This window comes from Pseudonaja textilis, chromosome 1, assembly GCF_049901715.1.
Source record: "Pseudonaja textilis isolate UNSWEBS1 chromosome 1, rPseTex1.2, whole genome shotgun sequence".
Taxonomy (NCBI): Eukaryota; Metazoa; Chordata; class Lepidosauria; order Squamata; family Elapidae; genus Pseudonaja; species Pseudonaja textilis.
Genome location: NC_141990.1, coordinates 271,620,912 through 271,693,000, shown reverse-complemented (window position 1 = coordinate 271,693,000; position 72,089 = coordinate 271,620,912). Strand labels below are relative to the sequence as shown.

The window sequence follows — 72,089 nt, the reverse complement described above, 5'->3', positions numbered from 1 at the left end:
CCTTTCCTTTCCTTTTTCCTTTCCTTTTTCCTTTCCCTTCCCTAATAGCAATTCTGTCCAGACTCCATGACCGTCTTCAACTCACTCACCACCTGCTTTGCCTTGTTTTCTTTCCTTGCCACTAATTACTAAACAGAGTCAAGTACTAATGAGGCCATCTGATTTCCTGTTTTTCGGTACTTCTTGAACCACTTAAAGTGCCAACCCATAAAAAGAACCTATTCAAAACAGATTTGAAATTAATCACCTTAACCTTGGTGCTGGTGGTTGCTACGTTTGGGGTTTTGGTTTTTTTTTTTTTTCATTTAAAGCTTCTGCATGAAGCAAACTCTGTGTGTGTGTGCTTTTCTCCTGTTCCCCCTTCCCTCTCTGGCACCCATTCACCATCCCTGCCATGAGTTAGAAATTCTGCTTCAGGAAGTGGTTAGCTCCAGAAACACTCTGTCTAGGGCAGAGAAGGAAAAGCTGATGATGTCATAAATGACTGGACTGTGAGAAAAAGATGGAGTACAAATAAAAGGGAAACGTTCTGACATCCGTCGTAAAAGATGTAAGATAAACACTTGTTGTCAAGAAAGGCATGCCAGGTTTCAATACCCAGCTTGTATAGAACAAAGTTAAAGTCTGGTAGAAAATACAAAGTGAACTGAAGAATGCTTATAAAAATCCCTTTAACCATACGCATCCTGCTTTTTGATCCCTGATCCCCCAAATAGTTAGCAACTAGTGTAAACTTTGAAAATATTGTAAAATTCTGTAAGTGAAAATCAAACAAGAAAGGACATCTATTATTTTCATAGACTCGGATCTTAGTAATTCAAAGACAGAAGTCAGCCCAGTCCAAATGCTGTTCAGAAACTAAACTTACTTTGCTTTTATGGACATGACAGCAGTATTCAGCAAGCACCATGATAACTTGTTCTAGGTCAGCTGAACTGTTTTCAGTGATAGTCCCATGTCAGCTTCTTCCAAACTATTCTTGGGATGGAAACTCTGGAAACAAATGGGAGAGAGTCCTTAGTGCTCTCTGAGTGTTGTTTTCTTACATATGTTTCATTACCCAAACTAGAGAATATCATCAGTGCTAGTAAAGAGTGGAGTTTGCTCTCAATTTATATTCTAGTAGTTTGCCCTGTCAGTATTGCTGAGGGTAGTCTTAGAGGTTTTGGGGTCTTTCCTGTTGGCTTCTTTGGCAGTTCCTTGATTATGATATTGCTTATTTGATTGTTGGTCTGATGTTAATCTTGGAGTTAGTCTGGGTGCTGATTGCTGGTGGGGAGGTGTTTTGGCCTTTGGAAACAATTTATTTGGAGGGCAAGAGGTTGGGGAAAGTATTCCTAGAGTGTTCATTGCTTTGGGATGGGATACTATTTTTTACTTCAGGAAACAATGGAGAAACATCATGTGTCAAAGCTTTGTCCTGCTCAATTACTAACATGAGCTTGATCCAAGAATCCTGCTGCAGCCTATAACAAAAGTAACCACAGGATTGGTCCCGAAGTTTTATTTTGCATAATGGAAGAAGGGCTTGAACAAGATGTTATCTCCCTCTACATTTGTTACACATCACTGAGGGAAAGGTACTCCTCACACTGTTTGCTCACTGAAAGATTGTATAGCCTAGAGGTGCTAAGAAGTATGAGCAATAGAGCCAGAAAACTCCAGGGATTGGCAGTGGGCCATTTACTAGGATAACTCAGCAAATACCCAACAATGCTGAACTAAAGTGACCATTTTGTTCACATCCTCTGCTGAAATCACCATCCTGTCTCACTTCCTAGTCTACCAATATACTGTGATGCTGACATCACCTCCTACTTTGGGTTTGTGGTATAATATATACAAAACTGCAGGCTCCCTCATACTGTCACCCTTCAGACATGAAGCTGCAATTTGTAGAACTTTGTTGGTTTGGAAAGTGGGGGAAGATGTAGGTCACAATCCAGACATTAGATGGGATGTTTGCATTAAAGCAGCGGCCCGGGCCCACTGGTGGGCCATGAGAAAGCCGCAGAGAAATCTCACCCCCAGAGCACCCTCCCAAAGGAATTAATCCATGCTGCGCAGAAACACAAGGATGCGCCGCCCACATAACCCGCGGAATCCTCCCTGCCCACCCACTCCTTACCCAGTAAACTTGCCTGCTAAATTTCTGTTTTTCCTTTTTCTGACCATCATCTGTTCTGCTGTGCTGGAAGATTTAGATTAGCTAGGAAGCAGGAAATGGTTGGATTTCTTGCTTTCTAGCTAGTCTTTAGATCTTCAGCTCTGCTTTTAAATACAGCCGAACCTCCCTTAGGACTGAAGTTTTGCTTGCAAGCAAATTCAGAGCAGACCCACAGCAAGCAAATTTGAGAGACTGAGCTAGCTGATGGCAGATAGATAGATCACTGAATGATTCTGTGAGCAACTCAATCTGCCTGTTTTGCCTGATTTTAGGTAAAAGTTGCTCTTTTTTTATAAAAAATTCAATATTTACATACATGGTGTGTTGTGAGTTAATTTTGTGAGTTTGCTTGTTAGCCAATTTTATGAGTTTGCTTTTAAGCAAATTTTATGTACAGACTGAGCTAGCCAATGGCAGATAGATAGATTTCTGAATGAATCTGTGATTCTGTGAGCAACTCAATCTGCCTGCCTGCTTTGCCTGATTTTGGGTAAAAGTTGCTCTTTTTTAATAAAAAAAAATCAATATTTATAAAAATATTTATAATATTTACATACAAGCCATGTCCAGCCAGTCACATGACCACCAAGCCACACCCACAAATTAGGTCACATCCACAGAACCAGTTAGTAGCATGTCGTTTTGGACACTAGGAATATGCCACTTTTATTGTGTCATGTTTCCAAACTTGGCTAGTTGAGATACATCAGCAACCTAAGCTTCCTTCACCATCCCTGTTCATTTTTGGAGGAACTCTGGTGTGTAGCACGTAATTGAGACCTGCAAGTAACTGCACAGTCATTCTTTTTCTGTCAGTAACATCAAGAAGAGCAAGTGCTGACAGCATCACTTCTTCTGAGAAAAAAAGACATATTTTGAAAATATTCAACCCACATTTCTCACCTTCCATCCTCTTATTCCCAATGTTGACAATGGAAGGAGAGAGAAGGAGGAAGAGAGGGGGAGAGGGAGGGAGGGGGAGAGAGGGAGGGAGAGAGAGAGAGAGAGAATGAAGTCATACCAGGAAATGACTTATGCACTGAATGTATCATTAATAAATCATTGGTTACAGACCCAGCATATTGGTGTGGGGAAGAGGAGTGGTAGTTCTGCAGTTTAGTGTGTAGCCCAACTCTGATCATGTTTCCTCAGAAATAAGTTCTCTCAAACCCACTATTAATAAATGTGGGTCCTAAAAACACATTTCAAGTGAAAGTATTCAAACACTGTCCAACAAGATCTGCAGAATTAAATCATGCCATTGCCCAGAACCAATCAACAAAGTAACAAATGTCTGTTGAGTTATTTTTTAATGTACATTCAATGCAAAATATATGAGTCTGAATACTGGAAGACGTAAGAAACGGTTCATCTAATAGGGTTATGAGCTGTTTCCATCATTACTGGTGAGGCAGAATAAGACAATGGGTTCTAGCAGCAAGTTGACTGGTGTTTATTTGGACCTATTCCTTAATAGTACTACATCTGCATGGAGGGAAGTAAGCAGTGGAATACCACAAGGTTCCGTCTTAGGCCCAGTACTCTTCAATATCTTCATAAATGACTTAAATGAGGGAATAGAAGGGAAACTTACCAAATTTGCAGATGATACTAAACTGGCAGGAATATCCAACACCTGTCAAGATGGATCTTGACAGACTTGTACAGTGGGTCCTATCTAACAAAATGAAATTCAACGTAGAGAAAAGTAAAGTCTTGAGAAGACAGTACAAGGCTGACTGGGTGCAGCAAAGCACTGATATTCTCACAGCTGGTTCAGAATATCTCTAAATGGATCTTGGCATGCATTTATAGAGATATCATCTATAGTGGTGTCTTTTTTTTATTGTGGTATGAATATTCTGCATTTTTCAAAAAAAAAAAGCCACATTAATGTCTTGAAGATAATGCAAATTAAACAAAACCAAATCCAAAGAAAATTACAAAAACATAATGCACACTACACTGAAATGCAGACAAATTCTATTTTGTAACAAAGTTCTGAAACATAAATTTTAGAAGGCCAAACTGCTTTACTGTATTTCTTGTTTCCGGTTATCCTATGTCCAGGAGATGGTTTAATCACCATAGTTGCTTTAGTTAGGTTTATACTTATAATTCAGGCAGTTCACTGCAAGCCACATAGTATCTAGGCATAAATATAATAAAAAAAAACATCAAGCCCCCCCATAAAAGTTCTGCCTTCATCATACAAACCAACACACACACACACACACACACACACACACACACACATCCAATTACCCATTTTATTACTTTTATTACTTTTTTATTAGCATGAGCTGCAAAAAATCTACAACAAAAACAGGGCGATCATCTTGACAGATGCCCCAGTACACCTCTTACAATGAGAATGTTTCCTCCTTTGCAAAGCTCAGCGGAACCTCACCCTTGCTGTGAAGAAACAAATAGTTGTGTGTTTGTGGTATAGTAAAAACAAGAAAAAGAACATTTAAATCACAGGCAGGGGACAAATACAGTGGTACAGTATGTAAATAAGGATAATGTGGTTGTGAGCCATTGGTGAAGAAGACTCAGAGAAAGTAATTTATTTTCTATAGTGTGCCTTCGAAAGCCCCAAAATACTGTATATTGCAACTCCTGATTTCAACAGTATAAAAGCTGGTGAACCCACTGCATTCCAGCCCCACCTAAATTATAAAGCTGGAGGTGGAAGGACTTCAATAGGATCTAGATTATTATTATGACAGGGTTTTCCTCTCAGGATTCTGCCTCTTTCTAAATGGTGGGAAAAATCGCTTTAAACAACCCCCACTCTCCACATGACAAAGTGTCTACAGTCCCATAAACAGAATAGACGGAATAAGCTATTGTCTACACTCAAGGCTCAGTTACAACGAGGACTTTTGATTGGTCCAGGATGTAAAAGAACAAAAAAGTCATTGAATAAAAGAGGAACAATACTCTTCACCAGGAAAATGAGTGTCGACTAATTTATACTGTGTTTGGATTGGGCATCATATACATTGCCATGATGCAATGGTAACTGCCAGTTTCCAAAGAAAGTGATATCAGTAAACCTAACCATGGGAATTTCCTGTCATTGGGGCAGAGTCCCTCTATCTGGAGTCCTGTAGCAATGCTGCAATTTGTAGGGACAGACCTTTTGTTCTTGTTATCGTGTCCCCATAAAAAGCTGAGACCCAACCCCCAACCCCACCCCAAATATTACTCCAAGGATTCCTTCAGATCGGGACTGAAGGATTATTCAGTCTAGTATTATTAGAAGTTATTGTTCATCATTCCATTTTAGGAGTTTTGGTGCCTTCTGTAACTTTGTGAAATCAATGCAAATGTATGAAGTAATATAAATAGTGCAAGGCTTAAGCATGTATAAAACAATACATCCTATCCAGGCTTTTATGTATAATTGCTACTTGGTAAACAGACTTGGGCTTTCTTTGCAATAACAATAAAATTATATCTATTTTTAATATATTATAGAGACCAATGTGTGATGACCCAGAGTGTAACACAAATGTAACAAAATCCAAAACGTAAATAAATGTCCTTTAGTGCCTCCAGCTTGGCCCCACTGTTCAATAATTCTCAGCTGGAGATAAAACTATTCAAAAATAGTCTTCAAAAGAAAACAATACAGTCCGAACTTAATGAACAGATAGAGGTGAAATAAAAAACCAAAACAAACTACAGTGAAGGAATTTCCACAACAGACCAGGATAAGTAATACCAACTTCAAGGAGATAACAAGGCAGTCTCTTGGAAGGACACCAACCAAGATAACTTCAGCCCAAAATAACACACGCTTTGCTTCTGGCAACGCTGTGTTTTAACGTCTCTCTTATATACTATTCTCTCCACCTGCAACCAATGAGGGGGATCATGGCCACTTCCTCTCTTGTAAGCCAAGTTGTTGCCTTCTCCCTTCCTTCCTGCGTGTCCTAGGATGAAGAGGGGATGGGCCTGGTTCTTCCTCTGACTGCCCAGCCGGCTTCTGCCCTTCCCCAGTCTCCTCCACAACCTCTGGAGCCATACCTCCACTACCTGTTGGCTGTTCCTCCTCTCCTTCACAGTCCAACTCTAACAAGGGCATGACAATAAGCATGCATTGTAAGACTGTTATAATGTTATAACTACACAAGGTAGTCTTTGGATTAAACATGCTAACCTACTTTGTATGGAATAGAATAAGCATGTTTGTTTAAATCTAGTTGCACAATGGCATACTGATTTAAATTTGCCAAAATGTACTGGTCTTATGTCCCTAAAATTAGCAGGTAATGCTGCATGTACAGTAGTAACTAAGATTGGAAATTACAAATACTTGATCAAGAGTTTTATGAAAGCCTCAGTTGACCAAACCATGATTGGCATTGGAGGTAAATATTCAAGGGCCCAACTAGTGATAGTTATGGCATGTGACAGTCTGTTATTTGGAATTTAGAAGTGCATGCATATATGCATGCATGCATGAATTAGTAGTGTGTTTCTGAAACTTAGAAAAAGGATGTGAGAGAGATGAAGTGATAATAAAAGAGCTAAACTTTGACAGAAATTAAGAATAAGAATCATTCCTATATTATTATAGTTGCACATGAAACTGTGAATAGTGATGGTTACCTATTACACTCTAATGAAAATGATAATGAAAAAAGCATGCATGAGTATTGACCAAAGCTACATAATCTTCTGAATAAATGACATTGGACAAAAAGTTATTTTGTGAGATAAATGGATGGGTGGAACAAGCCAAAGGACTATAAAACAGTTATTGGACCATTTGGAGACCCAGGAATAAATGAGACTGTTGATAGTTTGATCACTGTCTAAGAAAAGAACTGCTTGTTTAAATACCTGGTTTAAGCATAAATCTAGATATAGGTCGAATTTCTTTTGTCTTCTGTGTTTCATTTCTTTTGCTTACTGTAGTTCATTCTTTTCCCATGCTTCATATAACATTGCTTACCTCTAAAGGAAAGATGGGAATGTATGTATGCAATAATATTCATTCTTTATAGAACTCAGGATATCTCTGCTTTAGTCTTTCCTACTAATGATACTTTTGTAAATAAACCTGTGCTTTAAATAAGCAGGTGCTGTCACAAAATAATTGCCAAAAGAAGCTTGCTAATTAATAATATGGCTGTTAAGGTAAATGTGACCTAGCACAAATACTTATTTAAAAGTGGAAAAAACAGTGAACCATCTAGCAATTTTATTTTTTAAAAAGGCTTATATATTTACTCCATTTCTGTAGCTGCCCATTTCAGTTAATCACTCTGGGCAGCTTTCAGTTCAAGGAATATATTGCAATTAAAACACCAAAAATGTTTTAAAACAATACAAAACAACAACAACATTCAAAATAAACATACAGAGCAGCCAAAATACTTGAACAGAAAGCCCAGAAACGAGATCTTTATCACATTCAGTATCCAGGCTCAAGAACACAGCCAGGTTTTTAAAGCCTTATGAAAGGCTAACTGGATTGGGGCCATTCTAATCTCAAAAGGGAAGGTGTGCTCCATAGAGCAGGGGCCACTGCAAGACAACACTCTGGTTTACAGAATCTGCAGCATGCCCATTCCACTAGAATCAGGTTGGACAAGTAGAGATTCTTGCAAAAAGAGCAGTCCTCCAAGCCATGTAGCTCATTCAGAAGTAGTGTTATATGTGCCATATATCTGGCACTGTTTACTACCTGCACAGCCACATTCTGCACCATTTGAAGGTTCCAAATGCTCTTCAGGAGCTGCCCCGTGTTACAATAATCTGATATGAAACTCATGTAGGCCCCAGAAGCTTTCTTGAAAATAATAAATGTTAGAGACTGGTTTTTTTTAAATTTTGTAACACCACTTTCTTTAATTAAAAGAATATTTTTTAAAAAAGTAGATCAGGGTGCCTTAAAGACATCATGACATAAGAGCAATGCAACATACAAAAACATTTTGCATGAGACTAGAGCAGGAGTAGGCAATTTGGTATTTTCTAGATGTTTCATATTACAACTCCCACAGCCCTTACAGCTGGCCACACAGATTGTAGCTTAGAGTCCAAACATTTGAAGAGCATCATATTGTCTCTGTGTGGACTAAATCTAGGAATACTTAAGTCAGTTTCCTTAAAATAAACATGTTACTTTCAGCAATTAGGAGCAACTTAAAAGCCAGAAGATTTTCATCAAACCCATAATTATTAAGTGAATTTTGTGCCTATTTTCATTAATTTTATCTATGTTTTTACCTTTTTAAAATTCCTTTTGTTCCTTTTTAAATATTCAGCCACCTTGAGAACTTGTCAGAGTAGGAAAAATGGGGTATAAGTCCATAAGGCAATAAGTCCATCCAACCATGGTTTCATTAACTCCAGTTGGAGATATCCGAGCACAAGGGGAGTAAACAACCAAATGAGCGCTGCGCTGTTGTAGTGCAACCTCCATTTGTTTCCTAAGTGTATTGTAACATTGCACACTTGTACAAAAGAGGCAGAGCTGTGTTATGACAGCATGTTCATATTTTGACATACAAATAACCTCTTTGGAAAATGGGAAGAGCAGGGATTTCTAGAAAGGAAAGAGTGAATAGAAATGAGGGACAAAAAATAAAGAAAAAACCTTGTTGGCATACAGATATGCCAGAAGGAATTGGAATTGAAGGGATTTTAATAAACACAGCAATGAGCAAGAGTGTCTGTTGCAAGAGGACGTGTCTCACCACAAAATCAGATGCCACAGATTTTATCATTGGTGCCTCATACAAACATAAGATCTCCGTAAGATCAAACCAAACATTTTTAATAGTTCAAACTCCAGGCTTCTATTTATAAATATTTGTTCCTAACCAGATGTTTAGGGGAAAGACTTAATCAGAAGTTCAATAGTAATTTCCTCGTCACTCTGAATCCTCCAGCAACTTATACTGAAGCCTACTGCCTCTGATTCATCATTTTCTGTTGCTGCTTATTGAACAATTTGAAGGAGGCCATTAAAACACCATCTGTTTATCGCCTGATGTCTGCTAAACTGGGCCACAACTGAGAGCAGATATTTGCTGTCCTTTTTGAGAGGTAGCAAACTCCTAGAACCTGGTGAAGCCATACGTTACGACTTAGCTTTGCCATTCAACCTTATGGAAAAATAAGGGTATCCAACAGTGATCAACATTGGCCACAATTTCAAGAAACTCTGCTTGTAACCTCTGACAAAAAGGAGAAAAAATCACCAGAGCAAACTTCTTCTAGATAAATTGAAGAAATATATTGAACCATTCTGTAAATCCCACTCTAATCCTCAATATACTTATCCCAATGAAATTAAGTATTACTAGTTTCTGATGTATCCAAATACTCAGTGCATTTCAGTATCTGTTGATTTATGCACTGTATACTGTAAACAGCACAAGGCTTTTGCCAGTAAATATAATTTCAAATCTGGAAATCTCCAGGTTTTAGGGAGTTTTTATCATTTTTTAAGGAAGGACATTTTTAAACACAATATTCTTCCCACTCAGGAAATACCCTTATTCTTTCCTTTAGCTTAAAGATTCTACTGAGTGCCCTATATTTCACACCCTTGTGTTCTTTAAGTACTTGCTGTATTGTTGTTTTCAAAGGTCTTTATTACTGCCAAATATGCCATCTTTCACATAAAATTTCCAACTTTACAAACAGCCAGAGAGGAATTTATTTAATGTGTAACCTTGAAATGACACAATTGCTTTTGATCGTGGCAATCCTGCCCAGTAGAGAAAGCTGCAGCTTATTCCAAGATTCTAGGTCTTTCTTAATTTGCTGTAATAGTTTATCATAATTGTTCTCTTTGAGGGATTTACTATGTGGTGTTAACCATATGCCTAAATATTTGACCTTTTTTGTTGCCTGTATCCCCATGGTTTTTTCTAATTCTTTCCTCTGATTCTCTGTTAGATTTTTAGTCAGTAATTTTGTCTTATTTCTATTAATCTTTAATCCTGCTACTGAACCAAATTGTTCTAGTTCTTTTATTAGGTTATGTCCTTTTTCCATGGGTTCCTCTAGGAAGAAAACCATATCGTCTGCAAACGTCTGTAGTTTATATTCCTCTGCTTTGACCCTAACTCCTTGGATTTCAGAGTTTTGTCTTATCCGCGTTAACAATGATTCTAAAGCAAGTAAATAAAGGAGGGGTGAGAGGGGGCAACCCTGTCTAACGCCCTTTTCAATGTTTAATGGGCCTGTTTGTTCGCCATTAATTAGTATATTGGCCTGTTGGGTATTGTAAATTGTTGTGATAATGTTCTTGAATTGCCCAGACTCATGTTATAGATTTTTTGTATTAAAAAGTGCCAATGTAGATTATCAAATGCTTTCTCCACATCTAAGAACATGAGTGCAAATTGTTTCTCTGGATGAACTTCATAATATTCTAAGACGTCAATAACGGTTCTTAGATTATTTTTGATTTGGCGGGATGGAAGGAAACCATTTTGGTCTTCATGAATGTATAAATTTAAAACTTGTTTTACTCTATTCGCTATAATTGAGGTAAATAATTTATAATCAGCGTTTAAAAGTGAGATTGGTCTATAATTGTTGATATATCTGGCATCTACATCCTCCTTCGGGATTAACGAAATCAACGCCCCCCTCCATCAGTCTGGCATTTTCGCTGCCAAAAGTACTTCGTTAAACACTTCCAGCATCAGTGGCCCTACTAACTCTATTGTGGCTTTGTACAATTCTACTGGAATCCCGTCTGGACCAGGGGATTTATTATTACTTTGATTCTCCATTGCAGATTTCAACTCAGACCATGTAATATCCTTATTTAATAATTCTTTCTCTCCTTCCCCTATTGTTTTATCATTTGTATTCTCCAGATAAGTTCTTATTTTGTCTTCATTGATTTCTTCTTTTTAATATAATCTTTGAAAATAGTTTAATATGATATCTTTTTTCTTCTCAATCTCATGTTGTGGTATGCCTTTCTCGTCTATTAGTTGGTGTATCAGTCTCTTTTCTTTTCTTTTTAAGTTTATAAGATAGCCATCTTCCTGGTTTATTGGCGTGTTCAAAATAATTTTGTTTGGACCTTCTCAAGATAACTTCTATTTTATCTTGTTCAATTAAATTCAGCTTATGTTTGGCTAATATTAACTGGTTTTGTATTCCTTGGATCTTAGGGTTTTTTGTAATTGTATTTCTAAATCTTTGATTTGTTGTTGTAATACGTTTTGTTGGGCATAAGTTCTCTTGTTTCTCATAGCATTATAGGAAATTGTTGTACCTCTTATAATTGCTTTCATAGTATCCCAAATATTCTGTTTTGAAGTTGTTTCATTATTATTATCTTTTAGAAAATAGTTTAGCTCCTCTTTCAGCTTATTAATATACTCTTCTTCATTTACTATTTGGGTGTTGAGTGTCCATCTTTTTTTTATTCCTCTCCTATCTCTCCAAATTAGCTGTATTGGGTTGTGGTCAGCCCATTCATTTGGTAGGATTTTAATTTCTTTTATTTCATTAGCCAAATCCAAATCCATCCAAGCCATATCTATTCTAGTCCAAGTCTTATGTGGATTAGAATAGTATGTAAATTGTTTCTCTTCAAGATTCTGTTCCCTCCATAAATCTTTTAAATTTAACTCTTTCATCATTTCCTTACATGCCGCAGAAAGTTCCCTTTTCCCTTCTTGTTTTTTCCCATATTACTATGGTCTTTTGGTAGTCTGCAATGGAGTTAAAATCGCCAATCAAGCAAATGTTCCTTTTTCAAAGCCTACTATTTTTTGGTGGAGGTGTTTAAAAATTTCCCTTGGTCTTCATTTGGGGCATAGATTGCTACAAGTAAAAATGTGATGTGGTTTATCCAAACTTGTATAACCAGAGTTCTTCCTTCGGGATCCGACCAGGTTAATTCTGCCCTTACATCTTGTTTTACGTAAATTGCAATTCCTTTTTTCTTTTGTTTATCGGCTGGTGCCGTAAAAAGTTTCCCTAATTTTGGACAAATTAGATATCTTTCATCATTTTTCAAAATATGTGTTTCTTGAAGACATATTATATCTTTGTTATGTTGAATAAGTTTTGAAAATATCCTTTTTCTTTTTGATATTGAATTTAATCCATTTATATTGATGGAGAGCAACTTCTTCCCCTCCACCTTTTATCTACGTCTGCTTAGATTTTTGCCTAGTAATGATTCGATTCTCTTGTTGTTGTTGTTGTGGGATTTGCTCTTCTCTCCCAGGTTGTGGTTTATCACTTCCTAAAATTGGAGAAAGTCGTTCCTTTTGGGTTCTGTGATGATATCGGTCCTCCTGTGGTCTCCTTTTAAGTTCTTCTTTAGTGGATTGACCATTCATATCCGTGAGCTGTTGATAAAAATCTTGGGCCTGTTCTATCGATTCTATTTTGATTTTCCTCTCTTTCCACGTAATTAACATCCCTTCCGGAATTAACCATTTAAATTGGATTCCTTTTTTATTTAAATCATTAGCTAGAAATTTATAATCTTGTCTTATCATCCTCACTTTCTTTGGAATTTGTTTTAAAATCATAATTTCTCTGCCTTTATATGATATTGTTTCCTCCCTAGACATTTTCAAAATTAAATCCCTCAGACATCTCCTAGAGAAGCGGATATGGATTTCTCTTGGACAGTTGTTGCATCTGGCGTAGCTTGTGCTAACCCTATATACCTCATCAAACTCTTTAATTAGATCATCTTTTTCCTTTCCTAACCATTCAGCCAATATTTCTGCCATCAAATGTTCCAATTCTTCATTTTTTGCTTCAGCCACATTCTGGAACCTTAAATACGCCATTGCTTTGTCCATCTCGAGGTGGACCAGTGAGTCTTCCATTTCTCTAAGTACCTTTTTAAATTCCTCATCCATCCTTTCAAAGTTAGTCTCCATGCGTATTATTCTACTCTCTATATCTTTTATTTTCACTTAGTTTTTCTCCATGGCCTGCTGTAGAGACCCTATCTTACCCTCCACCTTTGATATATCCGCTTTCATTTCAGCCTTCAGTTTCCCCATCTCATCTTTCAATTCGCTTATATCTGCTCTAGTTTCATTGTGATTTTTAATCATCATTTCTTGCATTTTAGATATAGCTTCCTGCAAGGATAATAGGGAAGTTTGTATATTAATGTTGGGGACATTAGGCTGCTTTTCCCCTGTTAAGGACTCCTCAATAGTTTTTTGAGTTGTTGGTGGGTGGGTGTCAACGTAGTCGATGGGGTCGGGGTAGCCTTCCTTCCTGTTTTTAAGGCCATAGTTGTCGTGGATGTCATCTCTCTAAGTATTTGTTTTTGTTGATGCACAATTTTAGATATATTATCCCAAATCACCATTCAGTGTTTGGGTCTTGTATTTGAAAGTCTATTCGCGTATTTCAATTTAATATCTCACTCCACAGTCTTTTCCCCTATATCATAAATAGATATCTACTACAGTATTCTAGTCTATATAATAAGAAAATTGGTCAGCAATAGTACATCAATTAACACTTTAAGGAATTAATCTTAAATGTCTTAAGTAGTCTAAATAAATAGTTATAAATAGTTTATATCAACAGAGTTTATCCCTCTTTACTATTAATACTTACAACAGTAATCTCTTAACTCTATAATAATAGTATACCCCCCTCTTTTTTTTCCCCAAATAAGTAGAATTATGTAAGCTATTTAGGAGATACAATAGGGAGGCAGGGGGCAAAACAATAAGAGAAAGGGTAGGAGAGAGATTACCACAGCTTCAGAGAATCAACAAACAAAAAGCAAGGAAGTCATCTTCCTTTAGCTTAAAGATTCTACTGAGTGCCCTATATTTCACACCCTTGTGTTCTTTAAGTACTTGCTGTATTGTTGTTTTCAAAGGTCTTTATTACTGCCAAATATGCCATCTTTCACATAAAATTTCCAACTTTACAAACAGCCAGAGAGGAATTTATTTAATGTGTAACCTTGAAATGACACAATTGCATCCATAAACATCTTGACTTTACCCCATTTTTACCTTTAAATTGATTATTATTGACACCACCAAATCATAAGGCAATTTTCTTCCTTTCATATATATCATATCTATAATTTTCACATTGAATAAAATCAGTTCTGCTTTGTGCCATGTACAAAGCAGTAAAACAAATTTTATCAATATATCTATTTTTACTATATCAGCATAAATTTCTAAAGTTCCTAGTTCCCAGGATTCCAGGTGATTTTTATAAAAATTAAAAGATAAATTTATAACTTGATCACTCAGGTGTGATGTGTTTCACTGCAGTTTTCATTAAATCTAGCTATCACAATCAAAATAGTATGGATAGAACATTACATGTTTTGTAAACCAACATAAGTAGAATTCATCTGATTGGAGAAGGCTGATGTATTAAATCATGGCTTTACACGTTTGCAATGAAATTGTTAAATTGGTTTGCATATATGTAGATGTATCCACCTGGCTCACCAGGACAGGAAGACAGAGTATATTAGGGGTCCCATCAGTTAGGAATGTATATCTGGTGGGACAATGAGAAAGGGTCTTCTCAGTGGTGGCCTCTTTTTTCTGGAGCATCGTTCTAGCCAAGGTATGGGTGGCCACCATTCTGTTGCTTTTCCAAGACCCCCCAAACGTGGTTTTGTCATGGGGCCTGGGGACCACAAATGGTGAAGGAGCCAATCAAATGGTTGATTTGGTTGTGTTGTTGTTAGAGGGGGAGAATTGTCAGATAGAGTTTGTTTCATTATTTGATTCAACTGGGTTATATATAGAATACATCAAGGTCTTAATGTCTTTTACCCAGCCATCTTTTAGGAAGGCTACAAAGTTAGAACTTTTCCGTAAATGTTTGAAGGCTTATTGTTATCAACTAAGGGCTTGTACCATGCTTACTTTATTATTACCTTAGCTCAGGGGTGTCAAACTGGGGGCCCATGGGCCAGATGCATCACACGCAGGCCACGTCCACCCCAGCTGTGCAAAGAGAAAAAACATTGCAATAAGTCACATGGCAGCAACGTGTCACCGTGAATTTGACACCTGTGTCTTAGCTGTTACTCACTTTATTTTTATCTTATTGTACCTGTTACTGATTATGTTAAAAACTACCAATAGTTTTTAATCCAGTGGTATATTACTTTGGCCACATTCTTTCTAATGTGCCCCTCCTATGATTGATTTAATAAATCTTCAATCAATCAGAATAGAGCTGGAGATCTTCTAGTCCAATGCCCTGCTCAACCCTGAGACTCTGGATAAGTGGTTGTCCAGTCTCTACTTAAAAACTTCCAGTGATGAAGTACCCACAACTTCTGAAGGCAAGTTGGTTAATTCTTACTGGTTAATTGTTCTTACTGTTAGGAAGTTTTCTTTAATTCCAGGTTGTTTCTCTCATTGATTAGATTCCATCCATTGATTCTTATCTTGCCTTCTGGTGCTTTGGGGAAAAAGTTGACCCACTCTTCTTTATGGCATTGTACTTCATCGTACTTTTCTAACTCTACCTGACTGTGATTTCTTCCCCAAACTCCAAAAACTTTAACCTTAGACTGTCTACTATTGACCTTACCCCCTTCCTAAGAGACCTGTAGGGGGCGTGCATAAGCGCACCAATTGTGCCTACCGTCCCTGTCCTATTGTTTCTTTTTATTTTTCTTATAAGTATCCACCTCATGTATTCAAAACTATGTTTATTCTTATACCTGTACCTTGTAAACAATTGACAAATCAAATCAAATAAATAAATAAATAAACCCTGCAAATCAACCCTGCTTCTACCATAGCTATACACCACTAGACACCTGTTTCTGAGGTTCTCATCAACTCACCCAACTACAATTTTTATTTTTTAATATCTGTTGATTAAAGCTAAAATAGACTTACTCTAAGATAAACTTTACTACTTTCTAGCTGTGTTTGCACAACAAACTATACATAGTTAACTGAACTTGACTTTACTTAATCCAATTTTCTACATCGGTATGACTCATTGAACCATTAACCCAACCACAATGGCTGGGTTGACACAAAATGTTAGGTTAAAATATAATTGGTCAGTTGTAGCTTAGTATATTGTATGAAGACAGTTTTTAAAGTAATACTCCCCCCCTCCCAAAAAAAGAGGCATACATTTCTTGTTCGCTAATGGCAGCACTTGAATTTTTCCTTGCCTTACCCAAGTAGATTAATTGCAATCCATAACTTACTGCCACTATTTGTGATAATTCAGTCAAATATCTTGTAATGAACAATGTTCATTAAATAACTAAATTTACTTATTCACATGTGGAATAGAACTATAAAGAGCTAGAGAGAAAGTCATATATTACACAACCATAAAAGCTTCTTCCCCAAACCCATAGATATATTTCTCTGTGGTTGTATATTTGAGAAATATGAGAGAGTTAGCCAACCTCTGCATTCTGTCCTTTTATCAGTGCAAATTTTCAGTGCTTTTTTAAACAAAGTCTCATAAGACATATCTGTGTATATTTATGTCTGGGAGGAAGAACATACTGAAGATGGATAAGAGCAGATAAATGGCAGATATCTATAGTTATACTTGAAAGGGCAAGAAAATCCAAAAGCAAGCATGGGAATATATGTATGAGGATTCAGGAAAAAGATGGCAAATAGACCGACAGAGTATACAAAGGAAATATATCATTATTAAAGTCAAGTAGGTTGGAATATTCAGTGCTAGTTTTGTGCTAGTTACTTTATTTATACATTCCACATCCTGAATCTTACTTTAAAAATGTACAGATTCTGGTTAATTTGGGGGCAAGTAGAGGGAGGTGATGGCAAAGTGTGATTGCAAATGGAATCCATGCCAATTTTCCCCTTTTCTCACCAAAGCTTAAAAGAAGACTAGTGTTAAAACAGGATCTTTTATATATATTTAGCACATCACTCTGTACAGGAAGTGGTAGATATAATTATATCCCTTTACTGTATTATAGCAAATCATCCAGGCCTGGCAGAAACCGAGGAAGAAGCTGAGGTCTATCTTGCCCAATAATATTAACATTGATGGATCATCAGTTTCCACCCTTATGTGAAGATGGCAAGACTGAACCTGCATTCTTTCCTATGGAACCCAGATCAGGTGCTACAATTTCAAGGAGGAAACTACACCACCGTTCACTTACAAGCAGACTGGTTAACTGTGTTATATCAAAACCTATTCAAAAAATTTTATGAATTCCAGGTTGGAGATAAAAAAAGTAGTAGAGGCAGTGAACAATAGTAGAAGCAGTGAATAGAACCTTGCCCTGGATATTAACCTTGTAAAAAGTGTAGCATTTATTCTCCATTTTTCTCCTAGAGCTGCTTTGAAGTCATGAAAATGTAATTGCAAAACTTCATATTTCAGAGGAAATATTGAGATTCCCACAGAAAGATATAATCTAGGACTACCTAGATAAGATAGATGTATCTCCTATGGCTCCCTATCAAATAAATCAGAGTAGCATGCCATAGTTTTGGGAAGTAGGAACCAGGATGAGCAAATAAATGTCACTAAAATTAAAAGAAGCTAAGGAGACTACCCACCCCAAACTACAATTCTTTGGAAAGCTATAATACTCAAGGTGGCAGACATTTTGTCATCACTGCTTTTATCCCTATTTAATACACCTGTGGATCTTGCAGGTTTTAATTGGTTTGAGATCATTTGGAGAATTTAATGCAATTTGATTCCAGATATCTGAACTCCGTATCAGATATCTGGATTCTGTCATCCTCCAGCCAATTTGCTGGGGATGATGCAAATTGTAGCCCCCACTATAGGGACAATGGTTGTAGTTCTGCTTATTATAAAACATTAGCTCATGACTAATAGCCAAAATTAAAAGGATGGTTAAAGTGCTATGAATGTACAAGACATAAAATAATGGTAAAAACAAATATTATTCATTTGACCCTGCATGCCCTAGAACTTGGGTCAACCAGTAACTGCTTTAGGCAATTGGTTTCCCAAATTAACAAATCTCTTTGCACAGCTTAAACATGTTTCGACCCCGGTTAACAGATGTTTCAGACAAACAGTGCAAAATGTCTAATGGCATTATGCCTGGCTAATTGTGGGGTTTGCTTGGAGCACTTCGCTGGGGAATATCATAAAAGAATGTTAGACAACATGGACCTTTGATCTCATGTAGTATTGCAATCTGTTGTGTATCAGTTCAAGTGGACAGTATGCTGCATGGATCTTTATAGAATACAGATTTCCTAGCACTGTTTATTTCAGAATTGGTCAGTAATTGACTGGTTGTACCTCATTGTGTTCATATTTCTCAATGTTGCATTTAATGACTTGGCTAAGTAGCAACATAATAAACTGGATTAATAATCATTCTATCTCTCAGTGGATCCACACTGTAATTATGTGGGAAAGCTAAGAATATTTCCCTTTGTTTACAATGTCCAGACTGTGAGCACTGTTCTTTAGGGACCTAAAATGGCATTATATTCTCCTGGATGGAACTGTCAGCAAGTTTGCAAATCCACAATACTTGTAGAAATGTTTTAAAATACATTGAAAATTCTACAAATGTACAAACATAAATCCAGTCAACAGTGAATTTTGTTGTGATTCTAATCAACTAATGTGATTTTAATCTAATCAAATGTGTTTGCACTAGGAATACAAGTTTTTTTTCTAAGTTCTGGACCAACACTTAGCTATAAATGCAGCCAGAGAATTAAGTACACCAATTGGCAATAACATCTCATGAAGAAATATTATTTCAGGAAATAGACTTGTAATAATGCATCTAATTGGGTAGGATAGTGCAAGAGAAACTGAAGTGTTTGTGGTCTCTCGCTTAATGCAATCCTAATTATGAGATATGAATGTGCAGACAGCCCTTAAATGCCAGAGCAAGGATTTGAGAGTCCAGTCAGCTGTGCTCCTGAACAGTCATTCACCTCCTTTGAAGCTGGTTAGATAACTTAAACCAGCTTGAATGATGTAGAAAAGGCCTAATCCTGGCAAGATTAAATTCCATCCCAACAGCTGTTCTTGAGAGGAAAATTCAGGGTATCCCATGTGAACAAAGGTTTTGCTCCTGTACCGAAGAAGTTCCTGAACAGCAAACCCACATTCTTGTATATTGCTCCCATTTCAAAAGGTGCTCAGTTGTAACAAACAACTCCCCATCTAGTCAGATTTCGAGATCACTGGATCCATTTCATTTAGCTATTATCCCATCAGTGTTTTTATTTCAATAAATGTGGCTTTTAAAATTATTTGTAAAAGATGTCATACCCTGAACAGTTTTTATAATTACTATGGTTTTTACATGCTTTCCTACAAAATGTTTTTAGGTCAGTGTTGTAATAAATAAATACTTAATAAATTAATGTATCTAATTAGACTAATAATTTCCTTAGGAAACATTTCCTCAGTTTGATGCCCTCCGAGTAGGTTGGGACTATAACTCCCAGAATTCACCAGCCAAGGCAAAGAATCCTTGATTCAATTCATTGTCAGACAGACTCCAGACCAAACTGGTGGGTGTTGAATAGGAAGGCCTGGAATGACAGCCATATTGTTATTTGATCCTCAAATGGACTGCCCCTTTCTGTGGACACAGCTATGAGGATCACTAGTGGACAATAAGAATCCGATTAAATTGTGACAGGATTCTTAAAAAAAAAATAGTTCTGTTGCCGATCAGGCATCAGGCTTCCCAGGAGGCGGGAAAGCAGTTGACTAAACGCCAGGGACGCCAGGGCGGTGAGGCTCCGAGTTCCATCTTGGCAGCGGCAACTTTAGGGAAGACTCCCGCCGGCTTAATCTTGTTGCCTAGCTTGGTTCTCGCTGCTGCGGCCACTGCCGCCTTTCTTAAATCTGTTGGCAAGACCTCGCAGGTACAGGCTCCGAGAATCCCGCCTCTTTTGTTCCGGTGTTTAACCAACTGTGAGATAAAACGCTGCGGGGCTGTGAGCGAAGCTCAAGCGGGGGGAGAGTTAGCAGAAAGGGGCTCGCCAGGAGCGATAACAGGAGAGCTTGGCGGAGAGATAACCTGGCGCCAAAGAGAAGCTTCATTGTTGCTCTTATTGAACAGGAAATGTCGCCAAATGCACCCAAGACAGTCCCCCGAGCAGCCTCTCCGACCGCGGCTCGGAGGATCGGCCGGCCAGGTCTGGAAGTGGAGAAACTTGACGTAGGGAGAAGAGGGAAAGGTGGGCGATTCCCAAGAGCTTATGTATAAGTGAAAAGGAGCCCATCCAAACACTAGATTAAACACGGATCCACGAAGAGAGAGGAAAAGGACGGGGAAGTCGTCCGTCTACGTCTGAGCAAGAATCCGCCTGATCTTATGCCTCGTTCCTGCGAGGATAGGAATTTCCTTCCCTCTGGATCATTGGCAGCAATTCCAAACATCTGGGTCCCCTGGAAACAAAGGGGCGCATTCCCCTATATACAGATTTGGCCGAAGAGAATAGGTTCATTCTTTCTGAGAAACGGATGATGTCCTCGGTTATGTTACTGCCTCTTCCGTTCATTTTGCCCCATCTGAAAAAGAGCAACCCCATAGGATCTTCTTGAAACTTCCCAAAATTTGCAGATTTTGGATCCAGCAAGGGGCAACTTTCTGTTAAAGGGAATTCTTCTGCGCATCTTTGCCTAAGAACAAGCTCCCTTGAGTGAGATCTTAAAATCATATTTCAATGATATTAGTAGGCAATAAGACTTAGTGCTCCTATTAACTTTTTTTAAAAAAAACAAATCCTACACTACATCTTGCTTGTGTACTTTCTTTGGAGTTTCCGAGAAGACTCGACTATATTGGACTGAGTTGGGATCTTCCCACCTGATGCTAGGAGTTACTGGTTTTCCTATTCCTTCCCCCAACCCCTGGATTGTGTATCTAACCTTCATTAACATAGCTTGTATCAGAATGCTACTGCTCTGGACAGACCATGTTAACTTGGGACCGCCCTATTAAGTGTTTCAAATCCATATCAAAATAAAGGCATGGGTGAATGGAATCTTTTACATTCATGAATGTCATTAAGTATTGCTAACAGGTGTTCTCCCCACCTGATGCACACCCGTTGATTCATCCACTTTTAACCCAGCAAGGAGGATTGATTAGGTTTTAACCAGGATTTGGCCACAGAACCATATTTAAACGTGAGAAACTTGGAGCAGTAGAAGACTGCTCTGTACCTAGGCAGCGTTTTTTCCTCTCACCACTGAATAATTAACAGAATGAGGGAAGGGACCTTAGAGGTCTTCCAATCCAACCCCTAAGAAGCCCCATACCATTTCAGACCAATGGTGGAGCAATCTGTTCTTTAAAATTTCCATGTTGGAGCACCCACAATTTGCGGAGGCAACTTGTTCCACTGCTTAATTGTTCTGTCAGGAAATGTATTCTTAGTTCTAGGTTGGTTTTCTCCTTGATTAGTTTCCATCCTTTGCTTGTCCTGCCTTCAGACATTAAAATTAGGGAGCATTGCCGCATGGTGGATCAGAAATCCCCATTTTTGCAACACTCCTTATAGGAGGGAACGCTCTTATTAAAGAGTAGGATGCGCATTTTCTGGTTTTCAGCGCCGGGCGCCAATAGAAAAGCTGAACTGTTCACGAGCAGCGACTGGGCGATCGAGCACCGAGCTGGCGTGGGCTTTGGGGATGGGGTTGCAGCGGCATCTGGCTTGCCATGGAAAAAAGGGGAGGGTGAAGGCGGAGGGAGGGAGGAAGAGAAAAAGAATGCCTTATGAAGCTGCTACATTAAATTGGAAAATCGATTTATTGAATGGCAGGTGTTCGCAAGCAAACAGATGGCGGGAACTCCAAGGCATAAACAGGCATTTGTATGGCAAAGAAGCAATCGATATAGCACGAGAAGCCAATCACCGTCGTCGTTATCCGATTTCAGAGGAAAGGCCTTGTTTTGTGGGTTGCACGCTAAATAGCAAGAGCAACAAAGGTGGACTTTTACGGATTGCAACTAACACCCCTTCCCTCCACCCAATGCCTCCGCCGCCAAGGAAAAGATGCGCTAGCTTGTCCTTTGCCGCCCCAGGGTTCGGTTCGGAAAGAGCGGGGCCCAAAGGCGGCGTGCATGGACCACCCGCTTTGGAGGGGCAACAGGAGGCGATGGGGATTCCCCCTTCTGAACCGGGTGTGAATCCCCCGCAGGCGTCTGGAGAAACCGGCGGTGCAGATGTTCCTAGGAGTTGTAAGAGGAAAAGGTGGGAGCGGCGGTCTGAGTCTACATCCCATTGCATTTGCTCCCTAGGAGCGTGCGTAGAGCGAAAGTCCTTAACTCACGTTTGGAGTATGCAACTGGCGGGAAACCTTTTCAGAGGTGCCCCTGGGCTGCTCTTGTGCAAAAAGCTTTTAAAAAAAACACGGCCTTTTATTCTGTGACTCTGCAAGACACAACCCTCCACGTTGCGGAGCCTCCTCGTGTCCCTGGGTCAAAGCTCCGTTCGCCCAGCCTTAGCTGAGCCCTCTGTAAAACGGGAGTAACCTTTTCCCTCTAGGGCTAAATTCCTGCGGGAGTAACACGGTGATTTCCCCACCCGAGCAAGGATTCTGAGGAAGATCCGAATCCCACCGAGATGCTGAGCTGGCTCAGATTACCGTTTTTTTCCCGATCCTGAGAAGCCCTGAGTCACGTGACGCTCTTCCACCAAGACTTCCCTGGTCTTCCGACGCTGCGATCCTCTTAAGGGCTTACGGAGGGCTTTCTCGGCCTCCCTGCCCTGCCCTGCCCTCCCTCCGTCCAACCTCCATTCAAGCCCCAGCCCCGTTCCAACTCCAAGCGCCGCGAGGCGCCCCACGACGCCAACCAAGAATCCGCGCCACGTGCTGCTGCGCCCGAGCCAAGGAAGGAAGCGCTGGCTCGGCGGCTCCTGGCCAAGAGGCAGGCCTTGCCGGAGCTTGCAGCAGGTGTCTTTTGTGCGCTCCCCGGCCCCTGGATGCGCCGACTGCGGGTGTCTGGAGGCCGCCGGGCTGGGCCTCCCTGTCCCAGTTGGCACGTGGCGGTGCGCTTGGCTGGCTCGTGGCAGCTCTCCCCTGGAGCAGATGAGGCACGCGCCAACCTCATTACAATGAGAATGGAGCCATGTGGCAGCAACAGTTTGCAAATCTCCCCTCCTCCTGTGCAGATCAGGAAATATTTCCAAGCACTTGGCTCCCAAATCGACCGCGTTTAACACCCCTCGCCGCCCTCTCTCCCAAAAGCGCGCGCGGGGGGTGGGGGGTGGGGAAGGGAAGGGCATGGGAGCGGGTGTTGCTGTTGGAAAGAAAACAAGCCGGGCATCGCGCATGGCTTATTTTCCCCCATATTTGCAGAAGTTAAGTTTGCTGAACTTAAAGACGGGGAGGGAGGGGACTTTTGGGGTCGGTCCTGTTTTTAAACTGCGGGGTGGGAAAGTTTATGCAATCTCAAGAAACTCGCGCGAGTGTACCAAGCAGGGAAATAATTCAAAAGCAATCAGCCTGGCAATGCTGTGTTTTCTCTTTTCCCAGACTGGCTCATCCAGATGTGCTCGACTATTAATTCCCATTAGCCCGAAGTGAGGAGAAGACATAGAGGGAGCTGCTACTTGGAGATGATGAATGTGGATGGTAAGGTACCAGACTGCAGGAGGGTTGCTCCAGCCATAGCAACCTCAAGACTGTTACAAAGATCCTTTCCTTCCCCTTGTTTACCTTGTGGTCAGATCACCCTGGCAACCCCAGCTCCCTCCAGAGCTGGTTTTACCTTTTCCTCAGCCTAGGACATATTCTGGAAATCCACTATTTTTTTTCCTACATCAGGGACCTCTCACAGCATCAACAAAAATTGGGGGGGGGGGAAAAATAATTTATCCATTCTTTGGGGGTAGGAGGTGCAGTTCTTGGCCAGAAGAGTGTTTGTTTGTTTGCCAAATTTAGACACAGCCCATCTCATTATCCAAGTGGCTCTGGGCAGTGTACAGATACAGATGTATGGTACAAACCATACCCCACTGAATAATCCCTGAATGAAACCTGGTGCCTAGCTTGAATGAAGTAGTTGGTGAGTAACACATTTTAATTAGAGGCTAGAGATCAGAATCTGGGTAACTCAATTTATGGCAACAGGCTTTTTTAAAAAAACTAGACGTACCATTTATTTTTTGTTTTAAATATGGTTTTACATTATGTAAGCCACCTTGAGTCGCCATGGGTGAATAGGCGGCAATATAAATTAAATAAATAAAGGCTGGTGGTACTTTGAACCGCTACATGAGGATAAGGCTCAAGTCTATAAATATTTCAAAGAATGAGGGGGAAATATGAAGATGGATTAATAAAGAGAGGCAAGAAACCTTAATCACCATTCCCTGACACAGCATTCAGGTAGAACCTGCTCCCCTTTCCCCTATTTTGAATTTGTGCTTGTGCTGAGAAGAATTATTTATCCAAGAATTAATTCTGTCTCAAAATAAATGGGCTATTCACACATTGCTGGTTTTTGCTTGTAAACCCCAATATGCAGTATATTCATACTTCATACTTAAGATATTTCATTGCCAATGCCAGTAAGAAATAGATTATTTTGAGAGTCGGTGGACAGGTGGAGATACAGTTCTTTCCAAAAAGAAGCAATTCCTAAAAGGTCTCCCAGGATTCCTTGTAGCTTTTTATCCATTGCATAAAAACCAAAATCTCTATTTACTACATTCAAGTTAGGAAAATTATCGACTTTGGGTCGTAACATTAAGAGAAAATGAAGCTAAGATCTGATTAAAGATCACTTAAAATGGAACTAGAATGAAAGAAAAAGATATCTGGATTAACAACCCATGAGAGCTTTACTGCCACTACCATAAGCAGTAAAGAAGCTGGTTGCCTTGTTAGCCCAGTACAGCTAATATAAAGAGTAATATAGGAAGGCTTTAGATGGAGGCAGCCCCAGTGACAAGTTCATGGATCAGGAAGTAGCTGAAAGTAGAGGAGTTTGGCATTGCAGTCACTGATTCTATGGCCCAACAATGGTCCTAATTGATTTTGATGCTCAAATTAGGGATGTATCATGTCATTCAGTGATTCAAAAACTATCACTTTAAACTTAAGCCAAAACAGAAACTGCCCAACTGGAAACTACATCTGATGTAAAATCTAGAATGAAGAATAAATGACTGACTGACTGACTCTCCTATTGCTTAGAATGAGAAACTACAAACAAAGGCAACAAAAAATGAAGTGAACTTTGCAGATACCTGAGAATATCAATTCTGATTTAGGGGTCAAAAGTAATATTTGTTTATATTGTTGTTTTAAAAAACAATCATTTTAATTTTGATCATGCTCAGAAAACATTTGCAGGCAATTTTGACTGTTCTGTGGGAGTAGAATCCTACCAAACTTCAGAGAAAAAGCCACTGTGGAACTTTTCAAAAAATACTGTTTTCAGTGGGAGTTGGGTGAAAGTTTTACTTAAGCCTAAAATTGTTTGGGTTCCTAATAGTACTATAGACTTTGTAGGACTATCACTTCATTTAAAAAAAAATCTCTCAAATTATAGGCGTTATTGGGGAGAATGGAATGGAAATATCTACAAACACTATCAAACTCTTTAAAATACAACCTCCCACTTGAGAAGCTGCTACCAAAACATAGAATCACAGCTGAGAAGGGCATATTACTCTATATCCCTCCTGTAGATACTTCGATCGATTGGGAGAGCTTTGATGAATCAATTCCTGCTATTAGAAGATAGACCAGTCAATCGCTCCTTACCTCTGCCTTTTTCTTAACCTATTTTCCATATATAGAGAAGTAGAAGTAAGGAGGGATATGGGTTTCTTTTTAAGCTCTCCAAAGTGCTCCAAACTCAAAAGACTTTGTCATTCAGTTGGTATGGAAGTTGGTTGCTTCAGAGAAATCGTGCTTTACATTTGCTTGCTTTCCAGAATATCAGTACACTCAAATTTGGCATGAGGGTTGTCAAATTCCAGGGCTTATCTTTACTCAACCCAATCCATCTGCTCACTGCATTAAGGCCCTGGCATTCATAAGCTTCCCCTTACTCCCAATTTTGGGAGCCTTATTTGTTTTATTTATTTTTTGCATTTCTGAACCACCCATCTCCTTCAAAGAATGGTGTACAATAAAAATGTAAAATTAACTTTGTTTTGCTGGAAGAACTACATGTCGTTGCTGCAGTATGCTAGACTCCTGTCCATGACGGGATGGTGGGGCAGGGTGGGTGGGTTGGGGCATAGTTGTGCTTTAAGGCCAAGTGTATGATTAAACTGAGATGATCGCCTCAGGCAGGAGAAGCAAGACATTGCAATGTTTTCCTCTTTTGGGTGATAAGTGTTTTAGACCAGGGGGTCTCCAACCTTGGCAACTTTTAAGACTTATGGACTTCAACTCCCAGAATTCCTCAGCCAGCTTCTGGCTGGCAGTTGGTCCACAAGTCTTAAAATAGCCAAGTTTGGAAACTCCTGTTTTAGACAACTGAAGGACAAAATCTTATAGGGAGTCCCTGCCTCTGGTATAGGTGAGATTATTGTCCCATTACTAGCCTTCACTACTGTGCCAGGTGATTACCATATGTGAAATGAGAAGGGGACCATAAAAGATTTGTATTTTAAATTATGGCCTGGGTTTTAATTATGATTTCAATAAACCATTGTAGGCATAAGAAAATAGACCATTGTGTGCTAATAAAAAAATCAACGGTCAACACAGTGTGTATATTCTGTACTAGAGGTTTTTTTTGTCAAATTGTATTGCACCATCTTGTAGTTGAATAAAACTCTTATGTTCTTTGAAGCTGATTCTCCCTAATTCAATAGCAAAAGTATCCTATATTTAATTTTCAGTGAAAAGTTCATGAGAGTTATATTACTCTCTTTAGCTTTATTCCAAACCATGCCCTATTGTTTCAGTTCTTAGTTAATTGTCTTATGTTTCCACCTATTATAGCAATAGCAGAGGGCTGCATACAGACTCTTCTAACTATAGGGAGCTGATTTTGTGTTTCTGGTACAGCAACTTCATTTGCCATATGGCAGTTTTGAAATCAGGAATAACCCAGATTTGCTGCTCTGTTCTTAAGGGAGGCCTATGCCCAAAGACCACAGGTATGGCTAGTTTATTTATTTAGGCTTGTTGGAGTTAAGCATTAACATAGCAACATATAGTTTCATAGTCTACAACATAAAACACTGAGAAAAGTATAGAAATTCAATTATCAGCATGCAATTTAAATCTGCTCAATAAAGTTTATAGAAAGTTCTCTGTTCTTATCTTCAATATTGTTTCAGTTTTCATGAATTTGCATAAACTCTAGTTAAACCAACTTATAAAATTCAATTACTTTGGCATGATATACTATTCCACATAAATTATAAGTAGGGATATACTACTGCATAGCTTTGGTTCTATGTATGCTTAAGGGGTTTTGTTTTGCAGATTTTATTTTGGTTCTCATAAAAGATTTAGACAGATTACCATATTCAAATTAATTTGTTTTGGATGCATTATGCAAATATCTAATTCTCTGGAAAAGGCTTTAATGTTGGGAAGGGTGAAAGCAAAAAGAAGAAAACCATCACCAGCATGGTGGCTGGAGTCCAGTTATAATGGTGATGAAAGTGTTGTTAGGACAGCTGAGGACAGGGTTAGGAACCAGCCTATAATATCTATCTATCTGGTCGCTAAGAGTTTGATACACATACTCAATCTACCAATCAAAAGATTTAGATCATTATTTTCCCCCTTATCATTAAGGCAGCGATTTGCAGTTCTGCAGTCTGTGAAGATAAGTCTTCGCCTATTTGGTGACATCTTACAAGTGTTGGACTACAACTCTTGTACTAACTCTTGTTCCCATTCATCTTGGCTTATCCTGGCTTGAGTAAATTGGGTTCTATTTTAAAGGACACCACTACACCTGAAAGGCATAAGGCTGTGAAAAGCTGTAACAGATAAACAAAGGGTTTATTCAGGTAATAGCACAACTCAGTATATAGTTTTCCTTAACATCTGTACGGTTTGAATACCTAAGTCTGCAGTTATGTATAATAAATACAATAGCTTGCATCCAGTTGAAATTCAAGGGTCCTAATATATAAAAATAGTCTTGATTAAGTTCCATTAATTTCAGTAGGAAATAAATGTGTGTTCTGCAGTGAAGTTATTAAAATTCAATAAATTTAATAAATGTGGGATTGCAACCTGTATCAACTATTCAATCTTTCAGTTTAAAATAAAATAAATTTTAAAATAATGTTAACATAAAAGAACTAGCCATTTCTAACTATGTAGCTTTCAGGCCAGTCCTTTTTCTTTTAATAGTTGTTTGATGCTCATTTCATAGAATGAGTCAGGATATTAATGATTTCTTGAAATATTTTCGGTTCTTAGCACTGGCACTGCTAACAGTTGGAAGGACATACAAACACTTGAGTAGAACCATTAACTATGGGGAGTATTATGGTACTTCCTTACAATTCCTAAAATGTTTCCTAGGATATCAAATTCACGTAGTACTAAATCCCTGTCAAAATGTTACAAAACTAGGTGTAATAGAATGTAATAGACACGATGACATAGGCAAACTTAATCCAAATGAAACATTCCTCACATAAAAGATTCAAAAATTGTGTAATAGACACCAGGAGCAGAGAAATTATTTTCCCTGCCCCCACTTCAATATAGTTGTTTATATGCATGTGTGTACACATATAGAAAACATTTAAATGTTTTAGGTCTGTTAAATATTTCTGGCCATTGTGTATATTTAATTAATTAAATATAGTTAGCTAAATGTACACAATGGCCAGATATATTTCTAGCCTCTGTTAAGAATTGTTGCAGAATCAGATCTTAGCTGGGTGATTCTACCAGAGCGGCCTTGGAATCTGACAAACCAGCAAAACGGCTGAAGCTACTACAGTACACTGTGGTTCCCAAATGGTTGATAACAAAACACCCAGGTAAAGAGACAGAAATGCGAAGAGAAGAGTCCTGCAAACTTTTCAGATCCGGCAGCTGCCCCGCCTTGCATTTTCTGTCTCTTTCTGTCTTTTTTTTTTTTTTTTGCCTTGGCAAACACAAAACAGATGGTCCATTCTGCTTCTTGTTTATTATTTTACTGCGGCTGCTTTAATAGCTACAATCCCAACAGTATGTATATGCCCGCGACTTTCAAGATTTCACATCTGCTTGCTTACCACCAGGAAGAGGAGGGATGCGCGTGCTGTGCCCCGCCAGTCATTCTGGGGCAGCCGGGGGTGGGGGTGGGGGAGCTGGGAAGGGAGGAAAAGTAAGCGGAAAGCCCCCCCACCCCCACCCCGGAGAGAAAAAGCCACTGCGATCCCCGGAGCGAACGGGAAAGGAGGGCTTGGTTTCAGGAGGGCGGAGTCGGGCGCTGCCCACGCCATAGTATATTTATTTATTTCGGGGGGGGGGGCGGGGGATCGAGGGCGCGCGGGAAGCGTGCAAGCGACAGGTGAAAAGGAGCCCTCTCCGCGGAGCCTGGTTGCAGGGTGGGAGGAGGTTTGGCCGGGTCGGGCGCGCGAAAGGGAGCAGCTCTCTGGCTGTAACCTACATTAGCCCGAGAGAATAGAGCGAGTCCATATGGTAGATGCTGCCTGTGGATCTGCAGCCGCCCGAGCGATGCCCTGCTCCTACATGCCGCCCAGCTTGTGCCAGATGGCGCCTGGGCCAAAGTGGCCGGGCGGGGTGGCTCCGGTTAGCCAAAGAAACCTCCGAGACAAGTCAAAAAATCAAAAACACGCACATACTAACATCTGTCAGAGCCCACCGTGCCTAGCTAGCCTTTTCAATCATGAATTAAAGAGCCCCCACCGCCCTTCTGTTCCCCTAGGCTAGAAACTCATCACCATTTATCAGCACTGATGCTATCTGGCTTCTCGTTTTATTTAGTGCCGGAGCTCTTCGCGTCAGTTTTGACAGTTGAGGAGGAGGAGGAGGAAGGGAAGAGAGGGAGGGAGGCTAGCAAGGCAACAGCGGTTCTCTGCCTGCCTTACGCCGGATGATCCCCCTATTTCCACAAGCCTTTACTCGATTCCAGCTACTTCTCCTCCAGAAGAAGGTTCCGGTATTGTCAACGGCGCTGGTTTTCCTCTCAGGACCTTGGCAAGGGCTTTCTAGGCAGCCCCCACCCCTCTGTGTGTGTGTGTGTGTGTGTGTGTGTGTGTGTTAAAAACCGCGATCAGATCAAGTGCGTGTGCCGCATTTTTCGCATCTTCCCCCTCCCCCGCCCCCTCACTTCCCCCGAGCCCCACCCACGCCTTTGCTCTTCTGTCCCAAAGGCAAGGTCGCCTGGCCAGGAGTTCTCAAAAGAGAATTGGAAGGAACAGAGGAGGAGGGGGGGGGGGGGAAGTGTTAGATAAAGTGGTTGCCCCAAGCGTTTAAAGAGAAAGGAGGCCACCTACTCAGTGGACAGGGGGAGGGGGGGGAATCCTTGCCTTACAGAAAATCACCGCGAGGGGCCAAATCCTTGCAAAGTGTGGCCCTGCCTGCGATGGATGACAAATGCTTTTTACGTTTGTTTATTCCATGTATATGCCGCCCATCTCGCGACTCATTTTGGCAGCCGTTCAGCAAGTTCATAGACGAGGCTTTTAAAAAAAATTTTTTTAAAAACCCTTCAGACTCGCCTAAGAGCCGGCCGAAAGTTGACAACGTTTCAGGGGAGCGATTCCTCCTCCTACCAGCAGCCATCCGGCTTGCCCAAATTTTGCCCTTCCCGGGTGTCCACCATCTCCAGTATTTTGCCCTCGGTTCTTCTCCCGACGGGTTGCGGTGCGATCATTCCGCATCAAAGTCGCCGGGCTCCCTTCTTAGGACTCCCGGCTTGAAGGCAGGCGTCCAACCTCCTCTCTGCTCGACTGGAAATGGAAAAGGGTATTTCTTTCAAGGTTGTTTGCCAACCAGCTATACCAGCTAAAGAAAGAACGCGCCAACGGGTTGTTTCACTTATTTTGAACTAGGAAGGGCCCGGTGGACCTTCCTGAACGGAGGGCTGGGAGAAAGGTGACAAAACCTCATTATCATACAGCTGAAGGTTTATCTTCTCTGTTTCCTCCCCCCCCCTTCCCTATTTAACAACAAGCTGAAATAAAAGCCACATGAAAGGCCTCCTCTGTGCTTGGCTTTAATGAGGGACACGCGACTCAACAATAAGCACACATTGCAGGCAGACCGAGGGGCTTTGCTGGCAGCCTGCAGCCAGGAGACGGGCTGAGCCTCCCAGGTCGGTTTCGCACGAGCCAGAGGGAGGGCTCCGGGCTCAGCCTTCATCCTGTTGTTTTCACCGAGGAGAGCGGCGTCGGCGGGGATGCTCTGCTGCTGCTGCTGCTGCCTCCTCCTAGGGCGGGCGCCCATCCGTGGCTTCTTCCCTCCCCAGGAAGCCAAGCCATCGGATTTCACCTGCTCTTTTTCTTTCCAATTGTCGCGCTCTGGGAGCAATGAGCTTCCCGCACGCCGGAGAAGGTGGCTTTGGAAAGTGGCAGTGAATTCCCCACCCCCCGCCCGCTCCTCCCGCAAACGCTTCCGAAGGGCTGCCAAGCGCTTGCGGGACAAGCCTCGCTTCGCTTGCCCATTTCCATCCGGAGAGGAGAACGCGCAGTGGTTAGAGCTCCTTTCGAGCCCAGCAGCTTCGAGCTGCTAAGAGTAGGAAGCCCCGCAGGAGGTTCGGCCAATGCGTGCAAGGGCAGGTGGGGAGTCTTCCTCGCAGAACCGTCGACCCGCTTCGTTCCTCCTAGCAGGGGTGTGTGGGCGCGGGCGCTGCACCTACAGGTAGAGACGCACCTGTCTGGGGGAACCTCACTATAGTTCCAAATGGATCCACTTTCCGGGGAAACGGAACGGGAATAGGCAAGACCACACTGACCCCTGCTTCCCCCCCACACACACACACATACCTCTGCCCTTGGCTGGTCTTCCCTCCCTCCCTCCCTCCCTCAAGTAGCCAGCCTCAAGAAGGAGCAAGCCCACGAAGGCTGGGCTGGCGAACGATCAGCTGGATTCCTCGGGGTGAGAACTGGGGAGGGGGGGGAGGGGGACGGACATGAGTCCCCCGGCCACCCCCAGCCATTCTGGATCTGCGGGCTGAAGGCCACACATTTGACTCCAATTCCAGAAAGATGAAAAGTGGGAGGGATCTCCGGCGTCTGACTGGCAGTTTACATAATGAGCTTGCACAGCTATATATGCAGCTGAAAGGAAGCGAGTCGCCTACTTGCTGAGCGAGCGCGGCGAGGTCGGGGAAAGAGGAGCTACCGGTACCAGCACGCCGCGGCCCCGGGGACCCCACCGCCTCTCCCTCTTGCCCGCCTCTGGAGTGTTATCGAAAGGCGGCCGTCGGCGAATCTTTTCCTCCGCGGCTGGCTTCAAGAGCTGGATTTATACCCACCGCCTGCCCTCCTCCCGCGCCGAAGTTTGGGGCGTGTTCGGGAAGGGAGAAGCCGCTGCACGGGGCGACCTGCGGGCGACGACTTTGGGGCCGAGGCCAGAGACGCATCTTTGCAAGCCCCGAGGAATAACAAGGCGAGGACGCCAGCGCAGCAGCAGCAGCAGAAGAAGAAGAAGGTGGACGCCGTCAGTTCCCGCGAGCACCCGAGGAGGATGGCCGCCTTGCGTCTCTTGGGCTTTGCGCTGGCTCTGGCGCTCCCGCTGCAGGTAATGGCCCAGCCGGGGCAGGGGGAGGCGCGAAGGCTCGGCCGGCGTGGGAGGGGGGGGGGAGAGGCAAGCTCTGACCGGGCTCTTTTGTGTGTCTCTCCTCTTTGTGCAGCGGGTCTGCGGCTCCGGCGTCTTCCAGCTGGAGTTGCGCGAGTTCGTCAACGGGCAGGGCTTCCTGGCCAGCGGAGAGTCGTGCGGGGCCGGCTGCAGGACCTTCTTTCGCGTTTGCTTGAAGCACTTCCAGGCGGTTATCTCCCCGGGCGCCTGTACTTTCGGGACCCTCACCACCCCGGTGCTGGGAACCAACTCTTTCGCCATCAAAGAGACGGAGGGCTTCGGCACTCCCATCAAGTTGCCGTTTAACTTTACCTGGCCGGTGAGAGCTCACCTCCAAGAGACCTGGAACGGGGGGGAGGGGGGGAGGAGGAGGAGGAAGGGGAGGAAGCAGCTAAAGGGGAGGGCGCTGCCCGGCTGGCCGAGAGGCAAAGGCGAGTCGCTGCGGTTCTTTCCTTCTCCTTCGCTCCGCGTCCTGCCAAAAAACTGCCGCCGCGTGGTGCAAAGGCATTTGGAAATGCGTGGGTCGAGCGAAAATGTCAAAACGGGAATGGCATTCGCAGCGCGCATCCCGGGGCTGTGGAGGGATAGCGAGAGAAAGATGACCTGCCGTTAGAGAAATTGCAAATAGTTGGGTTCCCCAAGCCCTACACAGCCCCTTTCCGATCCCCTCCATTCGCCGCTTTCTCTCACTGCTTCTTTTCGTCCAACAGGGAACTTTCTCGCTGATTATTGAAGCCTGGCATGCCCCTGAAGGTTATTATCCAACAGGTGAATACCTTATGTCTCTCAGCGGTCGCTAGGGGGAAGCCGTGTGCTACCTTACTTTATTGTACATTGAAAATAACTCCCAGAAAATAGTTAAATTTTGGGGGGGGTATTGTTCCAAAACAGCTGTCACTAAAAGCTAAATAAATACATCTGAGCGCAGATAGAATTTTAGGATATCGTTTTGGTGCTTGTTTTAGTTTGCAAGCCAGAGCTGTGTTCCCTACATCTTGATCGGTTTTGCTTTGATTTTTGTCCTCGACTTAATCTCCACACAATTGTGTTTCCTCCCGTTTATTTTTGGCGTGGGAAAGAAAGGAGCTCTTTGGTGAGAAAACGACAAGGCTGCCAAGAAGTCCTGACTGCCTTTTCCTGTATTTTACACCTTTTTCAAATTCCGCCCTTTGGAAAAGGAATAATGGCTTTGGGATGTTTTTCTGACATAAAGGAAAAGGATATTTCAACAGCAGCACAGCTCTTATTTTGAAAGCGTCTCTCTGAGAAAAGTGGATACTAAACGCAATTTAAAATACTGGCTTTATTTTTTTTTAAAAAAATAGGGACTCTTTATTCCTTTCTCTAAAATAACTGCAATCAAGTAGCTGAGTCCTACATATTTCATGAATTTTATATATTTCTGTTGTGAACAAGAAACGTTTTACAGACTATTGTTGCTTGAACTATAAGGAGTTTCCCCACTCTTGGAATTTAATCACAATAGTAGCATTTTCCCACAACTGCCATGGATAAGCTGGTTGATTCTTTTTATTTGGAAATCACAAGGACTGGATTACCAGGATTTCAGACTCTTCATTTTAAATTATATTAGACATCCCATTTGGAAAACTTTTTTTCAAAAAAGCAAACCCGAAGGCATCAAATGATGGAGCATGTTGCATAAAATCTGGACACTAGGGGAGTGTTACAGATGACCCTGGAGAAGGCATACAAGGCGAACTATAATTGGCAAATAGTTCTAATAAATTAAAACAATGTGTTAGCAGGGTAATGTAATATGACTAAGGCTGCCCCACCATATGTTATTCATCAAGGGAAAGGACAAAAGGAACTGTAGCCAGCATGGGTTGGCATTGGCATTGCTAATAAGGGTTCACTGTCTTCTATTGGAAGGATGCAGGACAAGCTAGATTTCAACACTGCTTGGTGCCTTCCCAGGTCTTGAAGCATGCACTCTGTTTAATGGCAGAGTAGCTCTACTATATTAGTAAAGCAGCTCCGGAGCCCCGTTGGGTACCCTATGAGGGAATTCTGAGGGGAATTGCCACTTGTTACTGGAAGAGCTGCTATAACTTAACTTCGAGAGGGAGAAGTTAAGAGAGAGAAGCAAATCTCAGCGTGGAGAATGTAAGGGTAATTTCCTCTTGTACTGCTGCCAGTGATGCAGTTGGTAAAGACACTCCTGGTCGGATGTCCTCCTAGGGATCAATGTGGGAGAAATGCCGAGGAGTTTGGAGCAAGTGTACAAGTAAAAGTGGAAAATTGGGGGAAAGCGGCGTCTCCTGGAAGGGGGAGCGCACTCTGGTTGCCTCTAGATGACAAATGTATCCTTCGCAGGCTCCGAGATCCCAGCTCGGAAATGGCTCATCAGCCAAATGGCGATCCAGCGCTCGCTGGCGGTGGGCGAGGACTGGTCCCAAGACGAGCAGAGCAACCAGCGCGCCAAGCTCAGCTACTCCTACCGAGTGATCTGCAACGAGCACTACTACGGGGACAACTGCTCTCGTATCTGCAGGAGTCGGGACGACCACTTCGGACACTACGTTTGCCAACCTGACGGCAGCTTCGTCTGCATGGCGGGCTGGACTGGAAACTACTGTACGGAGGGTGAGTAACTTTCTCTCCCCCCCCCCAGTTCGCGGACGAGTAGCCGGCGGGAAGCGCCAGGCGAGGAGAAAGAGCTCCCCCTGGTGCTTGCGCGTGGCTACAACGCTGCCGTCGGCGCGTGCAGAGAGGGCGGGAGCGGGAGGAAGAAAGTGCGGGCCCGCCTGCTGTCGGTCGCCAGGGAAGCGCGCGCGGGAGGGACCTTCACTCTGACCGTTGTGGGGGTTGGAAGGATGGCTGTGGAGATTCTCAGCCATCCAGGTCCATAGCTGTCTCAAAGGTGCTTTTTCAAAAGGCAACTGGACTGGGTTTCTTGTTTCCTTGAGGAAGAAGAAGCTATCTGTCAGAAATGGTGTAGGGTCTCCTGCTTTTTTGGGGGTGGGGGGGACTAGATGACCTACAAAGTCCCTTCCCACTCTGTTAATCTATTTAATCTGTTTAAAGGAAATGTTTGGCTTCTCATCCAAGAAGCTCCATCAGTACTGGAAGGACAGTACCTATCCTTCCAGCTATTGCCTAAGTGCTAAGTCCATATAAGTCTACAGGTAGTCCTCAACTTACAACCACAACTGAGCTCAGAATTTCTGCTGTTACGTGGGACATTGGTTCAGTGAATTTTGCCTCCATTTTACGGCCTTTCTTGCCACGGTTGTTAAGTGAATCACTGCAATTACTAACTTAGTAACATGGTTGTTAAGTGAATCTGGCTTCCCCATTGATTTTGCTTGTCAGAAGGTCACAAAAGTTGATCACATGCCTGTTGGGACACAGCAATGGTTGTAAATAGCGTCTGAATTTTGATCACGTGATCATGGGAATGTTGCAAAGGCTGTAACTGAAAAATTGTGATAAGTCCCATTTTTCATGGCCATTGTAACTTTGAGCAGTCACTAAATGAATTGTTGTAAGTCCTGTATGGTCTAAGTGCTAAGTCCATATAAAGCTAAGTGCTATTGCTATCCCCCACATCACAATTGATGAAGCTTCTTGGATGATAAGCGAAACATTTTCTTCCTCCTCAACAAAAAGACAGTCTAGTTACTTTTTGAAAAAACACCTTTGAGGAGCTTGAAGGAGTTTCATTGGGGATAAGGAGGATTTGGATTCAGCCATGTAGGATGTTCTATTGCATTGAAGTTAACACTGTTGATATTTTGCTACAGAAAGATATGTAGGCTGTTTCTTAAATATTCCTAACCAAGAAGACAGTTGTACTTTGGGCTTTTTCGCTTTGATTGCTAAAAACATTTAGATTTAGAGCTAAAGTCTAAGTGGGCAGTCCTGTTCTCACCAGTCTTCCAAAGCTAGTGGCTGTAGTGCTGTTGCTGAAATTGTACAGTTTACAGCCAAGTTCTACTTAGCTGGGTTGAGGAAATCAAGTCTGTGTTTGTTGTGAAAACAGTACTTTCTCAGGGCTGAAGGAAATCTGTATTTACTAGCAATACAGGTGCTGTGTTTTTTGAAGATATCTTTACAGAAAAATCAAATGCAGTGTAGGATTTACAATTTGCATGTAAGTACGCAGTTTTATGTAGAACAAAACTCTTTGGGAGCTCTGTGGTGACAGACATAATTCTGAGCACAGCACAGTAATATTCCACAAGTTTCTTGGATGAAAAGTGAACTGTTTTCGAGGAAAAGAAACAAAAAAAAAATCCAGCTGCCTTTTGAGAACCACCTTTGGGACTTCAATTTTAGTGCAAAACTAAAATTTTGCACTAAAGCCCTCCCCTGTTTTTTCCCCCAGGATAAAACTACAAATCATACCCTTACTCAGCTATTGACTTGTCAGAGTTGTTATAAAAATGAAAAGTGGAGGGAGGACAAATTCTACTGAGTTCACAGGGAAAAGAACAGAACACAGATTAAGTATATTTTCAAATGCATTAAAGTCATCCTTGAAAGAAGTTTTGAATCTTTTTTTTTTCTAGCCATATGTTTAGCTGGGTGTTCAGAAAAAAGTGGATTTTGCAGAAATCCAGGAGAATGCATGTAAGTATTAAACTTGAGAGCCAAAATTCAAGTATAAATCCCAGGGTTTTTTCCCCCTTCCGCTTGTCAGCATGCATAACACTTTGTCTGTCTTGGGACTAAATGTTGTTGCAGGTATTTTAAAACTTCTCCATTTCTTTCCAGTTGTCGTAGTGGTTGGCGAGGCCACTATTGTGACGAATGCGTTCCTCATGTGGGCTGTCGTCATGGTACGTGTACAAAACCAGGAAAATGCTTATGTGAAGAAGGCTGGGGTGGCCTGTTCTGTGATCAAGGTTAGTGGATAGTGGATAAAAGTGATGACAAGTGTTCCTTCTTTCATTTTCTCTATTAACAATATGCCTTCTAAAAATATTTTGGATGGGATCTAAGTAAGAGAATGGATGGGATGGGAGCCTGGTTTTCCTTGGCTCCCAGCTATGTCCTGGAAGTGGGAGTCCTATGAAGCATATGTAGGGTTGCTGCTGCCTGCAGGGAGGCAAGAAAGGGAAAGTTCCACTATTTGAACCGTTGACCAAAGCTGTATATAATCCCATTTCTTTAAAATAGAGATGTTGAGCATTCAGCCGTCTCCCACAACAAAAATTCTATCTGAGATGTATTTATATAACTGCCTTAGTCAAGTGAGTAAAAGATTGAATGGCTGCATTCATACAACATGTTAATCTTGGTTAGTGTTAATTTTGATGGATTTTTTTTGCAGTTTAATATATGATATGAATGTAGCCCACAATTTATATCAAAATTAGGAGAACTCAGAATAGTAGTTAATTCTATAAGCAGATTAAGTACGTTTATATACTTAATATAAACTTTTATATTGATTTAAATATATACTTTTGAGCATAACTAAGTTGTGGACATTTCTGTCAAAAACTTCATTAAAAGCAACAGACTCATAAGGACCTATGTTATCTAAGAGGAAATAACTTTATACAACAAGTTTAACTTTATATTTTAATAAACTATTAAGATTCTTTTTAAAATGACACTTTTGGCACAATTATATGACTTGTCCTTAGCTAAAAAAAAATGATACGTTTTTCAAGATGATTGATATGTGCTTCCATTTACAATCCAAGTTATTTTTCTACCATGGATAATTTCTTAAAAATTATGTTCATGCCATGGGCATAGTCATGGGTTAATTAGCAATTGCAATTTTCTACCAAAGTCTATTCCAAAGCTGAACTGTATTTTAAGGCGGTGTTTCCCAACCCTGGCAACTTTAAGATGTGTGGACTTCAACACTCCTAGAATTTCCTAGCCAACATGCTGGCAAGGGTAATTCTGGGAGTTGAAGTCCACACATCTTAAATTTGCCAGATCTGGGAAACATGGTTCTAAAGCATATACAAGCTCCCCACTTGAAGTGTTCCTATTCCATGCTGATGCTGAGTGGATTCTAAGACATCTTAAATATTAATGAGCCATTTGGGAACTGGGTGGAACAAAAGAAGTGCACTCCAGTGGTGCATTGTTTAACATAGTCCCACAGAAAAATAGATAGTTCATATGTTGTATATTGTATACACATTAGAATTTAAAACAATTGTTCTCTGCATATCAGGCAAAGGTTATAGCCACTACTATTGGACTACCATTGCTAACAAGGGTCTCATACAAGGTTAGGGAGCTACAGGGCAGTGACCATAAACCCAGGTGAAGGGGATATTCCTGTCACTACATGCAATAATCAAAGGGTGAGGGTTTGCCTAGAACAGTGGTTCTCAACCTTCCTAATGCCACGACCCTTTAATACAGTTCCTCATGTTGTGACCCCCAACCATAAAATTATGGCTCGGTTCCTAAGACCATCAAAAATATGTGTTTTCCGATGGTCTTAGGTGACCCCTGTGAAAGGGTTGTTCAACCCCCAAAGGGGTCACGACCCACAGGTTGAGAACCACTGGCCTACAAGGAAGTGAAGTGCAGCAGACAAACTGCTTTTGAGTTGCAAAAGATGGAGAACAATACTTTTTAACATGGAACAGGAAAACACACTGGAAGGAGTTGAGGATGATGTCAACCTCCAAAAATGATTGGAGGGCATTTCTATTATGATGGGACAATATAATGGTGCAGATAAGCCTCTAATCTTCAAGTTAGTATACTCATTCTGACCAATTCTAAAGCAAGTTTGGTGATGCAGACATTTTTCGGTCAGAAAAATACTGTTGTAGATCCCAGAAATTTCTTCCCTTTCTCACAGCTGCGATTGAATTCCACTTCATCTTCTAAGTATTTGGGTTGAGTCCTCTCTGATAGACTTCCTTTAATTTCAGATCCCATGCTTCCAATTGTTCTGATATTGACAAGGACAATTTCAGTTCCTTGGCTTTCAAAACTTTTTTCTCCCAATGATCAATCTGTACTGGTCTCAGATATGCTCTGTCACCCTCTTTAATTCAGTTTGCCCTTTGAATCAGGTTGACTGGTACAATAATGCTGCTTATTATTCCTTGTATCGGACTATTATATCTATAGCAAACAAGGTTCATATAACCCTAATTTTCTTGGATATTTTGAAAGACTGAAAAGGGTTGTGCTTGCATGATCACCTGGAACAGATAATTTAGAAGATGTAGTATGTTGTCTGAACTCTGAATTTGAGAGAAAATAAAGTGAATTGATCAAGCTATTATTTGTACTAAATATTTGTTTGAGAGCAATTTATAGTATGATTTGCAAGGGTGAGCAACACGTGATCAAACAGCATTTGTAGCTAGCTTGTCCTAAAGACAAGGCTTGGTCCTTGTCCAATCTTTTTGAACTACTCTGAAATATACCCGGAAACATTATCAAGGAAAGTTTGTTCTGTTGAAGTATATATGACCTCATAGGGTGATTTTTATGAGTCAGATATTGTTGGCATTTGAGAGCCAGTGTGGTGGTAGTGCTGGAGTAGAAGTAGGGAGACCCAGGTTCTAACTCTCTTTCAGGCATGGAAACCAAGGGGATCATCTTAGTCCATTAATTTCTTCTTGGTCCTAATCAACATCAAGCTTATGTGAAAAGTGACTGATGCATTCATAGCTTTGTTATATGACTTAAGTGTCTTACATTATTTAAAAAAATAAGCAACCAATCAGACAATACTAAGAAAAAAAATACTAACGATGATATTTTTTTAATACCATCCTTAAATTTCATTATTGCAAATCAGTCAAGATATACAGAAGTAAAGAATAGCTCCTGGTGTAACTCTAATGTTTATATATTTTTTCCAGTTTAGGTTAGTTTTCAGAATTAAATTGTCCTTGGAGCTACACAGACATTTATGTTGGCTTTGACTGTCCTCTTCTATTGTTAAGATTTGCTCCAGCAGATGGAATGCTTCTTGTCTGTTTTCATTATTAAAGGCACCATCCAGATGCCATCTCACCTTGGATATGCTAATTGCACTAACTGCTGTTTGTCTCTCTATTTCCTTGTCTTGTTATATATTGGGATTTGATCTAGGGCAAAAATGAAGACTTCAAAACTAAGCTGTTCCTTATGCGTGCGTGCCTGCTTGCTTTATTTGTTCATTTGTCTTTTGTTTAATTATTTAATTTATTTACTTATCTATACTTGGAAAATGTTCACATTTCCCTTATTGACAAGGTGAAGAATAACTGAAGTAATAACCTTGGACAAGTTTATTTTAGTCATTTTCTGTAGTCCCAGTAAACAGTAGTGAAGGCATATACAGCTAAACAACAAACTATCAGGCAAATATATTTTGGCCCAACTCATTATGTCTTACTGTGCTTTTCATGTTTCTTCTTTGCAGTGTCTTCTCTGTCTCATTGACTGATAGTTTTCTACTGTGCTTTGTTTCTTGTCAGATCTGAATTATTGTACCCATCACAGACCTTGCAAAAATGGAGCCACTTGCATGAACACTGGTCAAGGAAGCTACACTTGCTCTTGCAAAGAGGGATTCACTGGCAAGGACTGCGAAAGGAATATTAGTGAATGTGATAGCAGCCCCTGCAAAAATGGGGGTAGTTGCAAAGTAAGGACAAATTATATGCTAATAGTTAATTTATAAAAGTAAAAATGGTGTTATTATTTTATCCAGTTCCTTTTTCAAGGATAGCAGGATTGCACACATGAAGTTATGTTAATATATATTGACAACAATATACTGTACACACAAACCACAGCTCCTATTACAACTATTTTCCTCGCACTCAGGAAGGTGCTACTACCATATATAATAATAACTCTGTCTTTGTGTGCACCTCCTTCAGTCTACATGTTTTATTTTTATGTCAGTCATATTTTAGTCCAATTTTATTTCACTAGTTTGAAAACCTGCAGATTTTTTTTTAAATCAACAGTTCCTGCATATACTGTGATTCTGTTGTGCAGCGTAGAATTAATAGAGGGAATAGTGACACCCCAACACCTGAAGAATGTTATCACCAATAATTTGTATTTGAAAGGACAATAGAGGTTATTCTGAGTACCCAATTTACTATTCTTACAGCAGTATTCATTTCAAATATTTAATATTAGCTAAATATATAATTTATAGCAATTGTCAAGGATAAACTGAGCATAAAAACATTTCTTTCCTGCAGTTCACATTGATAGGAATTTAGTGTTAAGTACTGTCATGTAACATTAAGGTATCCATTTTTCTGATTAACAGAACCTTAGAATTTTTACCTTTACATTCATAGCAAACAATATAATGCACACAATATAATGTACCCGTCATCAAATCACAATCAAATCTTAATATAAATAAAATACAATGAATTATTTTTCATAGGATTACTTTTAAGTGTGAATCATTGGAGTCATTAATAACTGGTTTCTGGATCTCCATAAGTATATCATTGTTAGACAGTTTTTTGTATATTAATTATTTTAAACTGTTATATGTGCCCATGCAAAAATAGCTGTAGTCTGAAAACAACTGCTGTTTCATAGAACTAAAATGTATATATATTGTTTGCTTACTCCTATAGGATTTAGGAAACGAATACAAATGTACATGTCTCCCAGGATATGATGGCATTAACTGTGAGCATACTACCTTGACTTGTCTTGAGTCTCCGTGTTTTAATGGTGGAACATGCCTGGAAAAAGAAAAAGGAACTAGCTATGCATGCCTTTGCCCCATGGGATTTACTGGATCCAATTGTGAGAAAAAAGTAGACAGGTGCAGCAACAATCCCTGTGCTAATGGTAAGCCATAAGAAGAGGACTTAATTTTTGAGGATGGTCATGAAAGAAACCTTAGTTTGCTTCTAATTTACTTTATAGCACACCAGTTTTATTTTCATTCCTTATGAATTTTCTAAGTTGACAAAATACTAATCCTTACCTTCCATGGATGTTTTTAGATATTTTTAATTAACAGGGGTAAAGGAGTAGTTTGTAACTTTGTACCTATATAAAATTCTCATTTATTAGGCTATAGTAGCCATGTCAAGGAACAAATAAAACATATGTACAGTTTTGTTAAATTTGGACAAGTGGTTTTTTTTAAAATAAACATGTCTTTAAATGAAACAGGATGTTCACTTCTAATTCTACCCTCACTGAAGAACTTCAAGGAAAGATGTTTAGAATAAAATATCCCTCAACTTTGTATTCTATCATAGATCTGCCACTTATCCTATTTTCCCCTAAACTGAGTTTAACTCTCCAAAAAGTCCTTAGGCAATACAGTTACATCTCATGAGAGCCTTTGTTCATTTTAATTGTGTAGGATAGGAAGCAGGTTCAGTAACAGATTAGTGAAACCAAGACAATATACACAGGACACACAGAAACATCATAGAAGCAAATCTGTAGGACCAAATTATATGTGTACTCATTTTTTGAAGATTTTGTTTAAAAATGCAAAGAGGAGAGAAGTTTAAGATGAAACAGGAAGGGGATTCTGGTTTGTTTTAAATAGTTATTTCCAAAGTTGAGTATTCTAGCTTGGTGTTAATTTGTAGCTGGACATTCCTACTCTGCACTATTGTAATCATTGCAATGCTTTGTGAGCACTAAAAAGGCTTTTTCCCTTCTGTAGGTGGGCAGTGTTTTGTAATGGGCCAACAGCATGTATGTCGCTGCCGTCCAGGCTTCTCTGGTCAGACGTGTGAGATATACATCAGCAGATGTTCAAGAAATCCCTGTTCCCATGGAGGATCATGTCAAGATCTTGATGCTACCCACGATTACAAATGTACTTGCTTGCCAGGCTTCACTGGCAAAAATTGTGAAATTAGAACTAGAGATGATTGTTCTTCTGGACCATGCCAAAACGGGGGGACATGCTACATTGGGCTTTATACTAAAAGCTTTGCTTGCCACTGTCCCTCTGGCTTCTTTGGTATCCACTGTGAATTTGCAATGAATCCCTTTCCAAGCAACCTTCCACCACTTCCTAAGCCAATTCCCTGGGTGGCTATATCCATGGGAGTTGGGTTAGTAGCTCTCCTCATCCTGTGCTGCATGATAGCCATTGTTATCCGACAGATGCAGAGACACCCAGAGCAAAATTCAGAAACTATGAACAACGTGTCTGACTTCCAGAAGGAAAATCTCATTCCAGCTTCTCAACTTAAAAACACCAATAAAAATAAAGACCTTGAAATTGATTGCGTACTGGAGAAATCAAACTACAAACTTAAAAACCATACATTGGATTATAACCTAGTGAAAGAACTGACAAATAGAGGACCTCAGGAAGATAAATACCTTAAAAGTGAGAAGTGTATAGGAGAGAAATCACCTTTCTGGCTATGCAGGTATGAAAATTTCCTTTAGAAGATGAATTTATTTGCAATGTTAACTATGAAGAATAAGAGTTGTGTTTTAGTGTAAGAGTCTCAGAAAGGAGCAAATGAGTCTGAAAATATTGATGAAAATATCTGCCTTTGATATTTTTAATTTTTGTATGCTAATTAGTATACTAATTCTTCATTATTACAAGAAAACTAATTGGCCGTGTTTTGAAAATACTTTATTTTTCTAATTAGAACAAGAAATAATCCCGACATGAGAAAATATTCTGTGTAAGCTTGAATCCAATATACTGGTTTTTAAATACCATTTTATTGGTATTTCTTTCTCTATGTCCTCATCCCATCTCTGTTTAAGCTAACATAATGGCATTACTATACTATAGCCCATCTTAGTTTGGAAACGATACTGCTGTGAATAGAAACTCACTACTTCCCTGGATCATAGCAGAACTAGAATAAAACAAGGGATGATGTATTCATTTCACAAAAACCTCTCCCTTCCCTGTCCTTCCTTGCAGAAAAGTGGATGGACTTGATTTTATGATTGTTTTTATGATCATAAAGTGAGTCACTGTGATCCTTCAGAAAATCATTTGATCATTAAGCGAATCATGTGGTCATTAAGCAAATCCTGTATATCCACTGGGTATTTTTTGCTGTTTTCTGCTGAAAAATGGCAAAAAATGTTGCAAATCAAAGTCACATGACTGTAAGATCTTAAAATTGGTCATAAATGTGACCTAAGTGCCAAGTGCCCAAAATGTGAGTAAAGTGATCACAGGGTTATGCACAACAATTGTAACTTTGAGGGTGGGGTGTAAGTAGGTTTCTGAAGTCTATTATAACTTCAAACAGTCATTAAGCCAATTTCCATAAGTCAAGGACTATCTGTAAACCAAATTTGGTGAAATTCTATCCTCTTTTTAACACTGAAGGGAGGTTAATCTATTTTCCAGAGTAATAATCTGAACTGCTGTCTCTAGTTTTTCTTACTATTGTGCTAATCTCATCATTTTGATTATGTGTAGGTTTAAATAGGAGTTTTCCATATTACAAAAGTTCCCAAAGTCTACATTCTACAATGTTACTCCTTCAAGAAATTCCTGTAATTTGAGCTGGGCTACAGTATATCACATGTTTAGACAGTCTTTTTATTTTAAAAAAAATAAGTGTTTTCTTTTTAATTAGTCCTTTGCAGTCACTTTTTTGTGTATGAAAGGTAAACTCAAGGACATTTAATGATGAGTACAGCTACTCCTTATTCTTATTGATCTTGTGTTTTGAAAAGAGAAACAAGTTTTAGTCTTAAGTGTGTCTAAGTTCACAGCTGTTGATTTGTCAAATATAACAAGGGGTACTGATAGAAACCATAAGTGCCTGGGAACTGGTTGCTCTTATTATCTGCTGTCTCTCATGCCAGTGCCTTTTTTTCTTTCAACCACAACTTTCCTAAAATATCCTTTTTTCACATCTTGCAATATAAAGCTTTGACATTGGTTCTGAATTTTCAACATGTATTTTATTTTTCAACAGTGAAAAGCCAGAATGTAGAATATCAGCAATATGCTCTCCAAGGGATTCAATGTACCAGTCTGTTTTTGTAATAACAGAAGAGAGGAATGAATGTATTATAGCTACAGAGGTACGTACATTGCCTACAGAAATGTGATCTTTGCTCTGAATAATGTTCAGAAATGTGACATTCAGAACGAAAAGTGAGCAATGCAACTTGGTGTTTTTAATGTAGACAGGCATATACATGTGACAAATTACATAGAAGGTTACAAAAATAGAAAATTTAAAATATTGCTATCACCCCAATAAATTATTCAACAAAGTATTAAATTCAAATTCTGTGATCATGGAATAATTTTTTCCATGCTCCTGCGTGGGATCCTGTAACCCATGAAAAGTTGAGGATGGTAATTGGGGGGATCTTCAGAATTGCAAGGGATGTGACCCAAGAAGGTCAAAGCAGAAAGAGGAAATTAGGGGAAACCAGGAAACCTTGTGCGATCAGAAATAACTCTGTTACACAACACCTTCTCTGAATCTAAGGTTCTAAATCAGAGCATAGGTAATAAGGACACCAGAATTCAACAAATTAAAGCATTGACTATATAAGATTGGACTTAAAGAGTTACACAGGTGAAATTGAACTTACAGATCATAAAGATCCTCCCTCTGTTATTAAAATAGTACATTCAAACTATTTAGGTTAATGATTGTATTATATCTATTATATTTAATTTTACTTTTATATTGGATTAATTGAAATCTGTTTCTCTCTCACCTATGTTTGTGGCAGGTATAAAAGTGAAGGCTGTTTTCACCTCAGTTCTAGAGTTCTAGAGATGCCACGAAGTGGACGTTTTACTACATTGTTTACAATTCAAAATTGGATTGGACTTGGTGGTTGTTGTTTTTTTTATTATATGCAATTTGCTGCTCTCAGGAGGAAGAGTGGATGAAAGTGGGTGAACTGGACAGACTGTGAATTTAAAAGATGCAATATACCTTTTTGCCCCCTGTTTCCTTATTTTGAAGTCTAATAGGAGGAATGTAACTGACTACTAGCAGGGGAGAGACGAAGATGTCTCGTAGTAAACTTTGAAAGGACATGCCAGTTGCTCATGGACAGTTGTATGACTTTCCAGAACTTAAGTCTTGAAAGGTGCCTGTCAGCATAAAGGCCCTTGACATTATCACAGAGTTAATCAACATCACTGTGAGAAGAATGAAGAAACATATTTTTCTATGCAGAAAAAGGATACAGAATAAATGTCACAATTTTTTTTCTGGATTTGGAAGTGCCTAAATGCGTATCTGAGAATCTAGAGAGCCCAAATCAAGACTCACCAGCCTTTCCCCCTCCAGCACCCAAGCAGTATTGTCCAGGAGTGGCTTTCAGCCACTCTTGTTGTGCCTGTATTTAACCCCTTCTTTCCCCCCCTCCCCATTTATTACTCACAGACAACTTAAGGAACAAGGCTACTGAATTGGCATTTTGCCTCCTTGGATACTGGTTTGGTGAACTGAGCAGTAACTGGGATTTGTTCTTTTTGTGAATCACAGCGGTTTCCCCAGACATAATCTGACCCGAGAGAGAATGATGACTTTTCTCTTTCATAAGAGGAAACTGAAGCCCAGAGCTCCCTGAAAGCCTTATAAGTGCGTTTAAAATCAATCAGCTGTTTTCATGACCTTTGCACTACTAGTCACCATAAACAGAAGTGTGTTTTTCTGTGTTACATGTATAAGGAGAGGATTTTTCTCTTGGAGATCTCCATCTGGTGCCACCTTTCGACTGTAGATAATCTGGAAGATTGTACCAGGCAAGCGTTTATGATCCTGCCTTTCTATTACTTGCTGCAGAAACTCCCACACTGATTAAGTTGATTTTTTTTTTCTAAACACCTAACAAAGACTAAGCTACAAAGGGGACTTTGGTGATGGTGGTGGTGAAATCCATTACGTGGCAAGGGGGAACTTTAAAGCCCTTAGTTTGCTCTGTTTCTTCAGTTTGCTACAAAGAAAGGAATATCCTTAAGTTTTTGAATCCAAAGGAGCAGTTCTGAACTGGAAATTCAGAATTGATATAGACTCTCTTGTACATTTACAGCAATAATAATAGACATTTCAGATAGGAAGTGCTGTTCATAGCGATAAACAAGTACTGTGGGAAAGAGAATATGGCGGAAGCAGAGAGAGGAAGCAAATTTTCATTCAAGGAAGTTGGGATCGTGTTTTTTGTGATGGAAGAGCAATGTTCCTGACCTTGAAAATCCCAGGCTGGATTAATCCATCTCCAGCCTTGAACTGTGCAATCAAATTCTTGCTTGGCATGTTCACTACTGACATTTTGGTCTGACCACACAAGACCATTGTGAAGAGGAGCTTCAGAAATCAATAATATGGTTTATATTAGTGTCTGTCTGTAGTTTATTTTGAAGCCTAGCATTTCAATAATTTAAAGTAAAAATCAGAAGCACTGAACTTTCTACATTTTGTAACATTATTTTGTATATAATGTATATTTATAATCAGAAACAGAAGTGTAAATATGTTTATTACATATGTCATGTTTTTATGTGATGACAAAGTTTGAATTTTATTTTTTTTTCAAATAATGAAGATACCTTCTTGCTACTGCAAACTTTTAGTGTGGTTTCTTGTGTTACAATTTAGATTCATGATCTTGCAGTGTTTACAGATACCAAAGCTTGCATGATAATATAAATTTATTATTGCTAATATTAGTATTTCAGTAAATGCACTCAATGTGTGATTTGAGTTACAGAACGTTCCATTTGATATCAAATTTAACCTGTAACCATAATAGATTTTAAAAAATAAGATCTTACAAGATGAGTAAAATCTTCCCATATATAGTTTTTGATAGAAATAGTAACGGGAAAGTTCTCCAAGTTGTTAATAAAAACACACCTCAAATTTATATTCTATTAACAAATGCAACTTCTTTAAGTGATTCCCTTGCTTTTCTCCACTGTAACTGGAAATCATGGTGTACTTGTGTTAACATCTGTTCTGAAATAGAATTAATGTGGAGGAGCAAGTAATGGAGTCATTTGTATAAGATAATAACAGATAACAGATAATCAGAGTTGGAAGGGACCTTGTAGGTCATCTAGTCCAACCCCCCACCCAAGCGGGAGATCCTACACCATTTCTGACAAATGGCAGTCCAATCTCTTTTTGAAAGTCTCAAGTGATGGCGCTCCCACAACTTCGGAGGGCAAGCTGTTCCATTGGTTGATTGTTCTCACTGTCAGAAAGTTTCTCCTTATTTCCAGGTTAAATCTCTCCTTGTTCAGTTTCCATCCATTATTCCTTGTCTGGCCTACAGGAGCTTTAGAAAATAGCTTGACCCCCTTCCTCTCTATGGCAGCCCCTCAAATATTGAAAGACCTCTATCATGTCTCCCCTGGTCCTTCTCTTTACTAGACTAGCCAAGCCCAGTTCCTGCAACCGTTCGTTGTATATTTTAGCCTCCAGCCCCCTAATCATCCTGGTTGCTCTTCTCTGTACTTTTTCTAGAGTCTCAACATCTTTTTTATAATGTGGTGACCAAAACTGGATGCAGTACTCTAGGTGTGGTCTTACTAAGGCTTTATAGAGTGGTATTAGTACTTCCCTTGATCTTGACTGTATCCCTCTGTTAATACAATTTAGGATTGTATTAGTTTTTTTGGCGGCGGCTGCACACTGCTGGCTTATATTTAGCTGGTTGTCCACTAAAGACTCCAAGATCCCTCTCACAGTTACTGCTATTGAGCCTGGTTTCACCCAGTCTATATGTGTAGAACGACGTGTAGAATTTGTGTAGAAAGAATAAGAAACATAATTATTTTTACATTGTTTTCTGCATTGATTCTGTACATCTGGTTGCTGTTTATCTGAGAGTGTTTCCAGACTGCTGTTTCCACCAACACAAATAGCATATTGGCAGAAATTACAATTCCAGAAAATAGCCATACTTGTCTCTGACAGCAATAAGGACAACATCTACAACAGTTCATGGCATCAGATTGGTTTTTAAAAAGAGTCACCAGACTCCTGTTTGCCAGCAGACATAATAAAAGAGATTAGAGGTTTTGGTGTTGCCATTGCTAGGTTTGCTCTATTGTATCCAGGCATGCTACAATATTGGGGCATTTATTTTGACAGCAGAAAATGTTGACCTGTTTGCCATGGCAAAGTTCTGTCAAGTTAAAAAGTTCAAATGTCAGTCTATAAATGTGACTTAGATTTGCTAAGCTTGTTAAAACATTCAGTTTTAAAATTATGGAAGTGAAGAAAGATAACTGGGCAGCTTGAACTGCTGCCCAGTTATCAGGAATATATAAATTTAAGCCCATGGAATTAGTGTAACTAATTTATAAACTCTATTTTTAAGGCAATAATGCAATTTTTCTTGGTTTGTCTTCTTAATGGCAGCTGTAATAACAAAATTGCAAAGGACCTGTTTAGCTTGCTCTTGTTTTAATTATATGCAATTTTGTTTACCTTTTAAAACATTACGCATGTGTGCTTTCCTGTTTAATTCTTTTCTTAAGAAAATCATTTGAAAATCCTAATCAGTCTCCTTGACAACCATTTGAGGCAAACAATCATCAAGATGGAACTCAGAAATAAATAGAACCCTCCTGTCCCTAAACATTTGTCTTGTAGAACAAATTATGAAAAACCATTGACAAAAAGCAGAGCAGATGCCCCTGATTTGCAGCTTTTTCTTGGCAATGAGAAATAAACTCAACAGATGCTTCTCTTAATTGAACTCATGGATTATACACATGTACAAGCACATAAATGCAGAGTTGTTCTTCAAACAAAAAAAACAAGACAAACAGGAAAAGAGTCGGAGAAATCTTCCCACAGCTTCAAAAAGACAATAGTGGGATTTAAACATGGCTTTGGAGTTTCAGGAGAAAGAATGATAGGAAACACGAACTCTGAAATCTACATGCGCCAAAGCCTGCAAAAATTATTTGTGGGTAGTTATATTCTTAAACATGCTTTCATGCATGGTTCTCCCAAAAAAATTGAAAAGCATACATACACATTAAGAACTATATACAGTAAAAAATTCAAGTTTAGTTAAATCTGGGCTCAGAGTGTCTCATTTCCTCCAAGCAGATTCTCACTGGCTTATTCTATCAATTTGAGAGGAGATGTAGCTGGTACTTTGGCCTTGGAGGTAAGACAGTGGATCCTGCAAAGCAGAGCTTCCATGAGGCACTCCTGGCCCTCATGATTAAACAATTCCCCTGAGGCCCAGATGCATTTACGCTTATCATTCCTCAGAGAAAGTTGAGAAACCATTACAACTTGGCTTTTCCAGCCGTCTTTCAGAAACTGGATACCCCATCCTTTTCATTAGCAATTTCAACCCGCTGTATTCCAAAATTTAATCTTTATTTTTAAATTGTTATATTCAGGGATTTGAATGTTGTTTTATTACATTTGTGAACCATCCCCAGTTTTCATAATATTGTAGTACACTATTTAAAAGGGGAAATAAATAATTAAACAAGCTCCAGATAGCATTGGTTTCCAAGAGGATCATATGAGAATTGGAATTTGGATGTACAAATTTGATTCGGAAATATATTCAGTCTCTGCTCCCAAGTGCCAAGGAAGCAAAACCTTAAATGACACACTGTTTGGGGGATTTTATAGTAGTCCTTTAAGGGTGAAAAAGGTAATTTCTGAATTATTATAGTACCAGTATTCAAATGAGTGATATATAGTCACAAAATTTTAGAAATGATGAATCATATACAGAAAATATTTTTTAAAAAACTGTATAAGAAAAGATTCAGATACAGGCTGAATAGCGTACACATCGACCCCATTATATCTGAACTCATGAATAAACCCCTTAATTATGAAACTTATATACTTCCTGTGAGATAACTCATACTGTATGATAAAATATATTTTGGACTTTCTGACTAGACCATTAAAATCTTCAAAATAATTGATGTCAATAATACAAGTTTCTGTAAGTTTCTCACTCAAAATATGAGCTGTGTAGAAATAATATTTGAAATAGTATTTTTAATTAAACATCGGTCTGCTTCTTAAAACAAGATATCTGCCATATATCTTGTTTTAAGAAGCAGACCAATGATCAATTAAAAATACTATTTAAAATATTATTTCTACACAGCTTATATTTTGAGTGAGAAACTTGCAGAAAGTATCATTTGCAAATTTGGTAAGTTCCCCTTCTAATTTGCAAATGATACTAAGCTGGTAGAAATAGCTAACATCCAAGAAGATAGGCTCAAGATCCAGATGGATCTTGACAGACTTGAACACTGGGCCATATCTAACAAAATGAAATTCAATGTAGAGAAAAGTAAAGTCCTACACTTAGGCAAGAAAAACCAAAAGTACACATATAGACTGGGTGAAACCAGGCTCAATAGCAGTAACTGTGAGAGGGATCTTGGAGTCTTAGTGGAAAACCAGCTAAATATGAGCCAGCAGTGTGCAGCAGCAGCCAAAAAAGCTAATGCAGTCCTAAGTTGTATTAACAGAGGGAAACAATCAAGATCAAGGAAAGTACTAATACCACTCTATAAAGCCTTAGTAAGACCACACCTAGAGTACTGCATCCAGTTTTGGTCACCACATTATAAAAAAGATGTTGAGACTCTAGAAAAAGTACAGAGAAGAGCAATCAGGATGATTAGGGGACTGGAGGCTAAAACATACAACGAACGGTTGCAGGAACTGGGCTTGGCTAGTCTAGTAAAGAGAAGGACCAGGGGAGACATGATAGCGGTCTTCCAATATTTGAGGGGCTGCCATAGAGAGGAAGGGGTCAAGCTATTTTCTAAGACACCTGTAGGCCAGACAAGGAATAATGGATAGAAACTGAACAAGGAGAGATTTAACCTGGAAATAAGGAGAAACTTTCTGACAGTGAGAACAATCAACCAATGGAACAGCTTGCCCTCCGAAGTTGTGGGAGCGCCATCACTTGAGACTTTCAAGAAGAGATTGGACTGCCATTTGTCAGAAATGGTGTAGGGTCTCCTGCTTGGGCAGGGGGTTGGACTAGATGACCTACAAGGTCCCTTCCAACTCTAATTATCTGTTAGAATGTTATATTAGAACTCATGAAGGTACTTCTCAGGTAATTCAAGACTTCAAGATGCCTTGTCGTTGTCACACACATTTTTCCCCCAGCTGCAATTTTTGTAGTTTCTTCAGAAAATCAGGTGAAGGGCAGTATATTTCCCTCAAAACATGTTGCTGTTTCCCAAAGAGTACTTAGTTTATTAAGCCAAAACCATTTGTAAAGAAGAATGGTAAAAATTCTATTTTCTGGCTCTTTTTTCATGATGAAGTCTATATATCTTTTAGTTTACTCCAAACTGACTTGCTTTGCAATAGGGCTCATTGCTTCATTTCTTCCTGATCTGTATTTTTTTTATTTTTGTTCTTGGCTAGGTAGTGTAAAGTTCAGGGTGGGGAGGATCAGAGTTTGTTTTCTAAAACATTGATTTATTTCTGCTTCTGGCTACCATAACTGTATATAGCTACATAAAACATAATTCAGAATTGATCTGTACACTTTCCTGAGTCATTCTTGGGTTAGGTGAAAAATATATCCAAATGGCTACATTTCACTTCAGTCTAGAAACATTTAAGTTATCTTCATTTATCTATTGGCAGCTTTTTGTTGTTGTTGTTGTTAAAGATTGGGGGAAGGGGCAGGAATCTCCCTCAAAGATTATTCCCAAAAGTAAAAAGGCAATTTGCTATAGGAGCAAAGGGGTAATGGGAGCACAGTAATGGGAGCTCACCCCATTGTGTGGAGCTGGGGTCTCGAACCCAGTTTGTCAGCTCAGGTCTGTTGGTTTTTCAAATGTCTAAATTTTCCATCTTCCACATCTGGAAGGATCCAGCTTGGGAAAGCCTATAGTCAAACTAAGGGAAAAAAGGTGGCTTATGTCAGGGATGACAAACTGGCAGCCAGATGTGTCATGCACAAGCCATGCCCACTCCACCTCCGCAAAGGGGAAAAACATTTATTTATTTTATTTATTTATTTGATTTGTCAATCGCTTACAAAATAATAGGTATAAGTATAAACATGAGTAAGAATACAGAAAATAGGTACAATTAAATGGGGACAATAAGGCAGGGATGGGAGGCACGATGGTGCACTTATGCACGTCCCTTAGGAATGGGTGAGGTCAATAGTGGATAGTTTGAGGGTAAAGGAGTTGGGGGGTGGTTGTGGCTGTAACTACAGAGTCAGGTAGTGCAGTCCAGGCATTGACCACTCTGTTGCTGAAGTCGTAGTTTCTGCAATCAAGTTTGGAACAGTTAACATTGAGTTTGTATCTGTTGTGTGCTCTTGTATTGTTGCGTGACGGCAGTGTAATGCCACAAGTCTGGCACTCGTCTTTTTGTTGTCCTTATGAGGGATGGGGAGGAAAAATAATGCCATTTGCTTTATCTAAATTACAATTTCATTTATATGCTATAGCTTTTTCCAGTAGAAATATTCAATGTTACTCAGTGTTTGCCTTATTGAGATAATGAATGCTGGTCTTCACGCACATATGTGTTTTAGAAACCAGAAGTCTTCACGCACATATGTGTTTTAGAAACCAGAAGTCTTCACACACATATGTGTTTTAGAAACCAGAAGACCAGGTGCCCGGCACGCATGTGCATGCCAGGAAGCTAAGCTTCCAGTTTCTGGTGCTCTTCCGGTTTCCGAAAAGGTTAGCCACCACTGCCCTATACCATTTCAGACAAATGGTTATCCAATCTCTTCTTAAAAACTTCCAGCATTGGAGCATTTACAATTTCTGGAGGCAAGTTGTTCCACTGGTTAATTGCTCTGTCAGGAAATTTCTCCTTAGTTCTAAGTTGCTTCTCTCCTTGATTAGTTTCCACCCATTGCTTCTTGTCCTGCCCTCAGGTGCTTTGGAGAATAGCTGGACTCCCTTTTCCTTATGGCAGCCCCTGAGATATTGGAACACTGCTGTCATGTCACTCCATATTTTTAGGGTGCTGCAGAAACATTCCACCTCCTCCAGTAGTTGGGTCCCGTTCCATGTGACAGTTGTGATTTGGGCTGTGGGAAATAGCTGGCCTGTCTAGGAATGGCTGAACATATAATACCTGGCTGATGGTTCAGAAAGGGCAGGTCCCACGTTAGCCAGCCTCTTTATATATTAGATTTAACAGCGTTTTGAAAGATCTTCGAGGCCCTTAGAATCAGCACTAAGTATGCTGGATTTGTGTTCAAAACAACATCTAGCATTTTCTGGAGAATCCTATGAAGCATATAAGTTCAGTTTGAACCAGGAAAGAAAGACAGGTTCTTCTGGATGCATTTTACTAGTTCAGGCCACCAACACACAACTGTTTTTCCAATAAATTTTCTGTGGCTGTTTTCTTCCAGGTCCATAAATAGAAGGTTGGCCTTCTAAATGCTAACTTCCAGTTCCAGCTTATGGTGCTGGCAAGCTGGCAAAAAACAAGCAGCCTAGGCAGTGGTGGGATTCAATTTTTTTTCTACTACCGGTTCAGTGGGCGTGGCTTGGTGGGCGTGGCAGGGGAAGGATACTGTAAAATCTCCAGTCAGAGGTGGTATTTGCCAATTCTCCGAACTCCTCAAAATTTCTGCTGCCAGTTCTCCAGAAGTGGTCAGAACCTGCTGTATACCACCTCTGAAATCAGGCGAATTTGGGGTCTAATTTTGGGTCTAATTTTGGTGCACCTCTGCCATTGTGCCTCTTCCAGGCACCATGTCCAGATGCTTCTAGGGCTATGCCCAGACGCTGCCTCTCTTGCCATTTCACTTTTTCATCACTTCTCGCTTTTCCCTTCATGGGTCAAGATGGGCATGGGGGTGAATGAAACAGAAGGGAGATTTCTGGGCACCGCTTGCCTGCTTCCTCGTGCCTCTGATCTGTCACTTCGGCAGCTCGAAGGGTGTTTTTCCTTACCACCATTCCCCAGGCTGCATTGGCTTCCAGTAGACTTCCGGTTCCATCGTCCTGGTTATCATCTACAAAGCTTTTATGGCATCAGGTCAGGTAGTTTGTGAGACCACCTGTCTCCAATTAATCCTGCCCGCCCCACCAAATCTGACCGAGTGGGCATGCTCCAGCCCCCATTTATTAGATAATGCCATCTGGCAGGACCCAGAAAGTGTATCTTTTCTGTACGCCCTCTGGAACAGCATTCTCCCCTTCACCCCCCATCCCGCCCCAAGCTTTGCATGGCCCCCACCCTCCCTTGTTTTTCTGCAAAGCCTTCAAGACCTGGATGTTCCTCTGGGCGTTTGTTTTGTTTCTTAATCAAATTTATTTAGCTCTTCTGGGTATGACGTCAGGATGTGTTTTTGTCATCTTGAACCTCGTTCAAAAAACTGTGGTATATACTTTTATTTTTTACTGCTTGTTTAGTGATTACTGTATGTATTTTCTTTTTCTAGCCCCTGGCCAGAGTCACAAATCTCAGTTGGGTGGCCATATGCATTGATTAAATAAACAAACCGTGGTCTTTCCCCCAAGGTTTGCACCATTCTTTAAGAATAATTTTCATAATGAGGCAAAGGAACTTAACTGTACAATTTTGGGTACTGTTTTTGTACAGGGAACTTATGACAATTGAGCCCCAAATTTATGTTGTTAAGTGAGAAATTTGCTAAGTGAGTTTTGCCCCATTTTATGACTTTTCTTGCCACAGCTGTTAAGCGAATCACTAAAGTTGTTAAATAAGGAACATGGCTTATTGAATGTGGCTTCCCCATTGCCTTTGCTTGTCCGAAAACCTGATCACATGATCCTGGGACGTTGCAACCGTCGTAAATGTGAGTCATTTGCCAGGCATCTGGATTTTGATCATGTGACCACAGGGAAGTTGCAATGGTTGTAGGTGTGAAAAACGGTCATAAGTCATGTTTATTTCAGTACTGTTGTAACTTCAAATGATCACTAGATGAACTGTTGCAAGTTGAGGACTACCTGAAACAATATTGAAATCTGGGAATTTGTTTCTGAGAATTTTATAGCAAAACTATAAAAATTCTTTGCAAACTGCTCTTTAAAATTCTGGTAATGCACCACGATATCATCATTTTCTGACTCGTAATACTGTAGAATCAGTGGTGTGATTCAAACATTTTTACTACCAGTTCTGTGGGTGTGGCTTCGTGGGTGTGGCATGGTGGGCGTGGCAGGGGAAGGTTCCTGCAAAATCCCATTCCCTCCCCACCCCATTAAACTGCTTTCCAGCTCCGTTGGCCTCCGTTGCCCCTGCTCTGTGCACAGCAATGAAAGAAGACCCAGCCGATCAGCTGGGACTCAGGAGACTCAGGAGATGGGGGTGGGGCCAGTCAGAGGTGGGATTTGCCAGTTCTCTGAGCTACTCGAAATTTCCACTACTGGTTCTCCAGAACTGGTCAGAACCTGCTGAATACCACCTTTGTGTAGAATGCTAATGTGCAGGTGCAGTAAATTATTGAAAAAAATATCATTATGCATGAACGATCCCCTACAAATAAATTTTCCCCCTCTCCTTTGCCCTCCCTAGTAATCCCAAGTCCTGCTGGCTACAGCAGCAAATCTTTGCAGTGCTTCTGGTGACATTTGGAGAGCTGTGGTGGTGCAGTGGTTAGAATGCAGTACTTCAGGCTACTTCTGCTGACTGCCACTTGTCAGAAGTTCAATTCTCACCAGCTGAAGGTTGACTCGGCCTTCCATCCTTCTATGGTCAGTAAACTGAGGAGCCAGATTGTTGGGGGCAATTTGCTGACTCTATAAATGGCTTAGAGACGGCTGTAAAGCACTGTGATGCAATATATCTGTGCTGTTGCTATGAGAAATGGCTTTGGCAGTTCCTTGTTCCAGGGCTTGGAGGACATGACTGGTATGAAGTCACACATTGGGCTTCCAAACTTAAGTCAGGAACAGAATTTAGTCTCTAAAAGTTTAATTTAGCACCTTAACTACTGGCTCATACCTATGCCATGCCATGCCTATGCTATGCCATGTCATGCCATGCTCATATTCTGTAACAAACAAGCCTATGTTATACACTTTAATCAAGTATACCACAGTAAACTGAAATCTGTTTTCCAGAAAGCAATAAATATTGCTCCCTCTTTCTGTATTTATGGTAAGGAATAATTTTTTTCCCTTTAAGTTCCAACTGAAAGCAAAGAGATCTCATTGTGTTATAATCATTGTTTCCTGTTTGTTACCTAATGACATCATTTCCTGTTTCCTGTCTGATTAAATCCCTGCCAACTGTTTTTCTCAAGCATTAACCAACTTCCCACTCTCCCTCCCCCTTACTTGTTAAACAAAAATACTATAATAAATATATTTGTAGCTGGAGATTCTGACAAAAGAAAAATGCAACTTCCTCAATTAACTACTCAATTGCCAACATTAACTCAATATTGTTACACTATTTCCTATTCATTACATGTTTTAGTGAACATAACTTGCTATAAAACAAATTTCAATTAAAATTCTGAACAGGAAAACAAAATGTAATAATTTTTTAAAAATTGCTTCTTTAATTGGAAATTTGGTTTATAGATATATTAGTACAATAGGATATTTTTAAATGTCTTTCCAGTTGTAGATGTAACTAGAAAGGATACTGTGAGCAAGATCTATGTCAAAAGCATGCAACTTAAGACTTTTTTTAAGGCGCGGCATTTTCTAAGGCAGTCAATCCAGGCTAGCACACGTAGTCTTATTCGTTCTATTCAGCCTGCTCAATCTAGCGAAAGACTATAAAGGAGGGGGGGGGGGGGGGCTACCCAGCTGCATCCTACGATGGTCAGAAATGTATGATTAAAATGAGGGATAAAATAGAGTAATTTAGTGAAATGTTTGTTAATAAAATAAGTGAAATAAAATAAATGACAAAATTGAATTAGGAAGGGACGGGAACATTTTAATTAGTTAATGTTTTATAAAATATAAGTGAAGGGGGAATTAATTATGGAAAGCTTATAATTGTTCCCATAGAAGTATGATATTTAATTGAAAAGTAATGTTAAAGAAGTTAAGATTTTAATGAATATTAATATTAATAATAGAATTTAATTGGAATGGAATGTGTTGTTTTAATTACATATATTTATAATTTTTTCTTTTTTTAAGAATACAGTGTGTATTTTAAGAATGTACCAAGCAGAATCCGAATGGAAGTTATGTATTATATTGAATGTTATAACTTTAGGGTATATATTGAAGCCTAAATAAGAGTTACATGGATAAACTTAAAAGATATAAAGGCGTCATACTCCAATCAGTAACTACAGGAGAAACTTTGTTAATGAGAAAAGATGATAGATAATTGAAACAAGACAGACAAAAAATATAAATATAATGATTTGAATTGAGATGAGATAATTAAAATAAAATTGAGAAAATTAAAAGAGGGGAGAAGCTATGCAGAAAATGTAAAACAGTAATAAGATATGGAATAGAACATAAAAACGAGCATGAAATTGAATTTGTGTCTGTACGAAGATACGTAACCTGGGATTACGCTACTTTCAAAAAAGATGTTTTATTTGTTTTTGTTTTTTTGTGAAAACTCAAATAAAATTTACAAAAAAAATATTCTGTTCTCCAGCTACAAGTCTTGTTGTGAACAGGATCTAGGATACTTTTTATCAATGATGTTACTGATAACATTTCCTGGCTTCCGCAACCACACCTACCTGTATAAGGTGTGACTGGTATTTTTGGAAGAATTAGTCAATCTTAAACAAAGATGGTGTTAGCTTTTATGAAAGAGTAGTGGTCCTGTAATACACAGAGAGTTAATTTCAAGGGACGTCTTGGGTGATATGGTGAACTGAACGAACCTCCATGAAAGCATATTGAGCAAAGACCAAGGAACCATCTTTCCTACAAAGGCAATGTGAGATTGACAAGATTAACATAATAAATGAGCAAGGCTGAAGGAAAAACAAATTTAGGCATACTGATGTTTTGATTTGATGATACCAGCTTTCCATATGTCTTCTGAATGCACGTCCATATGCAGAACAACTAAAAAAAAGGTCCACGTTCCACATTTTTTTTTTTAGAATGATGACAAGTGCTGAAAAGAGGGCTAGAATTGTTGTAAGGTGCTTTTCCATTTAGGATATCCTGAAATTGATATCCTAAATCTATTATTTTTGGGGGGTGGGGGGAGAAACACATGAGGTCACCTGGGTACCTGCATCTTTTTTTCCCCTCAAAATGGAAAAAAATCTCTGCTTGAATGTTGTGGTTTGCATCCAGTTTGAAAAGGGTACTTGGTTGTTTTGGAAAAAAAAATAACTCTGAAAAACTATTTGGTTCTTGCATACCACAGCTAGTTGGATTCCATAAAAACATTCGCTGCAGCTGTTGATTGCCTTTCTATATTAATCAATAATCCTATATATACTTTGGGGGCAAAGCAACATTATGCAGAGCGCAGGAAATATTCATTTGTACTGTTGCATTTACCCTCTGACATATTTATTTGTGCCATTCCAGTTTTCATAAATATCCAGGAATGTGGAGGGTGACCTGTGGTTAGAAGGATATAGGATTTCAAGCTGGACTCTAGGTTGATTTGATTTCTAACACACAAACAACATCTAGTTTGACCTTACAGTCTCTCCATGCCCAAGAAGCAACTTATACTGCAACCTTGAACCAGTAGAGGGCACTCCAGACCCACTTGTGGCACTCATGAAGCACTAATAATGCCAGTTGTTTGCATTTTTCAATTTGGGCAAGAGGAAGTCTTCTCTCTCTTCCCCTACAACGCAGTCCCCAGTTTTTTTTTTTTTTTTTTATCAAATACAGTTCATTGGTTCTTGCATACCACAGCTAGTTGGATTCCAATAAAAACCTTCACTGCAGCTGTTGATTGCCTTTCTATATTAATAATAATAATAATCAATCAATCATTTGGTTCACATACAGTTCATTCTTATAGACTGGAATCTCTTAAGTTACCCTGATGTCTATGAAGAGTTTCAGTCATCCAGGTCATGGTTGTCCCAAAGGTTATCTTGACACACTATGAAACAGGCAAGAGAGAGAAAATGGATGGAAAAGGGGGGAAAGTGCATTTTTACTGTCCTGTACTGCATCAGAGTAGAAACCATGTCCCTCCCTCCCTTTCTGTCTCTATCATTCTAAAAATGAATGAGCCCATGGCTGCCCATTACCCTCAGACTGCAAGAGATCAGTTCAGATTCCTATTCTTTTCTCAATAATAATCAATCATTTGGTTCACATACAGTTCATTCTTATAGGTTGGAATCTCTTAAGTTACCTTGATGTCTATGAAGAGTTTCAGTCATCCAGGTCATGGTTGTCCCAAAGGTTATCTTGACACACTATGAAACAGGCAAGAGAGAGAAGCCACCATGCTGGTGGCTTCGGGAATTGAAAAGACCTGTTGGAAGAGAAAATGAAGGGGGCTCATAGAACTAATAAGCGTCCCCATTCACATTTGGATATGGCCCTTCCCATTCCTTTGCTTCAGCGCATTGTGTATTCAGCAATACAGGAGCACACAATAGATGCAAACTCAAGGTAAACCACTCCAAACTCGATTGCAAAAAATACGACTTCAGCAACAGAGTGGTCAATGCCTGGAATGCACTACCTGACATTCTGTGGTTTCTCCCACCAGACCCCTCAGACTGTCTACTGTTGATCTCACCCCGTTCCTAAGAGGTCTGTAAGGGGCGTGCATAAGCACACCAGCACGCCTACTGTCCCTGTCCTAATGTCCCCTTTTATTCGTACCCATTTTATATAATCATAATCGTGTTCTAATTATATCTGTTATCTGATACATGCTTGACAAAAATAAAATAAAATAAAATAAAAAATCTATCATGAGGTACTCTAACTGATTGGGCCTGAAGGGAGCCTTTGAGAGGTAAGAAATCCAGACAAATCTGCTGAGTGGCCTCCCACTTTCTTCATTACCAAAAAGCATCCTGCAACTAGCAGGGCAGTTTATATTCATGTCCTTATTTTTTGAAAGAGAAGAAACTCTTCTAGCCCTCAAAGCAGAATTGTGTTGGCTGCCACAGATGCTTCTTCAACACATTCCATCACATTTTACTTGACACTTTACTCACACACTTTACTTTACTTTACTCACATATTACTTGACCTAATTTGTCAGCTTCCTATTGTCCCTAGGTCCTCCAGGCCTTATCCTTCCATCAGTATTGCTTTAGCTGTAATTGCAGGTTGTTATAAATTGCTGGACTACTGCCAGATACATCTGAAACTGAGCCAACTTTTCCCAATCTGGTGGCTTACAGATGTCTTTGAACTACAATTCCCCAGCGAACATGGACAAAGGTTGGAGAGGGCTAATTTAAGCAAGAAACTGTAAAGTCATTTTACTGACTCTTTTTCAAAGAGTAGAGATACTGTACTAGTATCTTAAAGCAGCATCTCCAGAATCCCAGATTCTTCAGATATTGTTGAACTTTAGTTTAGTTAACTTTATTGTCACTGCACCTCGTACAACGAAATCAAACACCATCTTCAGTGCACATCATGACCATGAAAATAAACACAAACACACATCCTTCATATTCCACACATTGAACCGAAAACCCCCAACACTGCACCAATACTGGACTATACAGCAGAATTCAAAAGAGCTACTGCCCTGGGATAAAAGCTGTTTTTCAGCCTATTTGTCCTTGTTTTTATTATCCTGTACTGTCTGCCAGATGGTAATAGTTCAAAAAAACGGTTCCCAGGGTGAGATGGATCTTTGAGAATGTTTTGAACTTTCTTAAGGCAGCAGAAGCTATATGGCTCTTCCAAAGAGGGGAGAGGGCAACCAGTGATCTTCTGGGCAATGACATTAACCCTCTGTGCAATTGGCAAACCATACAGAGGTGCAGTAGGTTAAAATGCTCTCTATGGTGCAGTGGTAGAAGGTCACCAGCAGTTTTTCATTCAGTTGTTGTTTTCTAGAAGTCTCAAGTATTATAATCTCTGTTGGGCCCTTTTGACCAGGGCTGCAATGTGGACACCCCAGGTCAGGTCCTCTTCTATGGTAACACCCAGAAATTTAAAACTGGCCACTTGCTCCACTCGGTCTCCATTGATAAGCAAGGGCTGGATGTCTGATCTGTTCCTTCTATAATCCACTATAAGCTCCTTCAACTTCAACTCCCATTGGCCCTAGTCAGCATGAAAAACAATCAGGGCCAACAGAAGTTATACAAATAATATTTGAAGGATCCTAGGCTCATCATTCTGGCTGGAAAACTTCCCCAAAGTATTACTGCCCTAAAGATGTAGTCTGTCTTAGTTCAGTCAGGATAATTTTTGTAAGGTCAAACAATAAGGACAAAATTTAAGGATTTCTTCTCCATAACTCTTGTATATAAACTGAGATTTATCTCAAAGGGTTGCACTGTTTTATGTGCAATTGGACTCATAGAGTTGGAGGAGCCTTGATTTAATCTCCAGGAAATCAAAAACAAACTATGATTCAATCAATCCCTGAAAACCTCAAGCAAGATCTCACGCATCTCTTAGGTCATCTGTCCCAGTAATGTAACCCTGTTGCATTACTCAGTTGCTCTTATTATCAAAAAGATTCTCCTAATGAAATCTACATGATAATCTCATATCTACCTCCTTTGCACTAACCACCAGGGACTCCACAGAGCTTGCTTCTCAGTAGATGTGTATAGGATTACCTTGTTAGCCATTTAAGCCCTTTATATCTAATTCTGCTTTCTGTGGCTGCAAAGAAAAATGATATTTTTCTTCTTCTGTTAGAGTAGTTAGTTCTTCAGACATTGCTGAATCTTTTGATAGCTTCTCATAGTTGTCTTCCCTCTTGAAGGGATACATATTCCTTATTAAACTTTACTGAACACAAGGAGGTTTGTTTGTGAGTACATAAACTTACATTGCATAAGTTTGCTGATGCAAAACTGATGTTTGACATCCAAAGTTAAAATATCCTATGGAACAATAACTAATGGACTTGTCCAAGGGAATAATGTTTTGCTTTGCTCCCGAAAATACCTTGCTATGCATTACTTTGCCAAAAGGACTGTGTTCATAACTGCTGTTTCTCTTCCAGTTGAAAAATGATGCTTCGACTGCTCTTATTATTATAAAGTTTCTCCTAATGAAATTGACATGATAATCTTGAATCTACTTTCTTTGTAGTAAGCAGTAGGAACTCCATGGAGCTTACTTCTCAGTAGATCAGGGTGGGGTGTCAAACTCACGGTCCACAGACCGGATGCGTCACGTATTAGCCACGACCATCCCCAGTTTAGCTAAGGGGGAGGGAAATCACAATATGTCACGTGGCGACAACGTGACGATGAAAGTTTGACACCCCTGAAGTAGATGTTAAAAGGGAGCCTGTTTCTGAGGTGATAATAAAAAGATTTTCCCCTTTTTCTCAGGCAATATATCATATAATAAGGAGAAATATTCCAAATTCAGAACACGAGCTCTCATTTTTCTTTCAGAGCAGCTACTTCTGAGTTTTAACCTTGACTGCTAAAACCATACTAATGTAGGCTCTCAATTGGCTGAAACCATTTCCAGTGTGTCCTTTTTGTATCTTAGTATCATTGTTCGTGGGTCAGTAGGCATATTGGACATTTCGATCAAACTATGGTCACATTCACATATGAAATGATGGTAAGGACAAATAGCAAAGGAGCTACTTATCTTGTGCCCTGCCTCCTCTTAGTTTTCCCCATCTTCTCTATTCTCTAAGAAGTTTCAGACACAAAGTCCTGAGTTATGGCTACCCACCATTTATTTTCAAAGAACAATAAGGCTAGCTATGGAATCTGTATGAACCATGGGGCATTGCTGCAAATGGAGATTATGCCAAGGCAAATACTTTGCTTTCCAATTAGCTAACTTCACATTCGTGCTTCAGATAGAAGAATCTGGTCAATATGGTTGGGGGAATTTGATGCCCTAAGAAAGGTGTCAGCAGGCATAATACCAGCTCTGAGAACAGAGAGTACAGCTGAATGTATTCAGTAGAGGGTTAAGTCTATCAATACTGTGAAGAAAATTCATGCATTCTTGGTAATAAAACAGCATCTTGTTCAAAATCTGACAATGCATAAATCAGACAATTACTTAGAACAGTGGTCGCCAACCAGTGGGCCGTGGCCCACTGACTTAGAAGATCCTAATACAGGGGTCCTTTTGGACCTCAGGGACCACCAAACTCCTAATTTTAGATCCCAGGGACCACTAACTGGTTCTGTGGGCATGGCCTAATTTGTGGGTGTAGTTTGGTGGTCATGTGACTGGCTGGGCATGGCTTGTATGTAAACATTATAAATATTTGTTTTCTTAAGTTTTCATGGGTACTTACATGTATGGTATTCAGCTTTGTTTGGGTATTTTCCCACATCATTATAGTTGTGCTTTTAAAGTTGTAGTGAGTTTCGGCAGAATCTCATCTGCCATCATCAGGCTTCTGTATTGTGTTCGTCTGTGAGTCAGACTTTCACAGCCGTTTGAGTTTTAAATTTGGGGCTAGCCTACTGCTGTGCCAGAATGGTTTTTTTCTTCATCCTGATTGGCTGGGAGTCTTGGTCTGTGTTTATTGGTCTTTGAGTTTGCTGTGTTCTGCTTGATTGGTGTTTCTAATATCTTCTCTCTGTTTTGTGGCTTTTTTTGTCTTGATTGGCTGGCAACATTGTGTTTCCTGTATTGGAGGCTTTTAGTGCAGCTTGGCTCTGAGTAAATGGACCACTATCATTTATTAGGAAGCTAGGTTTCATCCCTGGTTGGGGTGTGTTTGAGCTGGAGGTATCGGGGGGATCTGTTTGTGCCCAGGTGTTTGGCTGGCTTGTGGTGTGGAGAGTTTTTTTGTTTGTGAGTGCAGGCTTCCAGATAATTGACAGTCTGGTGGAATCATCTCTTCTATTCATGCTTTCAGGTCTTTTTTCAATCTCTATGGCTTCTCTGATATTTCTGTAGCTGGGGTTTTCTATAGTGGCTAGGGTTTTGGTGCCATTGAAGTCGATGCTATGACCTGTGGCTTTCATGTGTTGGACTGTGACTATTTTACATTGGTTCTGTCTTGTATTTTTCCACAAGAAGAAATCTTGCTGGAAAGCACGTATTCAGCTCAGCAGGAAAGCACTGACAAGAAGGAAGTTAAATAAAAGAATAACCCCAGACAAGAATGTGTATTCCAAGGAGATATGCCTGTCTATAACAGTTACAAAATAGCAGCTATAGAGTATGTGACTCATGTCACATAAACTGGTCTAAAAAGATTAACATTGTATTTCTTTACCTTTCTGTAAATTTCCTCTCTGACCCCCTCCCTTGAATTAGCACAATAAAAGAGGACAGCAAAAAGCCTGGGGAAGAGGAGAAAGGAGAAGAAAGGAGCAGGAGAAGCAGAGAGGCCCAGATTTTTCCATCTGTTCCAGGGCAGCCAGGGAATCCCATCTCCCCCAGGCTCAAAGTGCTGCCTCATTTTGAAGATTTCTTGTGTTTTGTGTGTTTTATTTCTTGTGCTTGCTTGGCAATCACTCTTTTGTGAGTCTTGCCTAGCCTCACCCTTGCGAGGGTCCCACTCTATTTCGCCCTTGCGAGGGCTATTCTCTCACCCTTGCGGGGGTTACTTTAAACTTCGTCCTTGCGAGGACTAATTCACCCTTGAGAGGGTCCCACTGTCTCGCCCTTGCGAGGGCTACTTTAAATCTCACCCTGGCGAGGGTTATTCTCTGAGAGGAATTCAGCAATCAACCAGAAAGGCGAAACAACAGACCAGTCGCTCAACGCGACATTGGACTAATGAGGAAGTGTGTTCCAGCTTTTTTACTGCATTTTTGAGTTCATCCAGGTGGGTACTTATTCTTCTATTGGTCTGTGCATCATGGCCTGCCACATACATTGGACAGACCAATAGAAGAATAAGTACCCACCTAGATGAACACAAAAATGCAGGAAAAAAGCTGGAACACACTTCCACCAAAATTTTCTCAAGGCCCACCAGTGGACCACAGCCCACTGGTTGGCGACTGCTGTCCTAATACACATTCAGACTTTAAGTGCTGAAATTAAAAGGGAAGGAAAGCACCAGGGGTGGGATTCTACCCGTTCCTACCTATTCGCTAGAACCGGTTATTAACATTCTAAGCAGTTCGGAGAACCAGTTGTTACAAGAAATTACTGACCTAATCCTGTCAGGAAGGCAGGAAGGAAACATTCTGGTGTTGCTTACAGAAACTGCCTCTCCATTAACCCTTTTTACATTCTTGGCGGGCCTAGACTTCCTGTCTCGGGAACCTCTCTGGAGTTTTTTTCCCCTCCTTGCTGGTACTTTGCTTGTGCGGAGTGACCATTCAAAGTTACAATGGCACTGAAAAAAGTGACTTATGACCATTTTTCACACTTACGACTGTTGCAACATCCCCAGAGTCATGAGAGGCCAGGCGAGGAGATGCATGCCTCAATGTGGGTGATATTGAGTTGGCCACGCCCAGCCAATAACATGACCACCAAGCCACATCCACCCAGTCACATGACCACCAAGCCACACCCATCAGCTAAGCCACGCCCACAGAACAGGTTGTTAAAAAATTTGAATCCCACCCCTGGAAAGCACCTGTAAACTTCTGGGAGCTGTAATTGTAACTCAGAACTTGTAGAATATTTAGAAGAAGCAGCTGCAGGAAGATAGAAGCATTGATTAAAATATAATCATAGCCATGAAAATCTCAACTGCCTCACTCTCAGCTCTTGAGCTTTTCCACAGAAACAAACTTCAGAGGAACTTGGATCTCGGTTACCGGCATAATGTGTAATTGTCCTTACTGCCTTCACTGTCCTCTGCAATTTTGTGGTGGTTAGTATTTTGTGGTGAGGAAAAGAGCAGAACAACATCGTCTAAATCATGTCATGAGGAAAAACATGGAGTTGGGTGGTACTGAAGTTAGATAAACATAAAAACTATCTTGCCCACTACTGTCGCTGTCATTTCACAATGAGAGTGTTAATCGCTTCACTGAATTGTTCTAAATTAGTTTTTCCCCATCAGCCTGATACATGGGAAATTCTAGAGTTATTAATGTAAAAGCACCTCCCATTAAATAACAGATTTCAAATATCAGCAGAACAAGCTTGGAGATTATCGTTCTTTCAATATATAACTTCCTTAAGTAGATTGTAGAAATGTCATGGACCTAATACATCTTGATTTCAGCATAGCAAATGGCAAAATACCTCCATAACATTGTGATTTGGGTGGCTAAATTAAATTGACACAAAATCAGAATGAGCACTTTTTTCTGACTTATAGCTCTTTTTTAAAGACATCACTTTTGCAAGCTATAGTTCATTTCATCAGATGCGCTGTCTACCATACACTAACATGGATGTCCTCTTACAATGCATACATAGCTGGCTTGGAATTGTACTCAGTTAGTCCATATCAGTATTCCTCATCAAACTAAAATGAGGTATTGAGTTGCCACAGGATTCAGTAAGTTAAGATTACATTTGGTATAATTGAAGGCTGGAATTGATTCCCAATAGACTGAGAGGAGAACATCTCTTTTTGCTGTCCTGTAAATTTGAGTCCTGGAAGAACTGTGCATATATAGTAAAGCTACTCTCGAGCAAAAGATTAACTCAGCTGGATTCAATGCTTGCCCCAGGCTAAGGTACCTTTGGGAGACTATCTAGGATCATAACATGATGCAATTCTGACTCTATTGTGTCACCTGGGCCCAGCAAGCAGGACAATCATCCATATGCTCAGGCAACACATTCCAAGATTGCTGTTATGTAATGCTATGCTTGCTGTTTGTTTGTGTTGTGACTGATAGTCCATTATGAGCATACACAAAGTTTAAAGTGTCCTGTCACTTTAAATCATTATCTTCCAGCTAAAATGTTGGTGGAGTAATGGTAAGATCGCAAGGAAGGAGAGAAATAAGGATGGACAGGTGACATTTGGTTTCTTAAAGGTTCATTAACATGCAAAACGGCAAGTGGTTTTTTTTTTACAATGTGGAATTAAAATTTAAGGGGGCAGCTCAGAATGTAGGAGACAGGCAGGAATCCAGCTGTGTTTCCAAAACACCATGCATTCACTGACTGTGGAATAGGGGAGGCGATCTTTGTCCCTGGGAGGTGGGCAATTAATTTCCCCAAGAGGCCACATAAAAGAAACTGGGACTGTTGTTGAGGGCCAAACCAATAGGTTGAACTTAATTCTGCTCAATGTTAATTTTATCACTTTATAATAACCAGTAAATTATATGCTTTTGGTAAGAATTATATGCTACTGGTAAGAATGCCTATTTACAATATAACTATGACAATATGGAATAGGTCAAGCATAGCAATAAAAAAAATAGTAAAAATGCCAATCATCCTATCAGTGTTTCATTTCATTTTTAACACAGTTTTAACCTTCACAAAAACAATTCTGAAAATGTAAATGTTTTGCAGTATGCTAACGACCAGCAATTAATTGACTTTATACAAAAAGTAACAGCCTTCAGTCTATTTATTTCATTCTATACTTCATCAATATGTTCAACTGCTTCCTGTTGCTTTTTGTCAGAAATCTCAGCCCCGTCATGGTTGGAATTGAGCTCCTTCTTGGTCTCATTGGCCACCAGTGAAGACATGTTGAGGGAGAAGGGAGCGTAGAGCCACTTCTACCTCCTCAGGCTGCTCCAGGCGAGAGGTGGGCGCTGAACAGGTGCAGAAAAGAACTCACTCTCCTTGCCCGCTGGTGGCCCCCAGTGCAGAGTTGGACTCAACTCGGCTGCTTCTCCCACCCCCTGTGGTGTGCTTATTTACATTTGATTTCTAATTTCCAATTGACCTCACACATGCTTGGAGAATCCAAGGGTCAGATGTGGTTTGGGGCTGTAAAATGCTCAGGTCTGTTCTAGACCAAGGTTCTCCAAAATGATCAATATTGATCCCCCCAATGGTCAATGGGACTATCCAGGAGTCAATGTTGTTATTATTTTATTCATTGTACAATTATTTAAAATAATATTAAATTATTTTCATATAATAAATGTTGGCGGGGGGTTGATGAACTATCTGAAAATATCTAAAGGGGAGTCAATGAGCTGAAGAATATGAAGACCTCCATCCTAGGCAATATTTGTTTTCTTTGCTAGTAAGAATTGAAAAGCTACACGGCTTACTTTTATTCCTCACCATCCTGCCCCCAAAATAGAGCTAAATCTTTGTGTTTTGCCTACCACTACAAGAGAAAATGCTACTGCTTACCACCACCACCTGCCCTCAAATTCAAAACAGGCTCTTCCAATAAGTGGGCCAGCTAACTGATCTACTGTATACCTGCTAACTTGCTTCCCATATTACGTTATTTACTATTCTGTATATAACTAAACTTCACCGTCCTAGTGCATGCAAGTTAACAAAATGCTGGGGTGAGGAAGGGAATGGCAAGGATGGTCTACGATAGTCTATGATACAAGATACTTTATCCTGTATTTTTACAGGCCATGCATTCTATGCAATCTTTTTATGCTTTTGTACACAACTAGTTGACATCATGTCTACATTCTTCTTTTCTCCTGGATCAACCCTGCTAAGCTTAGAAAGCCCATCATACTAACTTTGTGACCCTTGTTTTCTTCTGCACACAACCCAGTCAGCTGAATTCCTTGGCAAGAGGTCATTCGAAGCTGAGGACGCTGGATTTGAAGAATGATGGCCAGACTTCAAAGCCAAGGGCTACATGGTAAGAGATATTCAGAAAAACAAACTTCATGTATGTATATCTTTTCGTTAGATTTATAACCAATCCTTTGGTTTCCTTCTATGCTAATCTTTGTAATATTGTAATACTGCATTCACTTTTGCCTTAGTCTCCCTAGAAAGCAGTGGCAGCGGTTCAGCTAAGGATGAAGTTAAAATAGAAGGGAAGCCTGTCTTTCAGTAACAGGACACCCTTTGTAATATTGCTCTTACTGTCAGCAGAGTAGGTCAACAAGCTTAAAGCGGACCTTGGCACAGTGGGCCTTCAGACATTTCAGAGCTGCTGTCCAATCTTATCATATGGTGAAACGATATAGAGGAGCATCCACCCAAGAATGAAACATCTGAGTTATTCTTATTGCTCTAGTTGCCCCACTCAACCACTTGGAAAGAAAAGAGGAACAAACATAGCTCTGATTTATTTAAATGCAGTTTATTCACTGAGAAAATATAGGCAATTGGGAAACTAAGACTCCCACCGCAGAGACCACTTTCTTGAGCAGTCCCAGAAGAAAAAGAGGGTTAATATTCATGACGCATAAGTAGCACATGGTCTCAAGTCAAACATTAACAAAACTTTAAATGGCTTGATGGATGTCAGAGCTTATCTTTTGCTCTAGGTTGAAGCTAAAGTCTAATCTAAGTTTGCTGTAGGTGTTAAATTCACACCTCACTGTAAGATTAGCCTGGGATCATTCCACAGGTACTCTGAACAGGTAGAGAGAAATCACAATTTGACCTTTCCCACCCAGCACTTTAACTATGGCAACAATTCAATGTATGTATATATGTGTATGTGTAAATGTTGGGAAGATGGCACAGCAAAAGCTGTAGTGTCTCCCCAAGAGTTTCCTCTTTCAGTAAATGAACAAAGAAATTAAATGGCCTAGTTTTAGCTAAGAGAAGGCTCCATGATGCTAAAACAATTGGGACTTTATATAATTCTGGAATGTGCACGGATGGTCAGAATGTATATACAGTATTTCTGGATTGTTATAGGTGAGCACAGTCAAACATGAAGATTCCAACTCCTTGGATTGTAATAATTTTAGGCTTTCTCCTTCTTTAGCTTGACTCTATCTCCCACTCCATACCTCCACTGCCACTCAGAGATGAAACGCATTTCTAACACGTTTCTTCTATAATTTTGAAGAATTATAGATTATTATATAGAATTATATAGAAGAGGAATAATGTTATTGCCCAGATAATTGGTTGCATTCTCCCCTCTTTGGAAGAGCTTTATAGCTCCCGCTGCCTTAAGAATGTTCAAAACATTCTCAAAGATCCATCTCATCCTGGGCACCCTTTTTTTGAACTATTACCATCTGGCAGACGGTACAGGATAATAAAAACAAGGACAAATAGGCTGAAAAACAGCTTCCATCCCAGGTCATAGTGCAATATTAAAGCAATATCAGGGATTTTCAATTCAATGTATAGAATGTGAAGGAAATGTGTTTGTGTTTATTTTCAGTCATAATGTACACTGAAGTCAGCACTTCTTCACTCTCCTACCATTGGGTAGGAGATATAGAAGCATAGCCAGCC

The 72,089-nt window shown here is 40.0% G+C and overlaps 1 protein-coding gene across 1 annotated transcript; it reads left to right on the top strand.

Moving 5' to 3' along the window:
* The first annotated feature begins 32,239 nt into the window (after positions 1 to 32,239).
* DLL4 (delta like canonical Notch ligand 4) lies at positions 32,240 to 48,367 on the top strand. The gene is made up of 11 exons (XM_026710011.2): positions 32,240 to 32,818; positions 32,931 to 33,194; positions 33,586 to 33,643; positions 35,216 to 35,485; positions 37,414 to 37,474; positions 37,619 to 37,749; positions 41,305 to 41,474; positions 42,439 to 42,658; positions 43,497 to 44,217; positions 45,748 to 45,856; positions 46,523 to 48,367. The coding sequence occupies exons 1-11, from the start codon at positions 32,765 to 32,767 to the stop codon at positions 46,526 to 46,528; spliced, it is 2,064 nt and encodes a 687-aa protein (XP_026565796.1). The 5' UTR covers positions 32,240 to 32,764; the 3' UTR covers positions 46,529 to 48,367.
* The last annotated feature ends 23,722 nt before the right edge of the window (positions 48,368 to 72,089 follow it).

Bases quoted from the DNA above. Each gene is read 5' to 3' on its own strand.
- DLL4 (XM_026710011.2), top strand. From the start codon at position 32,765: ATGGCCGCCTTGCGTCTCTTGGGCTTTGCGCTGGCTCTGGCGCTCCCG. The intron at 33,195-33,585 runs GTGAGAGCTCAC...TTCGTCCAACAG, and splicing joins CGTTTAACTTTACCTGGCCG to GGAACTTTCTCGCTGATTAT. The intron at 44,218-45,747 runs GTATGAAAATTT...ATTTTTCAACAG, and splicing joins TCACCTTTCTGGCTATGCAG to TGAAAAGCCAGAATGTAGAA.